This window comes from Phocoena sinus, chromosome 2 (genome assembly GCF_008692025.1).
Source record: "Phocoena sinus isolate mPhoSin1 chromosome 2, mPhoSin1.pri, whole genome shotgun sequence".
NCBI lineage: Eukaryota > Metazoa > Chordata > Mammalia > Artiodactyla > Phocoenidae > Phocoena > Phocoena sinus.
The window spans coordinates 55,322,241-55,392,639 of record NC_045764.1 but is presented as its reverse complement, the minus strand read 5'-3'; the positions used below and the strand labels follow the sequence as shown (position 1 = coordinate 55,392,639).

The 70,399-nt window shown below is 44.3% G+C and overlaps 12 non-coding genes across 12 annotated transcripts; all 12 read left to right on the top strand.

The window, feature by feature from the left end:
- The first annotated feature begins 21,408 nt into the window (after positions 1-21,408).
- On the top strand, positions 21,409-21,475 carry LOC116750281. The gene has a single exon (XR_004348977.1). It is a non-coding gene; the product is annotated as a small nucleolar RNA SNORD109A (small nucleolar RNA).
- A 9,113-nt stretch (positions 21,476-30,588) lies between these two features.
- On the top strand, positions 30,589-30,681 carry LOC116750138. Its single transcript, XR_004348866.1, has one exon. It is a non-coding gene; the product is annotated as a small nucleolar RNA SNORD116 (small nucleolar RNA).
- A 1,823-nt stretch (positions 30,682-32,504) lies between these two features.
- Positions 32,505-32,597, top strand: LOC116750107. The gene has a single exon (XR_004348837.1). It is a non-coding gene; the product is annotated as a small nucleolar RNA SNORD116 (small nucleolar RNA).
- A 2,597-nt stretch (positions 32,598-35,194) lies between these two features.
- Positions 35,195-35,287, top strand: LOC116750114. The gene has a single exon (XR_004348843.1). It is a non-coding gene; the product is annotated as a small nucleolar RNA SNORD116 (small nucleolar RNA).
- A 2,660-nt stretch (positions 35,288-37,947) lies between these two features.
- LOC116750127 lies at positions 37,948-38,040 on the top strand. Its single transcript, XR_004348856.1, has one exon. It is a non-coding gene; the product is annotated as a small nucleolar RNA SNORD116 (small nucleolar RNA).
- Positions 38,041-40,730: 2,690 nt separating this feature from the next.
- Positions 40,731-40,823, top strand: LOC116750124. Its single transcript, XR_004348853.1, has one exon. It is a non-coding gene; the product is annotated as a small nucleolar RNA SNORD116 (small nucleolar RNA).
- A 1,937-nt stretch (positions 40,824-42,760) lies between these two features.
- LOC116750113 lies at positions 42,761-42,853 on the top strand. The gene has a single exon (XR_004348842.1). It is a non-coding gene; the product is annotated as a small nucleolar RNA SNORD116 (small nucleolar RNA).
- Positions 42,854-52,814: 9,961 nt separating this feature from the next.
- LOC116750131 lies at positions 52,815-52,907 on the top strand. Its single transcript, XR_004348860.1, has one exon. It is a non-coding gene; the product is annotated as a small nucleolar RNA SNORD116 (small nucleolar RNA).
- Positions 52,908-54,846: 1,939 nt separating this feature from the next.
- Positions 54,847-54,939, top strand: LOC116750130. Its single transcript, XR_004348859.1, has one exon. It is a non-coding gene; the product is annotated as a small nucleolar RNA SNORD116 (small nucleolar RNA).
- Positions 54,940-56,878: 1,939 nt separating this feature from the next.
- On the top strand, positions 56,879-56,971 carry LOC116750129. Its single transcript, XR_004348858.1, has one exon. It is a non-coding gene; the product is annotated as a small nucleolar RNA SNORD116 (small nucleolar RNA).
- A 1,937-nt stretch (positions 56,972-58,908) lies between these two features.
- Positions 58,909-59,001, top strand: LOC116750111. The gene has a single exon (XR_004348841.1). It is a non-coding gene; the product is annotated as a small nucleolar RNA SNORD116 (small nucleolar RNA).
- A 10,024-nt stretch (positions 59,002-69,025) lies between these two features.
- On the top strand, positions 69,026-69,118 carry LOC116750128. The gene has a single exon (XR_004348857.1). It is a non-coding gene; the product is annotated as a small nucleolar RNA SNORD116 (small nucleolar RNA).
- The last annotated feature ends 1,281 nt before the right edge of the window (positions 69,119-70,399 follow it).

The following is a 70,399-nucleotide window of genomic DNA, read 5'->3' as shown; positions in this document are numbered from 1 at the left end:
ATCTTCATTTTAATAAGATCTGTTTATGGTTATTTTGTTGTTTTATTTCAAATATTTTCCTGTTTTTCTTCATTTTTCTTGACTCTCTGTGTTGTTTCTGTGCATTAGGCAAAAGAGCAACCTCTCCCAGTCTTTTTTTTTTCGGTACATGGGCCTGTCACTGTTGAGTCCTCTCCCGTTGTGGAGCACAGGTTCCAGACACGCAGGCTCAGCGGCCATGGCTCATGGGGCCAGCCACTCCACGGCATCTGGGATCTTCCCAGACCGGGGCATGAACCTGTGTCCCCTGCATCAGCAGGCAGACTCTCAACCACTGCGCCACCAGGGAAGCCCCAACCTCTCCCAGTCTTGACAGAATTGTCTCATGTAGGAGATGAACCTTGTTGATCAGCCCAGCCCAGTCTTCCATTTGTCAATCCAGCCTTTGTGATTGTCCACGCCGCCTTTGTTCTTAGCGGCTCCCAGTAGTTTTGGGTGTGCCAAGATCTATTTGTGTCCCAAAGGAAGTTCACAGTTAGCACCTAGATGCTGACTGAATAGAAGCTTGTCCCTCAGGCAGCAGCTGGGAAAATGTGTAATTGAGTGTCTTTCAGGAATAAACTGGGAGGTGGACAGTTTTGACTGCTCCCTCTGTTGTGGGCATGGGTGTATAGACATGAAGTGGGGGTGCTCCTGCATCCATTAAGAACTATTTCTTTGTTTGCTAAAATCATGTGGGACTTGTGAATGCAAGTCCCCTTTGGTGGTAGAGCTAGGTGATATAGGGGCCTGTCCCTCAGGTGGCTGCCATAAAAGCTGGGGCACTAGATGTGGGTAGAAGATGCTTCCTGGGTAACACTGGTAGCCTGGTTTTATTATTGGAGTGGGCTAGAGGGAGAAGGCTGAGTGTCAGTGTTTTTTTAAATTGAAGTGAAGTTGATGTACAATATTATGTATCATATTATAAAAATTACAGGTATACGATATGATGATACACAATTTTTAAAGGTTATACTCTTTATAATTATTATAAAATACTGGCTACATCCCCTTTGTTGTACAATATATCCTTGTAGCTTATTTTATACACAATAGTTTGTATCTCTTAATCCCTTACCTCTCTATTGCCCTTCCCCAGTTTCCTCTCCTCACTGGTAACCACTAGTTTGTTCTTTATATCTGTGAGTCTGCTTCTTTTTTGTTATATTCACTAGTTTGTTGTATTTTTAGATCTTACATATAAGTGATATCATTACAGTATTTGTCTTTCTCTGTCTTATTTCACTTAGCACAATAGCCTCCAAGTCCATTGATGTTGTTGCAAATGGCAAAATTTCCTTCTTTTTTATGGCTGAGAAATATTCCACTGTATGTGTACGTGTATGTATATATGTATATACACATCTCTCTATCTATCTCCCTATTTCTCTCTATATCTATCTATGTATCTCACATCTTCTTTATCCATTCATCTGTTGATGGACACTTAGGTTGCTTTTGTATCTTGGCAAAGGTAAATAATGCTGCTATGAACATTGTGGTGCATGCATCTTTTTGAATTAGGGTTTTTGGTTTTTTGGATATATACCCAGGAGTGGGATTGCTCAGTTAGATGGTAATTCTATTGTTAATGTTTTGAGAAACCTCCATACTGTTTTTCACAGTGGCTGTGCCAATTTACATTCCCACCAACAGTGTACAAGTGTTCACTTTTTTTTTTTTTTTTTTTTTTTTTTGGCGTTACGCGGGCCTCTCACTGTTGTGGCCTCTCCCGTTGCGGAGGACAGGCTCCGGACGCGCAGGCTCAGCGGCCATGGCTCACGGGCCCAGCCGCTCCGCGGCATGTGGGATCCTCCCAGACCGGGGCACGAACCCGTGTCGCCTGCATCGGCAGGCGGACTCCCAACCACTGCGCCACCAGGGAAGCCCCACTTTTTTTTTTTGAGATGTAATTGACATAACATATTAGCTTCAGATCTACAACAAAACGATTCAATATTTGTACATACTGTGAATCACCACAATAAGTCTAGTTAATATCCATCAACACATACAATTAAATTTTTTTCTTTTGATGAGAACACTTAAGATCTACTCTCTTAGCAACTTTCAAATATACAGTACAGTATTAACTATAGTCACCATGCTGTACATTACATCCCCATGACATTTATTTTATAACTTGAGGATTGTGCCTTTTGACACCCTTCACCCATTTCACCCCTACCCTCTCTCCCAACTCTGACAACCACCAATCTATTCTCTGTATCTGTGAGTTTGGTTTGTTCTTGTTGTTTTAGATTCTACATATGAGATCGTATGGTATTTGTCTTTCTCTGTCTGACTTATTTCACTCAGCATAATGTCCTCAAGTTGTTGCAAATGGCAAGATTTTCTTTTTTATGGCTGAAGTGTATACACACACACACAACAGTTTCTTTATCCATTCATCTATTGATGGACACAGGTTGCTTTCATGTGTTGGCTGTTGTAAATAATGCTGCAGTGAACAGAGATGGGAGGAGCATTGCGGGCTGATGCAGATATCTTTCTGAGTTTGTGTTTTTGTTCCCTTTGGATAAATAACAAGGAATGCAATTGCCAGAACATGTTCTATTTTTTGAGGAATCTCAATACTGTTTTCCCATAATGGCTGTACCTATTTACATTCCCACCGACAGTGTACAAGCATTCCCTTTTCGCCACAACACTTATTTATTGTCTTTTTGATAATTGCCATTCTAACAGGTGTGAGGTAATATCTCCTTGTGGTTTTAATTTGCTTTTCCCTGATGATTGGTGACATAGAGCTCCTTTTCATGTATCTAATAACCATCTGTATGTCTTCTTTGGAAAAATGTCTATGCAGATCCTCTGCCCATTTTTAAATCTTTTTCTTTTTTTTCCTTTTGAGTTGTATAAGTTGTTTATACATCTTGGATATTAACCCTCTATCAGATAAGTGATTTTGCAGATATTTTCTCCCATTTGGTGGGTAGGTTGCCTTTTCATTTTGTTGATGGTTTCCTTCGCTGTGCAGAAGCTTTTTAATTTAATGTAGCCTCACTTTTTTTAAAAACATCTTTATTGGAGTATAATTGCTTTACAATGGAGTGTTAGTTTCTGCTTTACAACAAAATTAATCAGTTATATATATACATCTGTTCCCATATCTCTTCCCTCTTGCATCTCCCTCCCTCCCACCCTCCCTATCCCACTCCTTCACTTTTCTGCACATCCTCGCCAACGTTCATTATTTGTGTTATTTTTGATTATAGGCATTCTGAAGGTGTGAGGTGATATATCATTGTGTTTTTGATTTGCAGTTCCCTGATGATTGAGTGTTGTTGAGCATCTTTTCATGTGCCTGTTGGGCATCTGCATGTCCTCTTTGGAAAAATGTCTATTCAGGTGTTCTGACCATTTATTGTTGTTGTTTGCTGTTTAGATGTTGAGTGGTATAAGCTGTTCATGTATGTTGGATATTAACCCCTTATTGGTCATATCATTTGCAAATATTTTCTCCCATTGTGTAGGTTGTCTTTTCGTTTTGTTAATGGTTTACTTTGCTGTGCAAAAGCTTTTAAGTTTGATTACGTTTCATTTGTTTATTTTTGCTTTTATTTCCTTTGCTTTAGGGGACAGATCCTAAAAATATTGCCCAGATTTATGTCAAAGAGTGTTCTGCCTATGTTTTCCTCTAGCAATTTTGTGGTTGCCTCTTACACTTAGGTCTTTAATACATTTTGAGTTTATTTTTGTATATGATGTTAGAGAATGTTTTAATATCATTCTTTTACATATAGCTGTCCTGTTTTCCCAATACCACTTATTGAAGAGACTGTCATTTCTCCATTGTGTATTTTTCCCTCCTTTGTCATAGATTAATTGGCTATAAGTGTTTGGTTTCTTTCTGGGCTCTGTTTTGTTCCATTGATCTATGTGTTTGTTTTTGTGCCAGTACCATGCTGTTTTGATTATTGTAGCTTTTAGTATAGTCTGAAGTCAGGGAGCATGATTCCTCAAGCTCTGTACTTTTTAAAAAATTTTTCTTCATTTATGAATGTCTTATTTTTCTTTTACATCTTTATTGGAGTATAATTGCTCCACAATGGTGTGTTAGTTTCTGCTTTATAACAAAGTGAATCAGTTATACATATATATATGTTCCCATATCTCTTCCCTCTTACATCTCCCTCCTTCCCACCCTCCCTATCCCAACCCTCCAGGCAGTCACAAAGCACCTAGCTGATCTCCCTGTGCTATGCAGCTGCTTCCCACTAGCTATCTGTTTTATGTTTGGTAGTGTATATATGTCCATGCCACTCGCTCACTTTGTCACAGCTTACCCTTGCCCCTCCCCATATCCTCAAGTCCATTCTCTAGTAGGTCTGTGTCTTTATTCCTGTCTTACCCCTAGGTTCTTCATGACATTTTTTTCCTTAAATTCCGTATACATGTGTTAGCATATGGTATTTGTCTTTCTCTTTCTGAGTTACTTCACTCTGTATGACAGACTCTAGGTCCATCCACTTCATTACAAATAGCTCAATTTTGTTACTCAGACATCAAGTCTGAGTAATATTCCATTGTATATGTGTGCCACGTGTTCTTTATCCATTCATCTGATGATGGACACTTAGGTTGTTTCCATCTCTGGGCTATTGTAAATAGAGCTGCAATGAACATTTTGGTACATGACTCTTGCTGAATTATGGTTTTCTCAGGGTATATGCCGCGTAGTGGGATTGCTGGGTCATATGGTACTCCTATTTGTAGTTTTATAAGGAACCTCCATACTGTTCTCCATAGTGGCTGTACAAATTCACATTCCCACCAGCAGTGCAAGTGTTCCCTTTTCTCCACACCCTCTCCAGCATTTATTGTTTCTACATTTTTTGATGATGGCCATTCTGACTGGTTTGAGATGATATCTCATTGTAGTTTTGATTTGCATTTCTCTAATGATTAATGATGTTGAGCATTCTTTCACGTGTTTGTTGGCAATCTGTACAACTTCTTTGGAGGAATGTCTATTTAGGTCTTCTGCCCATTTTGAATTGGGTTTTTTGTTTTTTTGTTATTGAGGTGCATGAGCTGCTTGTAAATTTTGAAGATTAATCCTTTGTCAATTGCTTCATTTGCAAATACGTTCTCCCACTCTGAGGGTTGTCTTTTGGTCTTGTTTATGCTTTCCTTTGCTGTGCAAAAGCTTTGAAGTTTCATTAGGTCCCATTTATTTATTTTTGTTTTTATTTCCATTTCTCTAGGAAGTGGGTCAAAAAGGATATTGCTGTGACTTATGTCATAGAGTGTTCTGCCTATGTTTTCCTCTAAGAGTTTGACAGTTTCTGTCCTTACATTTAGGTCTTTAATCCATTTTGAGCTTCTTTTTGTGTATGGTGTTAGGGAGTGATCTCATCTCATACTTTTACATGTATCTGTCCAGTTTTCCCAGCACCACTTATTGAAGAGGCTGTCCTTTCTCCACTGTACATTCCTGCCTCCTTTATCAAAGATAAGGTGACCATATGTGTGTGGGTTTATCTCTGGGCTTTCTATCCTGTTCCATTTATCTGTATTTCTGTTATTGTGCCAGTACCATACTGTCTTGATTACTGTAACTTTGTACTATAGTCTGAAGTCGGGGAGCCTGATTCCTCCTGCTCCGCTTTTTGTTCTCAAGATTGCTTTGGCTATTCGGGGTCTTTTGTTTTTCCATACAAATTGTGAAATTTTTTGTTCTCATCCTGTGAAAAATGCCAGTGGTAGTTTGATAAGGATTGCATTGAATCTGTAGATTGCTTTGGGTAGTAGAGTCATTTTCACAATGTTGATTCTTAACAATCCAAGAACATGGTATATCTCTCCATCTATTTGTATCATCTTTAATTTCTTTCATCAGTGTCTTATAATTTTCTGCATACAGGTCTTTCGTCTCCTTAGGTAGGTTTATTCCTAGATATTTTATTCTTTTTGTTGCAGTGGTAAATGGGAGTGTTTTCTTGATTTCACTTTCAGAGTTCTCATCATTAGAGTATGTAATGCCAGAGATTTCTGTGCATTAATTTTGTATCCTGCTACTTTACCAAATTCATTGATTAGCTCTAGTAGTTTTCTGGTAGCATCTTTAGGATTCTCTATGTATAGTATCATATAATCTGCAAACAGTGAAAGCTTTACTTCTTCTTTTCTGATTTGGATTCCTTTTATTTCCTTTTCTTCTCTGATTGCTGTGGCTAAAACTTCCAAAACTGTGTTGAATAAGAGTGGTGAGAGTGGGCAATCTTGTCTTTTTCCTGATCTTAGTGGAAATGCTTTCAGTTTTTCACCAATGAGGACAATGTTGGCTGTGGTTTGTCATATATGGCCTTTATTATGTTGAGGAAAATTCCCTCTATGCCTAGTTTCTGCAGAGTTTTTATCATAAATGGGTGTTGAATTTTGTCAAAAGCTTTCTTTGCATCTATTGAGATGACCATATGGTTTTTCTCCCTCAATTTGTTAATATGGTGTATCACGTTGATTGATTTGCATATATTGAAGAATCCTTGCATTCCTGGAATATACCCCACTGATCATGGTGTATGATCCTTTTAATGTGCTGTTGGATTCTGTTTGCTAGTATTTTGTTGAGGATTTTTGAATCTATGTTCATCAGTGATATTGGCCTCTAGTTTTCTTTCTTTGTGACATCCTTTCCTGGTTTTGGTATCAGGCTGATGGTGGTCTCGTAGAATAAGTTTGGGAGTGTTCCTCCCTCTGCTATATTTTAGAAGAGTCTGAGAATGATAGATGTTAGCTCTTCACTAAATGTTTGATAGAATTCGCCTGTGAAGACATCTGGTCCTGGGCTTTTGTTTGTTGGAAGATTTTTTAATTTTTTTTGTGGTACCCAGGCCTCTCACTGCTGTGGCCTCCCCCGTCGTGGAGCACAGGCTCCGGATGCGCAGGCTCAGCAGCCATGGCTCACGGGCCCAGCCGCTCCACGGCATGTGGGATCTTCCCGGACAGGGGCACGAACCGGTGTCATGTGCATCGGCAGGCAGACGCTCAACTGCTGCACCACCAGGGAAGCCCCTGTTGGAAGATTTTTAATCACAGTTTCAATTCCAGTGCTTGTGATTGGTCTGTTCATATTTTCTATTTCTTCCTGATTCAGTCTTGGCACGTTGTGCATTTCTAAGAATTTGTCCATTTCTTCCAGGTTGTCCATTTTATTGCCATAGAGTTGCTTGTAGTAATCTCTCATGATCTTTTGTATTTCTCCAGTGTCAGTTGTTACTTCTCCGTTTTCATTTCTAATTGTATTGATTTGAGTCTTTTCCCTTTTTTTCTTGATGAGTCTGGCTAATGGTTTATCAATTTTGTTTATCTTCTCAAAGAACCAGCTTTTAGTTTTATTGATCTTTGCTATCGTTTCCTTCATTTCTTTTTCATTTATTTCTCATATGATTTTTATGATTTCTTTCCTTCTGCTAACTTTGTTTTTTTTTGTTGCTGTTCTTCTTCTTTCTCTAATTGCTTTAGGTGTAGCTTATGTTGTTTATTCGAGATATTTTCTGTTTCTTAAGGTAGGATTGTATTGCTATAAACTTCCCTCTTAGAACTGCTTTTGCTGCATCCCATAGGTTTTGGGTTGTCGTGTCTCCATTGTCATTTGTTTCTAGGTATTTTTTGATTTCTTCTTTGAGTTCTTCAGTGATCACTTCGTTATTAAGTAGTGTATTGTTTAGCTTCCAGGTGTTTGTATTTTTTACAGATACTTTCCTATAATATATAGCCTCATAGCATTGTGGTTGGAAAAGATACCTGATACAATTTCAGTTTTCTTAAATTTACCATGGCTTGATTTGTGACCCAAGATATGATCTATCCTGGAGAATGATCCATGAACACTTGAGAAAAATGTGTATTCTGTTCTTTTTGGATGGAATGTCCTATAAATATCAATTAAGTCCATCTTGTTTAATGTATCATTTAAAGCTTGTGTTTCCTTATTTATTTTCATTTTGGATGATCTGTCCATTGGTGAAAGTGGGCTTGTTAAAGTCCCCTAATATGAATCTGTTACTCTTGATTTCCCGTTTTTTTTTTTACTTTATTATTATTATTGGTTTCCCCTTTTATGGCTGTTAGTATTTGCCTTATGTATTGAGGTGCTCCTATGTTGGGTGCATAAATATTTACAATTGTTATATCTTCTTCTTGGATCGATCCCTTGATCATTATATAGTGTCCTTCTTTGTCTCTTCTAATAGTCTTTATTTTAATGTCTATTTTGTGTGATATGAGAATTGCTACTCCAGCTTTCCTTTGGTTCCCATTTGCATGGAATATCTTTTTTCCATCCCCTCACTTTCAGTCTGTATGTGTCTCGAGGTCTGAAGTGGGTCTCTCGTAGACAGTATATATATGGGTCTTGTTTTTATATCCATTCAGCTAGTCTGTGTCTTTTGGTGGGAGCATTTAATCCATTTACATTTAAGGTAATTATTGATATGTATGTTCCTCTTCCCATTTTCTTAATTGTTTATTAATTGTTATTATAGTTGATTTCCTACTCTTGTGTTTCTTGCCTAGAGAAGATCCTTTAACATTTGTTGTAAAGCTGGTTTGGTGGTGCTGAACTCTCTGAGCTTTTGCTTGTCTGTAAAGGTCTGTGCTTTTAGCCATGGCTTGCGCCCCTCTCTGGGGTCTGCGTTTTTAGCCGCAGCTTGTGCCCGTCTCTGGGGTCCGCGTTTTTAGCTGTGGCTCACGCCCGTCTCTGGAGTACCTTTAAGCAGCGCTCTTAAACCCCTCTCCTCGCGCATCAGGAAACAAATGGGGAAGAAAAAGTCTCTTGCGTCTTTGGCAGCTCCAGACCTTTTCCTGGACTCCCTCCCTGCTAGCCGTGGTGCGCTAACCCCTTCAGGCTGTGTTCACGCCACCAGTCCTCTCCCTGCGCTCCCACCAAAGCCCAACCCTCAGCTCCCAGCCCCACCCGCCCCAGCGGGTGAGCAGACAAGGCTGGTGAGTGCTAGTCGGCACCGATCCTCTTTGCAGAAATCTCTCTGCTTTGCCCTCTGCACCCCTGTTGCTGTGCTCTCCTCCGTGGCCCCGAAGCTCCCCCCTCTGCCACCCGCAGCCTCTGCCCGCGAAGGGGTTTCTAGTGTGTGGAAATCTTTCCTCCTTCATGGCTCCCTCCCACTGGTGCAGGTCCCGTCCCTATTCTTTTGTCTCTGTTTTTTCTTTTTTCTTTTGCCCTACCCAGGTACGTGGGGAGTTTCTTGACTTTTGGGAGGTCTGAGGTCTTCTGCCAGCGTTCAGTAGGTGTTTTATAGTTGTTCCACGTGTAGATGTATTTCTGATGTATCTTGACCTTTGTTTTCCAGCCTTCTCTTTGGATTCATGGTGCATGTGTCTCTATTCATTTCTGGAGGCTGAAAGTCCAAGATCCAGGTGTGGGCAGGACTAGTTTCATTCTGAGGCCCCTCTCCTTGGCTTGCAGATGGCTGCCTTCCCCCTGTGTCCTCATATGATCATCCCTCTGTCTCAGCTCTGTTCTTCTTCCTCAGATTGTTTCAGCTATTTGGGTTTGTTTGTTTTTCCATACAAATTTTAAAATTCTAGTTTTGTGAAAAATGCCATTGGTAGTTTGATAGGGATTGCATTGTATCTGCAGATTGCCTTGGGTATTATGGTCATTTTAACAATATTCTTCCAATCCAAGAATAAAGTATAACTTTCCATCTTTTACAGTATGCAGGTAAAGCTCTTTCAGGGAACAATTGGGAGATGGGTAATTTTGCTTTCTCCTTCTCACTGAGCCTAGGGGATAGCCAGCTAGGAATTGCTCCTTTGTTTTCTATGGTCCTGTGGAACCCCCCTTAACTATAAGACTGATGGTCTGCTGACCCATTTCTCAGGCAGAAGCTATGAAATCTTGGGTGTAGGCATGTGTACAAGGCCATTCCAGGGAGATACTAGGAAATTAGAGCCATGTGGAGGGGGGAGGAGTGGTGTCCACTTCCCCATTCTCTGGGGAGGATCACAGCCAGCCCCTAGTGCCTGCTAAGTTAGAAGACTGGCCTTTAGGCGGCAGCTTTTAAAGTATGCAGATACTCTTTCAGGGGAAAACTGTGAAGTGTACAATTTTGCCTGTTCCCTCTATGCTGATTGCTGGAATGATAGCCTTGGTGAGTGCTTACATGCTTATTAAGAATTGTTTCTTTTTTTGCTATACTGTTGTAAGTCTTGTGGATACAAGCTCCATTGGTTTTTAGAGCAAGGGATTTTGTGAGCTTGTCCCTCTGGTGGGTCTTAGCAGTTGGTGTGCTAGATATGGAGTCCAAGCCCTTTGGTTTACAGGGAGAAGCTAGAAGTTGAGACTTCTCTCCTGATTGTAAGGCACTGTGCTGTGGGTGGAGTTGATGCCAAGAGTGTGGAAAGAACAGCCTTTCCTGTTTTGATGTGCGTATTTTCTCATTTGTCCTACTTGTAGGAGTTGTTCAGCTAGTTTCTGGGTCCCTTTCAGAGTAAATTGCTCCATATGTAGCTGTACATTTGGTGTGTCTGTATGAGGAGGGGAGCTCCTTCGTCACCATCTTGTTGACTCCCAATTCCTAAAGTTTTGTATCTTGCTTTTCAGTCAAAATATTTCCCTTTGCTCTAATACTGTTTTTTGAAACTTGAAGTACTTTCTTTAATAAGAATTTAATCTTCCAAATTTTCTTAGATTTGGGTAGGATGCCCCATGTTAATGAGAGTAAAAATATTTTTTTCTGTCAAACCTTCCTGAGGTGTGGGAACAATATTCTGGGGTTGCATTTCAATTTTGTGCTGACTTACTCTTGCAAGTAAGGATTGCTTAACTCTAAAACTGATCTAAGTTAAGATCATACAATTATAAAAAATCAGAGAAACTTTTATTAGCCACACAAATTTCATTAGCTATACAAATATATAAGTCCTTCATTGTTTCCTTTTATTCTTCAAAGATATTTTATGGTATGGATTTCTAATTTTCATTATGATCAGTGAATATATTCTACGTTATTTGAGGGATTTTTAAAGATTTTGGCCTGGTATATGGTTTATCTTGGTGAGTATGCCATAGACACTTAAAAAAGTGCATTCATTCTAAAGTTGTTGGCTATAGTGTTTTATAAATGCCCATTAGGTTTAAATGGTTAATATATATTGTTCATATCTTCTATGATTGATATTGTGTTTTGGTCTATAAATTACTGAAAAAGTAGAGTTTAAAGTCACCAACTATGATTGTGGATTTGTCTGTTACTCCCCTTATTTCTGTCAGTTTCATTTCATGTAATCTGAAACTTTGTTATTAGTCATATAAATTTTTATGATGATTATGTCTCCCTTATAAATTGACCCTCTTATATTATGAAATGTCTCTATCTCTGGTAATACATTAACTTGAAGTTTACTGTATCAGAAATTAATATAACTACTCTAGGTTTCATATGCTTTCTGTTAGTATGGTGTATCTTTTCATCTTTTCTTCCTTTTAATCTATATCTTTATGTATAAAATATTGTCATTAGATGGCATATAGTTGGGTTATGTTTTAACTGTTAACAGTTGGAGTATTAGTCAATGTTCACTTAATATAATTATTGAAAAAGCGGATTTAAGTCCACCTCTTTTATTGTTTTTTTCTTTGTAAGTGTGTACTCCTTATCAGTGTCTATCTTCTGTTTTTTGTTCTTCCTTCCCTTCTTCTCTGTCTTGCTTTTGATTGTTTAATTTTTTTTTCAGAATTCCATTTTCCTTTACTTTTTTTTTTTTTTTTTGCAGTACGCGGGCCTCTCACCGCTGAGGCCTCTCCCGTTGTGGAGCACAGGCTCCGGACGCGCAGGCTCAGTGGCCATGTTTCATGGGCCCAGCCGCTCTGCGGCATGTGGGATCTTCCCGGACCGGGTCATGAACCCGTGTCCCTTGCATCGGCAGGTGGACTCTCAACCACTGCGCCACCAGGGAAGCCCTCCTTTACTTTTTTTTTTTTTTTTAATTTATTTTATTTTATTTTTGCGGTACGCGGGCCCCTCACCGTTGTGGCCTCTCCCGTTGCGGAGCACAGGCTCCGGACGCGCAGGCCCAGCGGCCATGGCTCACGGGCCCAGCTGCTCTGCGGCATGTGGGATCTTCCCGGACCGGGGCACGAACCCGTGTCCCCTGCATCGGCAGGTGGACTCTCAACCACTGCACCACCAGGGAAGCCCCCTCCTTTACTTTTTTAACTCTACCTTTTTGTAGTTTTTTAGTGGTTTTCTAGTGATTGCAATATACATGTTTAGTTATTTCACTCTTTAAGACCATTAAATCATTTCACATAAACAGAAGAATCTTGGAAACATACATACCTATTTACTTAGTCTCTGCCCCCTGTTATGCTAGAGGTGTCATATATATTATATCTACTCTAAACCATATAGCTAATGGAATAATTGTTTTAAATAGGTATATTTTTATGATTTAAGAGGGAAAATATTTCATAATTACCCACATATTAACCAGTTTTAAAGCTTTTCATTCTATTCGGAAGACCCATGTTTCCTTCTGTTATCATTATTTATCTTCCCAAAGAGGTTTCTTTAGCACCAGTTGTACTGGTGATAATTTTTCTTCGTTTTTTTTCATCTGTCTTTTTTTAGTCCTCTTTATTGAGGAATATAGTTACTGAATATAGAATTATTAACATTTTCCCCCTAGTACTTTAAAGATAATATTCCATGGTTTTCTCTGCTTCATTGAAATAAAATCCATTTTATTAGTTGGTATAGAAAATAGTTGAAGCAAAAGTTTAGGTTAGCAAAGCAGGATGTGATAGATACTTTAACAAGCAGTTGTTATGAAAAGTTCTTAACTGAACAGTTTGTTTTTATGTGTTGCTCTCTGTGTCTCTTGACAGTTTTGAAAAATGAGCTCCCTTTGACAGGGAGTTGGTTTTGTTTATATTCTTGTCTTACCCAGAAAGTCATACAGAAAATAATCATTCCACAGTTTTAAATGGCTAGTTTTGCTTTCATAGTATTTACAATAAAATAATAAGTTAGTTAGAGAGTAAATAGATGACTCTGTTAAAGAGAAAAAGCAAGGTAAAAAGATTGGAGTGAATTGATGTTAGAAATATTTCATTTAATTAATTGATAATATTACCATTTGGTCAAGGCATAGAAATACGGAATAGTTTGTGAATTGTGCTGTGATGTAAACATTTGGTATGAGTTCTCTTAAAACAGAATTGATCCATCTCTTGAAATAACATCTCTTTATTGAAGGTAAGTGGGACATGTGTACCTCACAACCTCTGAATTTAGGGAGGATGAAATTAACCTTTGAATTGTATGTGTTTGATTTGAATGGCATATTTTTTTGCTTTCACATGATTCCCACATGTGAACTTCCATGACAGTCATACAGGAAAGAGGAAGCTGTTGTAGTTTTCGCAATGTACATTGTCACCAAAACATACTACCATCCTTGATCTTATGAGAAATTTAGAAATAATATTCCAATAGACGTGTAAGATAAATAAGTTTCTGTGGAAGCAGAAGTGCTCAGTTTTGAGAAGCACTTTGGTGTTATAATGTCTTATGTTAATGATTCTCAAATTCTGCCCCATTCTACTTTATCATCTGTCTGTCTATCACTTTATCTTCTGTATTTATCTGTATATCTCTACCTATCACCTGCCTATTAACTTAATAGATAAGTTATCATTCAAGTTCAGTCACCCATCTTATAAACGATCTTTTATGTATCATCAATTTATCTATCTCTCCATCCATGCCTTTATTAGGTATAATAGGCAGAAGAGCATGGCAATAGAAAAACAAGGGGTTTACCTCCCTTGTGAAAGGACAGTGATAACAGTGGTCTCTGAAGTGATGATGTATAAGGAAAAAACAAGAAGAGAACATGAGGACTGAGGACCAGTAACTCAGGGACCCATCTACCAGAAACTCTGGACTTACTACTATGCTCACATTTGAAAAATCAAAATAGAGTTGCCTATATTCTGTGTCAGCTTACGTGAGAAAATTTCATCTAAATATGATAGCTCTGCCTTTTCAGTCCACCTATGCTTCCATATTTTAAAACTCAGTTTTAATTACATGGAGCTATCACCTCAGTTTACTTTAAACTAGACCATGCATTGGTAAACCTTTTCTGTAAAAGGCCAAATAACAAATGATTTCAGCTTTTTAGGATTTATGAACTCTGTTACAGCTAATCTACTCTTCTATTGTAGTGTGAAAGCAGCTAAACACAATGTGTCATTGAATGAATGTAGCTGTGTTCCAGTAATACTTTATTTACAACAGCAGGCTGTGGGCTTGAGTACCATATGCTGAACTAGAGCATTGGTTAAATCAGAACCTGGAAAATAATCGGATTAACCCCACTACATGGTAAAAATATCTGAAAATTATTTCCCTATTTTATTTTCATGAAAATTATTTTAGTTCCTCTGCTAAATCTCACTCATAAGAGAGTGCTATAAATGAATACTACATGCCATCATAACCTAAACAATGTAAAACTGTATAAGTGACTGGAATGATATGAACCCCTTTCCAGTTGTAACCAATAAATTATATTTTTAAGTTGAGCATATTTCTCCCACATTCCATTTATAAAGTCCGCAAGGATTGTGTCCAAAATCTTGCCTGCCTTCTTTTCCCCTGCAGCACGTTTCAAGTCAAAATGTTATCTATCAGTTTTCTTGGTGGTATCCAGTCTCCTTAGGCATTGACTTCAGTCTATTTTGACATCATTTGAACAGTTTTTGTAATTGTTTCAACATCTCAGAATAGGATTTGTATCTTCCAAGGCTGTTATGTGACCTAGTTTGTAAAAATGTGGAAGATTCAACAGTATAAATAGCTAACGGATATGATCTTTAATCCAGTTAAACTGTGTTTGCCAAGTTTTCTTCATGTTATCTGTATTGGAGGGTTTAGAGGAGAGAAAAAGTATCTAAAATGCACTAACTTAAAATTAAATTGGACTATTGCTTATTCTGCAGTCAATTGAAAATGTACCTGTATATTTACATATATGACCAGTTTAGTGTTAATATTCTATGAAAGGCTCACCCAAATCAATTAGAAAAAGACAAACATTCCAGTACAAAAGTGGGAAAACACATAAATGAGCAATTCATAAAAGGTAAGTATTGTGAATGGCCAAGAACACATAAAAATATACTCAACCATATCTATCTTTATAATTAAATATATATTAAATAATTATCAATCATTAAACATATATAATGAAATAAATATATGTATGTGTGTTTAAACACAGACAGAAACACACATAATAAAATAAATCAACAGTTACTTTTTCACCTATTAGATTAGCAGGCACATTTGTTAACAAAGTCTGGAGAATTTGGGACTCCTTGTGTGTTACAGTCTTTCCAATTGACAGTGGAAAAATATGTATTAGATGGAAATTAGCACATTTTGACTAACAATTTTATTTTTAGAAATTTACCTATAAGATATAATAGGGAGTGTTCAAATGTGTATATAAACTCAAGGGTACTCATGACAGCCTTAGTTATACTTGTAAAATGATAAGTAATCTGTTTATCAAGTCATAATGCTAGGTAAATTAATGATGATTCATTTATCTAATTGAATTGTATTCAGTTATATATGGTAATGTATACTGAAATTAATTGATAAGAACATTCAGGTTTTTCAGAAGTTCATTTGTCCATCAGTTACTGAATATCAACTATGTTTGAGGCATTAATATTGTATTTCACTCATAAAATGATATATGTGATTGTTTGGATATGGTCAATAAACCAATTTTACAGGAAGAATGTTCAAAAATTGTTGATGGTGAGTTTGGGTCTTTATTTTACTATTATCTGTGTGTGTGTGTGTGTGTGTGTGTGTGTGGTGTAGTTTCAAATATATATATTTCAATTATATATAGCAATTATTGAATTCTTAGTATGTGTACTACCACATGCTGAGATAAATACTTTTTCATGGATTATCTCATTTAATGCTAATAATAACCATAATAACAGATTAAGATATTCATTCCTTTTTATAAGATAAGAAGATAGAGACTGAGTTTGAAACTAAATTTGATTGTACAAGTCATTCTGTTACTCACAACTTAAAAAAACCCACACAGTGTCACAGCCTTTGGTAGATGATAATTAAAAATACTTATATTTTGTTAAATCTTCCCATGTTTGGGGAAAAGGCGCACATTTCTGAGGTCATATTTGTTTTCTCTGTGTTGTTAAGGTCAGAGCCATGAGAATTCTCAAGTTTAGTTCTTTAGGCTAAAAAGTGTATGTGTTGAGGTATTGCCAGAACAGGAGAAAAAGATGAATAGGACATTGGTTTGTGGAAAATTACGTGGTATAAATCTACACAGAATGACCTCTAAAAATATGAGGCACCAGTGCTTAGGTGATGGGACAGTGTTCTTCAGCAGAAACCATTTCATAGCTAGAGAATGGGGCACAGATCAAAGTCCAAAGAGAAATGGCCAGTAAGTGGAGTATCAGTAAATGGAAGAAATCAACTTTGGATCAGACTTGGTGATAGGCAATACCAAGACAAATACTGTAGATAGCAGGGAAAGGACCAATGAAGATCTTTAGATAGCAGGGAAAGGACCAACGAAGATCTTGGAGTGAAGAAATAATCCCCAACTGATATAGATTCAAATGCCATAATCTCCTATTGGAATATTTTTGAAATTGTACTTTATGACCATATGGTCTGGATTATAAACTATCTACTTCATATGAATATGTGTTCCATAATCAATTCAATTTTCTCCAGTTATCTGTATTCATTCTAACACTTTTCTAAAGACAACACTGTGTCTTACAAGTGTGGTTCATTAGTAATTCTCATCTAGTAGCTAAAATGTTGGCCAGAATGATAAGCAGAGTGAATTGTGACATAAGTTTTGCCTGACTGTGCCATAGCAGTGGCTAAGGTATGTTTAAAAATTTGGGTGGTTTATAGCAAGGTATGTGCTATGCTATTCTAACTTTGCCTTTTTATCTTCTGGTATCTTGAGGGGAAATGGACCTACATAAGATACGCACAGTTGGGGCTCTGTAACGTTGAGAATACTGAAGGAGGAAGATAAGTACAGAAGGAAAAACCAGTCATATATGGGTAAGGCTGCATCTGTCAAAGAGGACCGCTGGACACTGAGCTGTTCACCCTTTGGTTTTGACTGGTACAATTTGGGGATGTTTGGACCTGGTAAATCTCTTTAAGGATGATAAAACTGATTAATGATGTTAAGATGTTTATAATATTATTAAACTAATATGTGAATCGGTGGCGCAGTGGTTGAGAGTCTGCCTGCCGATGCAGGGAACACGGGTTCGTGCCCCGGTCCAGGAAGATCCCACATGCCGTGGAGCGGCTAGGCCCGTGAGCCATGGCCGCTGGGCCTGCACGTCCGGAGCCTGTGCTCTGCAACGGGAGAGGCCACAGCAGTGAGAGGCCCGTGTACAGCAAAAAAAAAAAAAAAAAAAAAAAAAAAGGCTAAAAAAAACAAACTAATACGTGAATGAATGAATGAATGAATAGGGTAGAAAGTAAAGTTCTTTACTACAGAAAGCTGCAAGGAACATTATAAGCATGACAGGATATAAGAACTCAACATTTGGCAATAATCATAATATTTAATAATTGTTTCAAGCAGGAACATCAAAAGATGGTAGAACTTATTGGATTAAATTTGAAGAGAAACAGGATACTTTTTAAAATATTCATTTTAAAACGTTTATTTAAGTATAGTTGATTTACAGCTATAAGACTTTAAGTCTGAAATTAGATCAAAATGATTGTATAAAATAATATGTAAAAAGAAGAATATCTTGAAGCGTATGGCTTCAGGTGTACATACATGCTCAGGAAATATGAAAGTGTGGAATAAATGCATGAATACTATGATACCAATGAGTCTTATCCGTATCTGCATTTGAACCATTTCCAATAGAACAAGTCTTTTTACCCACAATTCACTTAGCATAATATTTTCAAGGTTCAGCCACCTTATGACATGTATCGGAACTCCATTTCTTTATGGATGAGTAATATTCCATTTATAGATATATCACATTTTGCTTATTCATTCATCAGTTAGTGGTTATTTGGGTTATTTCTACTCTTTGGCTATTTTGAATAATCTTGCTATAAATACCTGTGTAGAGATTTAGTTCTTTTAGGGATGAGAATATGGTAACTCTATGTTTAACATTTTGAGGAGTTGTCTGACCAGGACTTTAAGATCATACTTGTTTCATTTGAAGGTGTACAACTCTGTGCACCGTGAATATCCTGTTGAGTATTGGTGGAAAATCTTACTGTAGAAATAATTAAGTAAACTGAAAAACCAAGATAAACACAATTGAAGCCCATTGCCTCATACCTTATATATCTTTTTATTATTGTGCATTTTTGCATTTATGGTTTTTGTTTTAAATGTTATGGAATCAATGTTGGTTTGCATACAAAGCATTTCCTTGTCTTACAACATTAATTATGATGGAGAAAGTGTATCTCGAATAAGTGAATTAAATATTATTCAAGGACAGTAGGATCATTTGGATTGGTAGAATTCTACCACAGAAATATATTGATTTTACTCATAATGTTCATGAAGAACTGAAATGAAAAACTTTCTCTCATTGGTTTAATAGCTGGTGTAACCTCCCTTATTCATTGTCATCTCCAATTTTCACGTGTAAATCAAGTGGTTCAGTATGTTTCCAGGATTATGAATGACTGTTATTTCTTGGGTGTCTTCAGGGTCTATCCTTTCTCACAGGCAGCCAGCAAAAGGTGCCCTTTTGAATGAATGTGTCTGGATCATATATTCATACATTGTGAAAAATCTGAAAAAAATGAGGGACAAAATCACTGTTGTTGAACAGTACTGTATTTCTATTCTAAGCAAGTGAGGGAAGATGTTAGCTAACTCATTTTAGTGTTAGTTCACAGTTTGGGTAGCTTTGAGTGCTACCAATTTTGCATGTATTCAACATTTGATATCTGAGTATCTGGTTCCTTATTAAATGGTATTCCTTTGAGTGTGTGCCTGCTAACAAATATATAGGCTCAATACATGAGAGTGTGGAAGGGGTACATGAATACTAGGACCAGTGTTCAGTCCAGCCTTTCTTCTTTTTAAAAAGCTATTTTTAAATTAATTAATTAATTTGACTGCATCAGGTCTTAGTTGCGGCATGTGGGATCTTTGTTGAGCAATGCGGGCTCTTTTGTTGCAACGCGTGGGCTCTTCATTGCGGTGCACAGGCTTCTCTCTAGTTGTGGCATGCTGGTTTTCTCTTCTCTAGGTGTAGCGTGTGGACTCCAGAGCATGTGGGCTCTGTGGTTTGCGGCGCACGAGCTCAGTAGTTGTGGCGCACGAGCTTATTTGCCCCACTGTATGTGGGATCTTAGTTCCCCGAGCAGGGATTGAACCCGTGTCCCCTGCATTGGAAGGTAGATTCTTTACCACTGGACCACCAGGGAAGTCCCTGTCCCAGCCTTTTTTCAATTTTATATTTGTACCTCTTATATACTTTTTATTTTATGTACAGTAAAATACACCCTTTGTTGTGTACAGTTCTGTGGGTTTTGACAAAGGTATAGAATAGTATATCTAGCACCACAATCATGATGTGGAGGGGTTCCATTACCCCTAAATCCCCTTGTGTTTCTCCTCCTTCTACTCCACAATCTCTTGCAATCACTGTTTCTATAGTTTTGCCTTTTACAAAATGTCATTTAAATGGAATCAAACATTACTTAGCATCTAGGGTCTGGTTTCTTTTACTTAGCACTCTGAGTTGCCCAGTTTACTTGCAGGCCTTTATCCTTCAGAGACCTCTGTTAGGTTATAGATATACTCCTCCTAGGATTCTTAGTCGCATTCTGTGTGGAGAAAAGACAAGCCAATCTTACCTCTCTCTAATGTCTTTTTTCATTTGGTTCTTTTTTAATAATTTCCATTTATCTTTTGAACTGTCTCATCTATTGATATTTTTCTGTTTTAGCCATTGCTCCATTCATTTCTACAGGTTGTTTGTAATGGATTTTCAGAGTTCTTATCTTACTTCCAGAATATAGGTCTAACAACGCCTTTATCATGTGCTTTTCATTTGACCCATCACAAAGCATTTTCACAAAGTCTTTATTTGGTGGACTACAACTTTAGAATTTCTCACTTAAAAAGAAAACTGTTATTGGGCTTCCCTGGTGGCGCAGTGGTTGAGAGTCCACCTGCCAATGCAGGGGACACAGGTTCGTGCCCCGGTCCGGGAAGATCCCACATGCCGTGGAGCGGCTGGGCCCACGAGCCATGGCCACTGAGCCTGCGCATCCGGAGCCTGTGCTCCGCAACAGGAGAGGCCACAACAGCGAGAGGCCCGCGTACAGAAAAAAAAAAAAAAAAAAAACTGTTATGCCACTAATTTGCATAGTATTGTAGACAGGATTACTGACTATTTGCAGAGTCAAGTATTCAGACAGGAAATAAGTGAAGAAATGAAATGACAAAAGTGATAAAGGACCAAGGAACCGTGATTTGTGTGATGAGGACTAGACATGCGGGGATGCCTGTAAAATAAATAATTACATAGAACCAATTGTTGTACTTGATTTTTAAATGAATTTCATGTATTTCCTGATCTGATTTATATTCTTTGTGATGTTCTGCTGCAGGTAAAAGGCTAGAAAGTTATCATACTTCAAGGAAGAAAGGTGAGCAGCTACTCGGGTGCTATTGAAAGTTTTGGTCTGTGTTCTGGCCAGTGATGTGAGAAATTCAAGTCTTGTCAGCTCATTCTTTCAGGCGCTCAGGGAGCATGCTTTTATGATAGATTTTTCCCCATAGGTATGCCTACTTTGTTAATGGAATCTTCATTATTGTTTCTTTCCTTTATTAAATAAAAATCTCTCTTTGAAGTAACTTAACATTTAAGAACCATTGATAAATTTCCTTTTTATACCATTTTATTATGTATGAAAATAATCTTTTAGTGAAATTTAAATGTGCCAAAATATTTATTTAACTTTTTATTACTAGCATTTCAGAACTTAGATGTTTTACTCATATTTCTATGATAATCAAAACTTATTTGCTACCTCATTTACAAATATTACCCCACTACTCCTTGAAATTTTAGTTGACTTAATTTTTTGTATTTTCTCAATAGATTTTATTTAATTTTATTTGAAAAAATCCATGGTTATGTGCCTACTGTGCTGTGTAGATGAGGGTTCCATTGTTCAACTACTAAACAAAATGTCTACTGTATATGTGCTGTTTTTAATTCATAACGCAGTAGATAAGCCTGAAGAAAATAAGCCTGGCTATGGAAATGCTTATATGTTGGGAGGGGGCTTGTCTGGATCGATGATGAGAAAAATTGTCTGAGGATGCTGAGGGACTCATTCCAGATGTCAATCTGAGGTCCAGTTGAATGCCCCTCTAATAGGACAAATAAGACCCTTATAGCCTGGCTTTATTTGGTGACCCCTCATTGATGACATAATACTGCTGCAAGCATGTCTTTTCTTCCTCCCAGGGCAAGGCATTATTAGCATCTTATCTTATGATGCAATATTCACTGTATATATGCTAAGTGACCCAAGACTTGCTTTATTTTGCTCACTTTGAACAGAGATGTAGATAGAACTTGTTTAAAGGAAATGTTCTTGAGTAATAAATGAGGAAACAAAAGAAATGTTGCATTAAGAAGGGGTCAAGCAACTGTGATGGGTACTGAAAGACTCATTAGTGTTGGGCTAAAAGAAGGGAACCATGCATGCCTGTAATAAATATTGACCATGGAGTCAGTATTAGTGTGTTGTTATTTTTAGTGTTGAGTATTTTTTGAGACTATATCTTTCTTTTTTGTTGTTGTTTATTTATGGTTTTTTGAGGTAGAAGGGCTGAAATGAGGGCCTCCACTTTAGAGAATAGGGGTGAGTAACTATACCTGAGTCCTTTAAAATTCATATGTCATGTGCTCTGTGCCACACCCTGAAGTCTCTGTGTTCATCTGTTCAATGGCTTACTCGATTATATCTTCATGATGTGTCCTTTTCTTTGGTGATTGCCTCTACCCTCATTTCCAAATTTTAAATTTTATTTTATCTGAGTTTTGGGTGGATTGACAAATGGAGAATCTTGGAAAATTGTTGGTTTTTTAATACATTTTCTTATTGCAATGAAATATCCTTTGGTGAAATTAAGCTGTGCTTGGGAGTTTCCGTAACAAATTATGGTTTCAGAATGTTAACCCCATGATTGAGATCATCATAGTTAGAGCATTTTGGTCAGATTCATAAGATCATTATGGGTCATTATTGCTACTCTTCTCAGTGATGAATTTGACTTTAATTAGGTGTTTTTCATTTTTTGATGTGAAAAATTATATATTAAACTTTCTGTGATCTTTGTAAGGCCATGAAGATTTTAAATGACAAAGAACCTTGAAGTACTTCATCTTTCTGAAACACAAAAAAATTCAATTTTCCATAGTACATTAATCTCACAAAAGATATCGGGTTGGGTTAATCAAGTGTAGAGATAGTGAAATTTCATATAGTAAATAATTAATCATTATTTGTTGTTAAAATTGAAACATCCATCAATAAGGAAAATGGTCTGTATATTCCTTGACATGATTACACAGGTTTTATGTTACCTAGGGCGTGGTGTTTAATACTTTACAAATGGGTAAACTCTGTTTTTCTCTTGACAAAGTTATGGTCGCAAATTCTTTGAAGTAATAATTGTTTTTGTTATTTTTATACTTATTTATTTATTTATGTATTGTAATATATGTTTTCACTTCTCCAGAATCTAGCAAAGTAATTCAAGTGAACTCAATAACAACTAATAAAATAGCCGTGAACATTAATAATTGTAATATTAGGGAGGAAAAGAGCCCAACCAGATACTGACATGAACTGTAGAAACTCTTATCATTCAAAAATATTTGAGTATAATTATGAATGACAGGAACACTAGAACATATTTTGGTCTAACAAATATGATCCTAAAATTACATAATTGTTTATTCATCCATGTTAGTATATAAGTAGATTTATAGTGCATGGTTGCTGTCTTAATGTGTAGAATTAAATTGACATATAGTATTAATGCTGTAAATGGCAAGTATTAAAAATTTACAACCCAGGGTGTTTTAAAAAAGAAGTACTTTTTCTTAGGATTGGGAACAAGATGATATCCTGTCTCATCACTTCTTTTTTTTAATTGAAGTATAGTTGATATACAATATTATATAAGTTACAGGTATAAATATCGTGATTCACAATTTTTAAAGGTTGTACTCCATTTGTAATTATTATAGAATATTGCTTATATTTCCCATGTACAATATAGCTTATAGCTTATTTTATACCTAATAGTTTGTACCTGTTAATCCACTACACCTAATTCATCCCCTCCCTTCCCTCTCCGCAATGGTAACCACTACTTTGTTCTCTGTATCTGTGAGTCTACTTCTTTTTGTTACATTCACTAGTTTGTGAGGTCCTTGTGATGTCCTTTTCTGGCTTTGGTATCACTGTTAAGTTGGCCTCATTATGAGTTAGGAAGTGTTTCTTCCTCCTCTATTTTTTGAAAGTGTTTGAGAAGTATTGATGTCAATTCTTCCTTAAATGTTTGGTAGAATTCACCAGTGAAGCATATGGTCCTAGACTTTTCTTTGCTGGTAGGTTTTTTTTTTTTATTTTTATTTTTTAAATTTCTGACTCAGTCACTTTTTTATTAATGGCCATCATAACAAGACACCACTGACCAGGTAGCATATAAACAATAGAAATTTATTTTTCAAGTTTTGGATGCTGGAATACCAACATGGTTGAAATCAGGGGGCTGGTATGCTCGGGTAAGGGCACTGTTCTGAGCTGAAGACTTCTTGTATCTTCACATGGTGAAAGGAATAAAAGAGTTTGGTGGAGGTCTCTTTTATAAGAAAGGAATTTCATTCACCAGGTCTCCACCATTATGGTCCAAACACTTCCCAAGGGTCCTACCTACTACTATGTTAACATTTGGGGGTTGCAATTTTAAATATGAATTTTGGGGGGACACAAAAATTCAGACCATAGCAAGGTCTATTAGGATTTTCAATTTATTCTTGAGTTATTTTTGATAGTTTTTATGTATTTTGGAATTCGTCCATTACATCTTGATTGTTTAATTTGTTGGTGTACACTTATTCATAGTATTGTTTATAACCCTTTTCATTTCTTTGAAATCAGTAATAATGTGCCTGTGTCCATTTGTGACATTAGTAAGTTGAATCTTCTCTCTTTTCCTCTGGTCAGTTTAGCTAAAACTTTCTGAATTTTGTTGAAGTTTTCAAAGAATCAGTTTTTGGTTTCATTGATTTTTAAATTTCTGTTCAATTGATTATTTCAATCTTTAATCTTTATTATTTTCTATGCTAATCTTTTTTTTTCTTCCTTTTCTTGCTTTATGTTTGGGTTTCTCTTCTTCTACCTTCTTCAGGTATAAGGTTATATTATTGACTTGAAATCTTTCTTCATTTTTTTTTTTTTTCAGTACGCGGGCCTCTCACTGTTGTGGCCTCTCCCGTTGCGGAGCACAGGCTCCAGACGCGCAGGCTCAGCGGCCATGGCTCGTGGGCCCAGCCGCTCCGTGGCATGTGGGATCTTCCCAGACCGGGGCTGAACCTGTGTCCCCTGCATCGGCAGGCAGACTCTCAACCACTGCGCCACCAGGGAAGCCCTCTTTCTTCATTTTTTTTTTTAACATCTTTATTGGGGTATAATTGCTTTTCAATGGTGTGTTAGTTTCTGCTTTATAACAAAGTGAATCAGTTATACATATACATATGTTCCCATATCTCTTCCCTCTTGCTTCTCCCTCCCTCCCACCCTCTCTCTTTCTTCATTTTTTAATGTAAGTTTTAACAGCTATAAAATTTTCCCCTCAAGTACTGCTTTTGGCATCTCGTAAGTTTTGGAATGTTGTATGATAATTTTTATTGATCTCAAATAATTTAATAATTTACCTTGAGAATGAGAGAAGCTTATTTGATTCATTGTTTATTAGGAATGTGTTTCTTAATCTCCAGTTGTGTATGGTGAGTCTTCTAAAATTCCTTCATTACTGATTTCTAATTTAATTCCATTGTGGCCAGTGAACATACTTCGTATGATTTCAATGTTTTAAAATTTATTTAAACTTATTTTGGGTGTTATTTCTGTCTATTCTGAAGAATGTTCCTTATGCACTTGAGAAAAATGTGTAATCTTCTGCTTTCAGGTGGAGTGTTCTGCGTAAGTCCGTTAGGTGTAGTTGATTTATGGTGTTGTTCAAGTGCTCTATTTCCAGAATGATCTTCTTTCTAATTTTTCTATTGGTTATTAAAAGTAGGACATTGAAGTATCCACATATTGTAGAGATGTCTGTTTCTCTCTTCAATTCTGTGCAATTTTGCTTCAGATATTTTGGGACTCTGTTTTGTAGGTGTGTAAATGTTTATGATTGTCATATCTTCTTAATTGATTGACTCTTTTATCAATGTTTAATTGACCCATGAAACAATTTTTGTTTGAAAACAAATTTTGTCTGATATTACTATAGTCACTCTAGCTCTCTTTTGGTTACAACTTATATGAAATATTTATTTCATGCTCTAATTTTCAACCAGTTTGTCTCGTTGAATGTAAAGTGTGTCTCTGGCAGATAACATACAGTTGGATCAGGTTTTTAAATCTATTTTGCCAATCTCTGCCTTTCACTTATACATTTTATACCACTTCTGTTTAATGTCATTACTGATAAAGTAGGACTACTGCCATTTTGCTGTTCATTTTTTTCTGTGTCTTACATGTTTTTGGTCTTCACTATTGCTTTTTTGTGTTAAGTAGATATTGTTGAGTGCACCATTTAAAATTCTTTATTTCCTTGTTGTTTTTACTATATATATTTTAAGTTATTTTCTTAGTGGTTGCCCTAGGGGTAACAATTAACTTCTTAATTTATAACAATCTAGTTCTAATTAATACCAATTTAATTTCAATAGTATATAAAATCTTTGCTTCCATATTGTTCCATTTCCCCTGTGTGTTGTCATTGCCACAAATTATGTCTCTATACTTATGTACTCATCACCACAGACTGATAATTTTTGTTTTATGCAGCTATTCAAGCATATGATAGGAAAAGAGAGGAGTTACAAAAAACATATTAATATTGGCTTTTATATTCGCTTGTGAAGTTACCTTTACTGATATTATTTATTTCTTGATGTGGATTCAAGTTACTGTATATGGTCCATTCATTTCAGCTTGACCCCCTTTGACATTTGTTGTAGGGCAAGGCTGCTGTCAAAGAACATTCTCAGTGTTTGTTTTCTGAGAATGTCTTAATTTCTCCTTCATTTTTGTAAGGCATTATTGTTGGATCAAGAATTCCTAGTTGAATGTCTTTTCATTGCATAACTTTGAAAATATCATCCTACTGCCTTCTTACCCCATGTTGTATGATGAAAAATCACTTGTTATTTTATTGAAGATCACTTCTATCTGATGAGTCCCTTCTTTATTGCTGCTTTCAATGTTCTCTCTTTGACTTTCTATTTGAACAGTTTCATAATGATGTGTTTCAATATGAATCTGTTTGAATTTATCCTACGTGGAGTTCATTAGACTGCTTGTATAGGTAGTTTATCACTTTTCATCAACTTTGGACAGTTTTGTCCATTATTACTTGAAATATAGTTTCTGTTCCTTTCTTTCTTCTTTCGTGACTCTCATTATGCATATGTTGGTACACTGGATGGTAGCCTCATAGGACTTTTAGGCCATGTCCATTAAAAAATAAATTTTCTCTTCCTATAATTGGATAATTTAAATTGACTTACCTTCAAGTTAGTTTTATTTTTTCAGCTCAAGTTGTCGTGGAGCCCTTTCTGTGAGATTTTCAACACTTGCTATTGTGCTTTTCAACTCCAGAATTTCTACTTGATTTGTTTGAAAACTTTGTCTCTTTATTGATACACCTATTTCATGAGACAGTGCTTGTGGGGTTCATCTAGTTCTTAAATATGTTTTCCATTAGCTCTTTCAACACATTTAAAGTAACTGATTTAAAATATTTGTCTTTGAGTCCAATGTCTTGGCTTTTCAGGGAGAGTTTCTATTACTTGTTCTTATATTTTTTTCTCTGTGTGTGGGACATACTTCATTGTTTCCTTGAATGCCCATTACTTTTATGTTGAAAATTGGACATTATGAATATCATAATGTGGCAACTCTGGAAATCAGATGTGCCTTCCCTGTTTGTCTGTTGTTGCTTTTTGTTGTTGAAGTTGTTTGTGGTATGTGTTCACTGAAGACTGCTTCATTAGATTTGTGGTCAGCTAAAAATTGGACAAAGATTTCCTTAGAAATCCTGAAGACAAAAAATTTCCCTGCTTTTCAGAAGTCTCTCTGTGTATGTTAGTATATGCCTTTAACACTTAGCCAGGCATTTTAAGCTTTCCCTTAGCCTCAATTTTTGCTTGTTAAGAGCCTCAAGTTCACTCGCAGAGGAGACCTTAGGCCTTCTCAAGTTTTCCCTGAATAGGCACATAACTCCACATCTGTGCTGTCCTTATATATTATGAGGAACACATGGAATCACCTGATAGCCATTACTTCAAAAACACAAAAAATTCATTCCTGAACTTTCCTCATAAGGTATTGGTTTAATTTATTTTCTGTTATAACTGTAATCCGTTGCATTAGGCAGCAGCGACAAACAATGCAAATTACCACCAATCTAGCTGCTATAGCATTGAGTGACTTCTGAATTAGGAGAAAGAAAAGCAAGTCTTTGAACCAGTGTTTTAGGGAGCCAATATAAATCATAAATTAAAAGAAGAAATTACAATTCTTTGGATAAGAGGTCAGTCCGACTCTTTCCACTACAAGAACCAGGAATGTGGAGTGTTATTCTCAATAATATCACTGAGTTGGGGAATAAGACATGGGATTAGAGTCAGTTAAACAGCCCAAAGTTTCTGGATTTTAGAAATTGAACTATGTTTCTTGATTAAGAGATTGCCTAGTGACAGCTATTACTTGGTGAATTTGCAGATTTCCAAAAAAGTTGATAGTGCAAGCATTTACCACTTTTTCATTATTGTTTATGAAGGGACAGGTGTTGGAGTTCCTCATGTGTCAGATTTGGTGCTGTCATTCTCAATTCACTTTTGATTTTACCAGTCACTAATGAAGTTCATCATATCTTGAAGGATTATAATCACTTGTGTATCTTCACTTGAGAAGTGTCTATTAAAATAATTTTAACAATTTCAATGGAGTTATTTCTTTTCTTCTTCAGTTGAAAGAGCTGATTATATGGTACAGGAGGAAAGATTTTACCAAAAATATAATTTGAAAATCAACCCCTGTGATTCTGCTGGTTACAGTTTATCTGTAAAATTAAATCCTTATATCACAAAATACAGTAATACTGGTAAAGAAAAATGTATGTAAATTTTTCATTTAACTTTTTGTGAAAAAGATATTTTATTGCTATTGTTCTTTTTGCCTTCTGTGACTAGGATAGTTTACCTTTTGTAATAACATGAAATGGAATATAAAATACGTTGCATAACGTATGGTGATTCATAATAAAAAACAGATCTATGGATAATCTTTTTAAAACATGCGAAAAAGATCACATAATATTGGAGATATTTTCCACAAAGGTGTTATGTTTAGGAAAAAAGATAATATTTTTTTTAACATCTTTATTGGAGTATAATTGGTTTACAATGGTGTGTTAGTTTCTGCTCTATAACAAAGTGAATCAGCTATACATATACTCCCATATCTCCTCCCTCTCGCGTCTCCTTCCCACCCTCCCTATCCCACCCCTGTAGGTGGTCACAAAGCACTGAGCTGATCTCCCTGTGCTATGTGGCTGCTTCCCACAAGCTATCTATTTTGCATTTGGTAGTGTATATATGTCCATGCCACTCTTTCACTTCGTCCCAGCTTACCATTACCCCTCCCCCTGTCCTCAAGTACATTGTCTATGTCTGTGTCTTTATTCCTGTCCTGCCCCTAGTTTCTTCAGAACCATTTTTTTTTAGATTCAATATATATGTATTAGCATACGATATTTGTTTTTCTCTTTCTGACTTACTTCACTCTGTATGACAGACTCTAGGTCCATCCACCTCACTACAAATACCTCAATTTCGTTTCTTTTTATGGCTGAGTAATATTCCATTGTGTATATGTGCCACATCTTCTTTATCCATTCATCTGTCAATAGACACTTAGGTTGCTTCCATGTCCTGGCTATTGTAAATAGAGCTGCAATGAACATTGTGGTACACGACTCTTTTTGAATTATGGTTTTCTCATGGTATATGCCCAGCAGTGGGATTGCTGGGTCATATGGTAGTTCTATTTGTAGTTTTTTAAGGAACCTCCATACTGTTCTCCATAGTGGCTGTCTCAATTTACATTCCCACCAACAGTGCAGGACGGTTCTCTTTTCTCCACACCCTCGCCATGATTTGCTGTTTATAAATTTTTTGATGATGGCCATTCTGACTGGTGTGAGGTGATATCTCATTGTAGTTTTGATTTGCATTTCTCTACTGATTAGTGATGTTGAGCATCCTTTCATGTGTTTGTTGGCAAAAAAAAGATAATATTTTTAAAAAGGAACTCTGTGAGGGACGTTGCTAAAGGGTTTTTAAAAGTCCATGAACATATCAGGTGAGAGGTACAAATTATGTGTTGGGAAGGGCAGTGATACCTTTTCATGGGAGAATATGACATAGGATAAAAAGTATGAAAAATGAAAAATAAGAAGATTTGAAAAAATGTGAAGATTTCGACTTAGGCGGCAGATCCTAGCATGAAGCACAAATCATAGTGTACATGGGAATTCTTTGCATTTCACATGGCACAGGCCACAGTGATGTGTAGAAGGAATGCCATTTCACTACAAACACAAAAATACAAATGAACAAACACATGCGAGCAAACGTAAGTGACTAATGTCCTACACTCCTGCCATCAGACACGCATTCAGTCCTCCCTAAGGGAAAGAGGTAGTTGGAGGCAGGTGCAGGGCTTACCCCCAGGTAAACATTGGCATGAATCTTCTTCTGTGAGGACCCGGATCCAATTCTGAAGCTCATGTGTGGTTTCTGTCCACTTCTCAGGTGGAGTTGCCAGGCAAGGCTGGCCATCCGCTAAGACAAGAACACCTTCGCGTGATATGATGACTGGAGGTATGAGGGAGACACGAAAGAAGTGGGGTGGTCCCAGGGTGCTGAACCTGGCCATGGATCTCTCAGGGCCATAGACATCCCCCCACCCCAAGGTGTGCTATTGGATATTAGGGTTTCCTTGGATGGGCCCAGTGACTGCAAGCGTGGATTCACTGTTCCTCTTGCTGAGTGGCCTGGGAGCTGTGGATTCCCCAGGCTGTTGGAGTACTCTGGGGTCATTGGACCCTCTTCAGAGCCACCCGGCCTCACAGTTGGATTCTGCAGTGTCCCAGCACGTGCTCGGATGGATGATGACTCCCTCGTATGCATTCCTTGGTAAATCTGAACAAAATAAGTGAGAATGCTCTACCATCTCCTCATCGAAACTGAGGTCCAGCACGTTGCCTCCCTTGGGGGTAGGGGACAGTTAGGAGAGAGGGCCAACGTTCCCTTGCTGACACGCATGCAAACAACACTCAGGGTGCCAGCATTGGAGGGGATCCTGTCTGAGGGTCGACTGTGTCTGCACAGTAGCTGGGTAGTCTATGATCCCAGGTCCTTGGTGAAAGGCTGGTGAGGGATTGCGAGATGGCAGGCTCTCCTGCTGGTCTTAGGAGAAGGAGTGTGTGCAGTCTAGGCCCAGTGAGCTCGCGGCTTGGAGAGGTGTGTTTTGGCCAGGTTCCCACTTTGGGCGTGGCATTTCGGGGAGTGTATTCACTGTGCCCTTGCAGGCTTCCAGCTCCCCTCGCGTGGCAGAGGTCTTCCACTGGAAGTCTGTCTGTGGTCCTCGGGGACAGTGCCTTTGATCTCTGTGAGGTCCTTGGTAGTGTCGCTGTGGCAGTAGAGAAGTGCCAGAATGCATGTGATGGGGTCAGCATCATCATATCAGACATGCTTGCAGTCTGTCTTCCCTGGTGTACAGTGTCCCCATGTTCGCATGATGTCTATGGCTTCCAGTAGGGTCGAGTCATCTTGTGGGCAGGAGGAGGGCACTGAGGATGAGGCTGTTGAGTGTTTGAACGTTTCCTCGGATTCAGGGCTCCAAACCCTGCCGGCTAGAAGCTGGCCGGGACGTGGCCGGAAAGGTGACCTAGTTTCCGCCGTGGGGTTTGAACCTGGGTCATGGTTGCTGAAGCCCACCACTTCCCACATGGTGGGCATTCCCACAGGTCCATGGAAAGTGATTTGCCCTAGATGACAAGAAGTAGCACTTGGGCTGAAGTCCATTAGCCCAGAGAGAGGTGCCGGGCTGCATCTTGCCTGTAGCCAGCTGCACGTCAGAGTCGGCACCATCAATGGGAGGTTCTCTTGCTTCCAAAAGCACTGGGAGTGGCCCCAAGTGCACATCAGATGTGCTACTAGCTGGCAGGGTCTCCAGGTCCATGTAGATGTCATACCCACAGCCGGGAGGCAGATCTCGTCGAGTCTTTGTGCTATGGTCACAAGGCGTGGCTGTGGGAGAGCAGGATTCGTGGCCAATTTCAACAGCCCCTGGGGGTCAAAGTTCACAAGTGGCCTCTTGAGGCTAACAGGGGTTTTCTCCATTTAGTGGGGAGGTCCAAAGCCATGGCGCTGTGTATAAGCTGTGGCTTTTACTGTTCAAGTTCTCTGCAGAGGGCAACAGAGACACACAGAGACCAAGACGCGGATTCAGAGGAACACACAGAAACCCACAAGCGCATCCTCGTGCATGCACATGCATACACGTGCAAACACACACATACACCCTCAAACACACCGGTTAACGTAAGTGCCTAACTTCTACAGTCGTGCTGTCAGATACGCAATCAGTCCTCCGTAAGGGATAGAGGTCCTTGGGAAGGAGGTTCCAGGATCACACCTCAGTAAATGTTCACATGAATAATGTTCTCTGAGGACCCCAGTCCAATTCTGAAGCCTGAGTGATTTCTGTCCACATCTCTGGTCTGATGACTGCAGGTGCTAAGGAGAACTGGAAAAAGTGAGGCGGGTGCATGTTGGTGAGCGTGGCCGTGGATAGCTCAGGAAGGTAGGCATTCACCCACCCTAAGATGTACATTGGATATTAGGTTTTCCTCAGATGGGCCCAGTGGCTGCAAGAGTGGATTGACTGTTGCTCTTGCTGAGTGGCCTGAGGACTGTGGATTCCCCAGGGTTTTGAAGTACACCGGGGTCATGGCTGCTCTGCAGAGCCTCGCAGCCTGCCCAGTAATGTTCTGCAGCTTCCCAGCATGTGCTTGGATCGATGATGACACCCTTGTATGCATTCCTTGGAAAATCTGAACAAAATGAGTGAGAACACTCTGCCGTCTTCTCATCGATACTGAGGTCCAGCACGTTTCCTCTGTCGGGGGTAAGGCACAGTTAGGAGTAAGGGCCATCGTCCCCTCCTGACATGCATGCAAATACCACCCAGGGCTCCAGCATTGGAGGGGTTCCAGTCTGAGGGTGGTCCGTGTCTGCACATAAACTGGGTCGTCTATGAATCCCAGGTCCCAGTTGAAAGGCCGTTGAGGGAATGTGAGGGGGCAGTCTCACCTGCTGATCTTCAGAGTCGGAGTGTGGGCTGAGGTAGGTGCAGTGAGCTTGCAGCTTGGGAGGTATGTTTTGGCCAGTGTCATGGTTCTTTTGTGCCGCTTTGGGTGTTAATTCTGGAAGCCAAAATGAGAAAGCTTCCCTGGTTGGAGCCCGGAGACTCAGGCCAGGCCTGTGGCCCTCCCTGTTTTTGCGTTTGTCATGGTGAAGTTCTTGAGTGCCCAGTGGGGCTGGAGCAGTGGGTGTGTGGGGGCTGACGTTGGGCATCGGCGCAAGGGGGCTGATGGATTAGGCCTCGGTGTTGCGCTTGTCAGCTCCTGTATTGCAATTCCTGGCACAGTGTTTACCCCCTGTGGGTCATCGTGGAGTGGGGTGAGATCCGAGTGTTGCATTTAAGCCTGCGTCATGGCAGATGGTCTGGACAGGAAGGTAAGGCATGGTAAGGACAGGTCCTACGTGATGTTGTGGCATGGGCTGTCATCATTGGGTTTCAGGCTCTGGCCTCAGCTTCTCAAGGATTTGTCATGTACTTGATGGGCTGGCATCACCTGCCTATGGAGAGGATGACTTTGGTGGTTCATGTGGATGCGATGAGGTAGGTAACCTGTGTAGACTTGTGATCCCGTTGCCGGAGAAATGATTCCCAAAGGGTGTCTTGCGTAAGCTAGAAAATATCGATATGCAGAGTATATGCTGACGCGTGACGCGGCCGGCCCATGAGGTACGGATGCCTATCTAACAGCCAGAGGTTTATCCGAAGCAGTCCGTTGGCATGGTAGAGATAGGCGCACTGTTGTGATGCCAGGTGCGCTGACCTTGACAGCCACTGTGCCCTTACTGGCTTCCAGGTCCCCTCTCATGGCAGAGGTCTTCCGTTGGAAGTTTGTCTGTGATCCTCGGGGACAGTGCCTTTGATCTCTGTGAGGTCCTCGGTAGTATCGCTGTGGCAGTGGAGAAGTGCCAGAATGCATGGTGTGGGTTCGGCATCATCAAAGCAGACATGCTTGCGGTTTGTCTTCCCTGGTGTATAGTGTCCCCGTGTTCGCATGTTATCTGTGGCTTCCAGTAGGGTCGAGTTGCCGTGTGGGCAGGAGGAGGGCAGTGAGGACAAGGTTGCTCAGTGTTTGAGCGTTTCCTCGGGATTCAGGGCTCTGAATCCTGTCGAGGGGGAGCTGGCCGAGACGTGGCTGGAAAGGTGGCCTGGTTTCTGCTGTGGGGTTTGAACCTGGGTCGTGGTTGCTGAAGACCACCTCTTGCCGTGGTGGGCTTTCCAACAGGTCCACAGAAAGTGATTTGGCCTAGTTGGCGAGAAGTCACACTTGGGCTGAAGTCCATTAGACCCCTGAGAGGTGCCGGGTTGCATCTTGCCTATAGCCAGCTGCAGGTCATTGTTAACGCCATCCATGGGAAGTTCCCTTGCTTCCAAAAGCGCTGGGAGTGACCCCAAGTGCACATCAGATGTGTTAGTAGCTAGCAGGGTCTCTAGGTCCACGTAGATGTGACACTCACGGCTGGGAGGCAGATCTCCTCGAGTCTTTGTGCTTTGGTCAGAAGGCATGGCTGTGGGATAGCGGGAGTCCGTGGCCTATTTCAACAGCCTCTGGGGGTCAAAGTTCTCATGTGGCTTCTTGAAGCTGGTAGGGATGTTTCTCCATTCAGGGGGGTGGTCCAAAGCCAGGGTACTGTGTATAACCTGTGACTTTTACTATTCAGTGTCACTGCAGAGGGCCTCAAGGACACACAAAGACCAGGATGGGGATGCAGAGGCTGACACAGAAACCCACAAGCGCATCATCATGCGTAGTCATAGTCACGCACGCGCACACGCAGGAACACACACATACACCCTCACACACAACGGCCAACGTACATGCCTAACTTCCTGCAGTCATGCTGTCAGACACACTTTCAGTTCTTGGTAAGGGATAGAGGTCCTTGTGAAGCAGGTTCAGGGCTCCAGCCCAGGTAAATGTTCGCATAAATCATGTTCTCTAAGGACCCAGGTTCACTTCTGAATCCTGCGTGATTTCCGTCCACATCTCAGGTGCAGTTTCTTGGCAAGGCTGGCCGTCAGCAAAGACAAGAGGACGTTTGCGTGGGCTGATGACTGGAGGTGCTGAGGAGAACTGGAAAAAGTGAGGCGGGCCCACGTTTCCGAGCGTGGACGTGGATATTTCAGGATGGTAGGTATTCAACCACCACAACATGTGTCATTGGATATTAGGTTTTCTTCTGACGGCCCCAGTGGCTGCAAGAGTAGATTGACTGTTGCTCTTGCAGAGTGGCCTGAGGGCTGCGGATTGCCCAGGGTTTTGGAGTACTAGGAGGTCATGGCTCCTCTGCAGACCCGCATGGCATGCCCGATTGTGTTGTGCAGCGTCCCAGCACGTGCTTGGATCGATGGTGACACCCTTGTATGCATTCCTTGGAAAATCTGAACAAAATGAGTGAGAACACTCTACCGTCTCCTCATCGAAACTGAGGTCCGGCACGTTTCCTGTCTCGGGGGTAGGGCACAGTTAGGTGTGAGGGCCAGCGTCCCCTCCTGACATGATGCAAACACCACCCAGGGCTCCAGCTTTGGAGGGGTTTCTATCTGAGAGTGGACCATGTCTGCACATAAACTGGGTCGTCTATGAATCCCAGGTCCCTGCTGAAAGGCCGATGAGGGAATTTGAGGGGGCAGGCTCAACTGCTGATCTTCAGAGTGGGAGTGTGGACTGGGGTAGGCCCATTGAGCTTGCAGCTTGGGAGGTGTGTTTTGGCCAGTGTCACGGTTTGTGCGTGCCACTTTGGGGGTTGATTCTGGAAGCCAAAATGAGAAAGCTTCCCTGGTTGGAGCATGGAACCTCTGGCCAGGCCTGTGGCCCTCCCTGTCGTTGCGTTTGGCGCATTGAGGTTCTTGGGTGCCTGGTGGGTCTGGAGCAGTCGGTGGGGCTGGCTGGGGTTGGACATTGGCAGAAGGGGGCTGATGGATTAGGCCTCAGGGGTGCCCATGTCAGCTCATCTACTGCAGCTTCTGGCACAGTGTTTGCACTAAGTGGGTCATCGTGGAGTGGGGTTAGGAACGAGTGCTGCATTTTAGCCTGCGTGGTGACTGTTGGCCTGGAGAGGAAGGTAAGACATTATGAGGACATGTCCTGTGTGATGTCGTGGGATGGGCTGTCATCATTGTGTTGCAGATGCTGGCCACGGCTTCCCAAGCATGTGTCCTGTTCGTGGTGGGCTGGCATCGGCTGCGTATGAAGGGGATGGCTTTGGCAGTTCATGAGGATTCGGTGAGGTAGGTAACATGTGATGAGTTGAGATTCCGTTGCTGGAGGGATGACTCCCAAAGGGTGTCTTGCGGGACCTAGAGAAGATAGACATGCTGAGGCGTGTGTGCCCCTCTTCTTGAGGATAGGTGAGTTATGCGAACATGCCCTTTGGCCGCTTTGTCCCTTGTTTGGGAATGTGCAAGTGAAAGTTTTTCTCCTGGAGGGCATGACGCGGCCGGCCCGTGTGTCATGCAGGCCTTTCGAACAGCCAGAAGTTTACGCGGGGCAGAGATGGGGACACTGTTGCTATGCTAGGTGCGCTGCCGTGGACAGGCACTGTGCCCTTTCAGAGTTACAGGTCCCCTCGCGTGGCAGAGGTCTTCTGTTGGAAGTCTGTCTGTGGTCCTCGGGGACAGTGCTTTTGATCTCTGCAAGGTCCTTAGTAGTGTCGCTGTGGCAGTGGAGAAGTGCCATAATGCATGGGGTGGGGTAGGCGTCATCAAAGCAGACATGTATGTGGCCTGTCTTCCTTGGTGTACAGTGACCCCATGTTCGCATGATGTCTGTGGCTTCAGGTAAGGTCGAGTTGCCCTGAGGGCAGGAGGAGGGCACTTAGGACAAGGCTGTCAAAAATTTGAGCATTTCCTCCAGGTTCAGGGCCGAGAAACCTGCCGCTGGGCGCTGGCGAGACGTGGCCGGGAAGATGGTCTAGTTTCTGCTGTGGGGTTCCAACCTGGATTATGGTTGCTTAATCCTACCACTTCCCGTGGTGGGCATACCCACGGGTCCACAGAACGTGATTTGTCCTATTTGGCGAGAATTGGCTTTTGGGCCAAATATCGTTAGCCCCTTGAGTGGTGCCAGTCTGCATCTTGCCTGTAGCCATCTTCAGGTTGGTTTCAGTCCACCCATAGGAGTTTCCCTTGCTTCCGGAAGCACTGGGAGTGGCCCAAGTGCACATCAGATGTGCAGTTAGCTGGCAGGATGTCCATGTCCACACTCATGTGACACCCACGGCCGGTAGGCAGGTCTCATCTAGGTTCGTCCTTTGGTCAGAAGGCATGGCTATGCGAGAGCGGGAGTCTGTGGCCTATTTCTACAGCTCCTGGGGGTCACAGTTCTCATAAGTCTCCTGCAGCTCACAGGGGTCTTTCTTTTTCTGTTGGGAGTCCAACCAGGGTGTTGTGTATAATCTCTGGTATTAACTATTGGAGGCTTCTGCAGAGGGCCACAGGGACACACAGAGAGCAAGACGCGTTTTCAGAGGCACACGCAGGAACCCACAATCGCGTCCTCGTGCGCAGTCGCAGTCGCACACGCCCACGCGCGTGAATACACACATACAGCGTCTCACACACTGGCCAATGTACATGCCTAACTTCCTGCAGACATGCTGTGAGTCACAAAACAATAATCAGTGAGGGATAGAGGTCCTTGGGAAGCAGGTTCAGAGCAGAAGCCCAGGTAAACATTCGCATGGATCATGTTCCCTGAGGACCTCGGTCCACTTCTGAAGCCTCTGTTATTTCTGTCCACTTCTCAGGTGTAGTTGCTCGGCAAGGCTGGCTGTCGACAAAAAGAAGACCTTCACGTACTCTGATGCCTGGATGAGCTAAGGAAAACCGGATAAAGTGAGGCGGGCGCATACTGCTGAGCATGGCCTTGGATTACTCAGGACGGTAGGCATTCACTCACCCTAAGATGTGCCATTCCACATTAGGTTTTCCTCAGATGGGCCCAAAGGCTGCAAGAGTGGATTGATGTTTGCTTTTGCTGAGTGGTCTGAGGACTGTGGATTCCCCAGGCTGTTGGAGTACTCCAGGGTAATGTCTCCTCTGCAGAGCCGCATGGCCTGCCTGGTTATGTTCTGCAGCTTCCCAGCATGTATTCAGATCGATGATGACACCCTTGTATGCATTCCATGGAAAATCTGAACAAAATGAGTGAGAACACTCTACCGTCTCCTTATCGAAACTGAGGTCCAGCACGTTTCCTCTCTCGGGGTTAGGGCACAGTGAGGAGTGAGGGTCATCATCCCCTCCTGACATACATGCAAATACCACCCAGTACTCCAGCACTGGAGAGGTTTCTGTCTGAGGGTGGACCGTGTCTGCACATAAACTGGGTCATCTATGAATCCCAGGTCCCTGCTGAAAGGCCGATGAGGGAATGTGAGGGGGCAGGCTCACCTGCTGATGTTCAGAGTCAGAGTGTGGGCTGAGGTAGGTGCAGTGAGCTTGCAGCTTGGGAGGTATGTTTTGGCCAGTGTCATGGTTCTTTTGTGCCGCTTTGGGTGTTAATTCTGGAAGCCAAAATGAGAAAGCTTCCCTGGTTGGAGCCCGGAGACTCAGGCCAGGCCTGTGGCCCTCCCTGTTTTTGCGTTTGTCATGGTGAAGTTCTTGAGTGCCCAGTGGGGCTGGAGCAGTGGGTGTGTGGGGGCTGACGTTGGGCATCGGCGCAAGGGGGCTGATGGATTAGGCCTCGGTGTTGCGCTTGTCAGCTCCTGTATTGCAATTCCTGGCACAGTGTTTTCCCCCCGTGGGTCATCGTGGAGTGGGGTGAGATCCGAGTGTTGCATTTAAGCCTGCGTCGTGGCTGATGGTCTGGACAGGAAGGTAAGGCATGGAAAGGACAGGTCCTACGTGATGTTGTGGCATGGGCTGTCATCATTGGGTTGCAGGCTCTGGCCTCGGCTTCTCAAGGATTTGTCATGTACATGATGGGCTGGCATCACCTGCCTATGGAGAGGATGGCTTTGGCGGTTCATGTGGATGCGATGAGGTAGGTAACCTGTGTAGACTTGTGATCCCGTTGCCGGAGAAATGATTCCCAAAGGGTGTCTTGCGTAAGCTAGAAAAGATCGATATGCTGAGGAGTATGTGCTGGCCTGCTCGGGGTAGGTGAGGTATGCTAACATGCCCTTTGGCCACTTTGTTCCCTAGTTTGGGAGTGTGCAAAGCGAAAGTGTTTTTCCCGGAAGGCGTGACGCAGCCGGCCCATGAGGTACGGATGCCTGTCTAACAGCCAGAGGTTTATCCGAAGCAGTCCGTTGGCATGGTAGAGATGGGCGCATTGTTGTGATGCCAGGTGCGCTGACCTTGACAGCCACTTTTCCCTTACTGGCTTCCAGGTCTCCTCATGTGGCAGAGGTCTTCCGTTGGAAGTTTGTCTGTGGTCCTCGCGGACAGTGCTTTTCTCTGTGAGGTCCTCAGAAGTTTTGCTGTGGCAGTGGAGAAGTGCCAGGATGTATGGTGTGGGTTCGGCGTCATCAAAGCAGAAATGCTTGTGGTCTGTCTTCCCTGGTGTACAGTGTCCCCGTATTCGCATGTTATCTCTGGCTTCTAGTAGGGTCCAGTCGCCATGTGGGCAGGAGGAGGGCAGTGAGGACAAGGTTGCCGAGTGTTTGAGTGTTTCCTCGGGATTCAGGGCGCTGAATCCTGCCAGAGGGGAGCTGGCCGAGATGTGGCCGGAGAGGTGGCCTAGTTTTAACCGTGGGGTTTGAACCTGGGTCATGGTTACTGAAGACCACCTCTTGCCATGGTGGGCATTCCAACGGGTCCACGGAAAGTGATTTGGCCTAGTTGGCGAGAAGTCGCACTTGGGCTGAAGTCCATTAGACCCTTGAGAGGTACCGGGTTGCATTTTGTCTGCAGCCAGCAGCAGGTCATTGTCAACGCCATCCATCGGAGGTTCCCTTGCTTCCAAAAGCGCTGGGAGTGACCCCAGGTGCACATCTGATGTGCTAATAGCTAGCAAGGTCTCTAGGTCCATGTAGATGTGACACTCACGGCTGGGAGGCAGGTCTCCTCGACACTTTGTGCTTTGGTGAGAAGGCATGGCTGAGGGATAGCGGGAGTCGGTTGCCTATTTCAACAGCCTCTGGTGGTCAAAGTTAGCATATGGCCTCTTGAAGCTGGCAGGGGTATTTCTCCATTCAGTGGGGTGGTCCAAAGTCAGGGGATTGTGTATAACCTGCGACATTTACTATTCAGTGTCACTGCAGAGGGCCTCAAGGACACACAAAGACCAAGACGGGGATTCAGAGTTCCACACAGAAACCCACAAGCACATCATCGTGCGTAGTCATAGTCACACACGCGCACACGCAGGAACACACACATACACCCTCACACACAAAGGCCAACGTACATGCCTAAGTTCCTGCAGTCATGCTGTCAGACACACTTTCAGTTCTTGGTAAGGGACAGAGGTCCTTGTGAAGCAGGTTCAGGGCTCCAGCCCAGGTATATGTTAGTATAAATCATGTTCCCTAAGGACGCCCGTTCACTTCTGAATCCTGCATGATTTCTGTCCACATCTCAGGGGCAGCTGCTTGGCAAGGCTGGCCGTCAGCAAAGACAAGAGGACGTTTGTGTGGGCTGACGACTGGAGGTGCCGAGGAGAACTGGAAAAAGTGAGGCGGTCCCACGTTTCCGAGCGTAGACGTGGTTAACACAGGAAGGTAGGCGTTCAGCCACACTAAAATGTGCCTTTGGATATTAGGTGTTCCTCAGGCGGGCCCAGTGGCTTCAAGAGTAGATTGACTGTTGCTCTTGCAGAGTGGCCTGGGGGCTGTGGATTCCTCAGGGTTTTGGAGTACTACGAGGTCATGGCTCTTCTGCAGACCCGCATGGCATGCCCGGTTGTGTTCTGCAGCGTCCCAGCATGTGCTTGGTTCGATGATGACGCCCCTGTATGCATTCCTTGGAAAATCTGAACAAAATGAGTGAGAACACTCTACCGTCTCCTCATCGAGTCTGAGGTCCAGCAGGTTTCCTCTCACGGGCGTACGGACAGTGAGGAGCGAGGTAGGTAACCTGCGTAGAGTTGTGATCCCATTGCCGGAGGAATGACGCCCAAAGGGTGTCTTGCAGGACGTAGAGAAGATAGACATGCTGAGGTGTCTGTGCCGCTCTCCTTGAGGATAGGTGAGTTATGCGAACATGCCCTTTGGCCACTTTGTTCCCTTGTTTGGAAATGTGCAAAGGGAAAAGTTTTTCTCCCAGAAGGCATGATGCGGCCGGCCTGTGAGGCACGCAGACCTTTCGAACAACCAGCGATTTATCTGGAGCAGTCTGTTGGTGGAACAGTGACGTGGGCACTGTTGGCGATGCCAGGTGCTCTGCCGCGGACAGGCACTGTGCCCTTTGAAGCTTCCAGGTCCCCTTGGGTGGCAGAGGTCTTCCGTTGGCAATCTGTCTGTGGTTCTCGGGGACAGTGCCTTTGATCTCTGCGAGGTTATCGGTAGCACCGCGGTGGCAGTGGAGAAGTGCCAGGATCCGTGGGGTAGGGTCCGTGTCATCAAAGCATACATGCTTACCGTCTGTCATCCCTGGTGTACAGTGTCCTGCTGTGTGCATGATGTCTGTGGCTTCCAGTAGGGTCGAGTTTCCCCGTGGGCAGGAGGAGGCACAGAGGACGAGGCTGGGAAGGATTTGTGCGTTTCCTCGGGGTTCAGGGCCGCCAACACTGCTGTCTGGGTGCTGGCGAAACACGGCAGGGATGGTAGCCTAGTTTCGGCTGTGGGGTCCGAACTTGGGTCATGGTTGCTGAAGCCCACCACTTCCTGTGGTGAGCATTCCTACGGTTCCACGGAAAGTGATTTGGCCTAGTTGGCGAGAATTGGCACATAGGCCGAATTTCGTTGGCCCCTTGAGTGGTGCCGGGCTGCATCTTGCCTGTAGCCTGCTACAGGTCAGGGTCGGCGTGACCAGCGGAGGTCCTCTTGCCTCTGGGAGTGCTGGAATTGGCCCCAAGTGCACATCAGATGTGCTACTAGCTGGCAGGATCTCCGGGTCCACGTATATGTACCACCCACAGCCGGGAGGCAAGTCTGGTTAGGTCTTTGTGCTTTGGTCAGAAGGCTTGGCTGTGGGAGAGTGGGAATCCGTGGTCTACTTCAACAACCTCCGGGTTTCAGAGTTCACATTCAGCCTCTAGAAGCTTGAAGGGGTCTTTCTCTATTCAGGGAGGGCGGTGTCCAAAGCCAGCGCGCTGTGTATAAACTGTGGTTTTACGGTTCGGTGTCTCTGCAGAGGGCCTCAGGGACACACGGAGACCATGATGCGGATTCAGAGGAACACAGAGAATCCCGGAAGCGTGTCCTCGTGAGCAGTGACAGTCACACATGTGCACACGCGTGAACACACATATAGACCCTCTCACATACCGGGCAACGTACGTGCCTAACATTCTGCAGTCGTGCTGTCAGACAAACATTGAGTTCTCAGTAAGGCTGGAGGTCCTTGGGAAGCAGGGTCCGGGCTCAAGCCCAGGTTAACATTCACATGAATCACGTTCTCTGCAGACCCCGGTCCAATTCCGAAGCCTGCGTGATTTCTGTCCACTTCTCAGGTGCAGTTGCTGGGCAGGGGTAGCCGTCAGGAAAGGCAAGAAGAGTTTCGCGTTGTGTGATGACTGGAGGTGCTAAGGAGAACTGGCAAAGTGAGGTGGGGGCAGGTTGCTAAGCATGGTCCTGGATGACTCAGGAAGGTAGGCGTTCACCCACCCTAAGATGTGCCACTGGATATTAGGTTTTCCTCAGACGGGCCCAGTGTCTTCAAGAGTAGATTGACTGTTGCTCTTGCAGAGTGGCCTGAGGGCTGTGGATTCCCCAGGGTTTTGGAGTACTACGAGGTCATGGCTGCTCTGGAGACCTGCATGGCATGCGCGGTTGTGTTGTGCAGCGTCCCAGCACGTGCTTGGATCGATGATGACACCCTTGTATGCATTCCTTGGAAAATCTGAACAAAATGAGTGAGAACACTCTACCGTCTCCTCATCGAGTCTGAGGTCCAGCACGTTTCTTCTCTCGGGCATAGGGGACAGTGAGGAGCGAGGTAGGTAACCTGCGTAGAGCTGTGATCCCATTGCCGGAGGCATGACGCCCAAAGGGTGTCTTGCAGGACGTAGAGAAAATAGATATGCTGATGTGTCTGTGCCGCTCTCCTGGAGGATAGGTGAGTTATGCGTACATGCCCTTTGGGCACTTTGTTACCTTGTTTGGGAATGTGCAAAGCTAAAATTGTTTTTCCCACAGGGCATGATGTGTCCGGCCCGTGAGGCTCGTAGGACTTTTTTTTTTTTTTTTTTAAACATCTTTATTAGGGTATAATTGCTTTACGGTGGTGTGTTAGTTTCTGCTTTATAACAAAGTGAATCAGCTATACATATACATATGTTCCCATATGTCTTTCCTCTTGCGTCTCCCTCCCTCCCACTCTCCCCATCCCACCCCTCCAGGCTGTCACAAAGCCCCGAGCTAATATCCCTGTGCCTTGCGGCTGCTTCCCCCTAGCTATCTACTTTACTACGTTTGTTAGTGTGTATATGTCCATGACTCTCTCTCGCCCTGTCAAAACTCACCCTTCCCCCTCCCCATATCCTCAAGTCCGTTCTCCAGTAGGTCTGCGTCTTTATTCCTGTCTTACCCCTAGGTTCTTCATGACATTTTTTCCCCTTAAATTCCATATATATGTGTCAGCATAACGGTATTTGTCTTTTTCTTTCTGACTCACTTCACTCTGTATGACAGACTCTAGGTCTATCCATCTCATTACAAATAGCTCAACTTCATTTCTTTTTAAGGCTGAGTAATATTCCATTGTGTATATGTGCCACATCTTCTTTATCCATTCGTCCGATGATGGGCGCTTAGGTTGTTTCCATCTCCGGGCTATTGTAAATAGAGCTGCAATGAACATTTTGGTACATGACTCTTTTTGAATTTTGGTTTTCTCAGGGTATATGCCCAGTAGTGGGATTGCTGGGTCATATGGTAATTCTATTTGTAGTTTTCTAAGGAACCTCCATACTGTTCTCCACAGTGGCTGAACCAATTCACATTCCCACCAGCAGTGCAAGAGTGTCCCCTTTTCTCCACACCCTCTCCAGCATTTATTGTTTCTAGATTTTTTGATGATGGCCATTCTGACTGGTGTGAGACGATATCTCATTGTAGTTTTGATTTGCATTTCTCTAATGATTAATGATGTTGAGCATTCTTTCATGTGTTTGTTGGCATTCTGTATATCTTCTTTGGAGAAATGTCTATTTAGGTCTTCTGCCCATTTTTGGATGGGGTTGTTTGTTTTTTTGTTATTGAGCTGCATGAGCTGCTTGTACATTTTGGAGATGAATCCTTTGTCAGTTGCTTCATTTGCAAATGTTTTCTCCCATTCTGAGGGTTGTCTTTTGGTCTTGATTATGGTTTCCTTTGCTGTGCAAAAGCTTTGAAGTTTCTATAGGTCCCATTTGTTTATTTTTGTTTTTATTTCCATTACTCTAGGAGGTGGGTCAGAAAGGATCTTGCTGTGATTTATGTCATAGAGTGTTCTGCCTATGTTTTCCTCTAAGAGTTTGATAGTTTCTGGCCTTACATTTAGGTCTTTAATCCATTTTGAGCTTATTTTTGTGTATGGTGTTAGGGAGTGATCTAATCTCATACTTTTACATGTACCTGTCCAGTTTTCCCAGCACCATTTATTGAAGAGGCTGTCCTTTCTCCACTGCACATTCCTGCCTCCTTTATCAAAGATAAGGTGTCCATATGTGCGTGGGTTTATCTCTGGGCTTTCTATCCTGTTCCACTGATCTATCTTTCTGTTTTTGTGCCAGTACCATACTGTCTTGATTACTGTTGCTTTGTAGTATAGTCTGAAGTCAGGGAGCCTGATTCCTCCAGCTCCTTTTTTCGTTCTCAAGATTGCTTTGGCTATTCGGGGTCTTTTGTGTTTCCATACAAATTGCGAAATTTTTTGTTCTAGTTCTGTGAAAAATGCCAGTGGTAGTTTGATAGGGATTGCATTGAATCTGTAGATTGCTTTGGGTAGTAGAGTCATTTTCACAATGTTGATTCTTCCCATCCAAGAACATGGTATATCTCTCCATCTATTTGTATCATCTTTAATTTCTTTCATCAGTGTCTTATAATTTTCTGCATACAGGTCTTTTGTCTCCTTAGGTAGGTTTATTCCTAGATATTTTATTCTTTTTGTTGCAATGGTAAATGGGAGTGTTTTCTTGATTTCACTTTCAGATTTTTCATCATTAGTATATAGGAATGCCAGAGATTTCTGCGCATTAATTTTGTATCCTGCTACTTTACCAAATTCATTGATTAGCTCTAGTAGTTTTCTGGTAGCATCTTTAGGATTCTCTATGTATAGTATCATGTCATCTGCAAACAGTGACAGCTTTACTTCTTCTTTTCCGATTTGGATTCCTTTTATTTCCTTTTCTTCTCTGATTGCTGTGGCTAAAACTTCCAAAACTATGTTGAATAAGAGTGGTGAGAGTGGGCAACCTTGTCTTGTTCCTGATCTGAGTGGAAATGCTTTCAGTTTTTCACCATTGAGGATGATGTTTGCTGTGGGCTTGTCATATATGGCCTTTATTATGTTGAGGAAAGTTCCCTCTATGCCTACTTTCTGGAGGGTTTTTATCATAAATGGGTGTTGACTTTTGTCGAAGGCTTTCTCTGCATCTATTGAGATGATCATATGGTTTTTCTCCTTCAATTTGTTAATATGGTTTATCACATGGATAGATTTGCGTATATTGAAGAATCCTTGCATTCCTGGAATAAACCCCACTTGATCATGGTGTATGATCCTTTTAATGTGCTGTTGGATTCTGTTTGCTAGTATTTTGTTGAGGATTTTTGCATCTATGTTCATCAGTGATATTGGCCTGTAGTTTTCTTTCTTTGTGACATCCTTGTCTGGTTTTGGTATCAAGGTGATGGTGGCCTTGTAGAAGGAATTTGGGAGTGTTCCTCCCTCTGCTATGTTTTGGAAGAGTTCGAGAAGGATAGGTGTTAGCTCTTCTCTAAACGTTTGGTAGAATTCACCTGTGAAGCCATCTGGTCCTGGGCTTTTGTTTGTTGGAAGATTTTTAATCACAGTTTCAATTTCAGTACTTGTGATTGGCCTGTTCATATTTTCCATTTCTTCCTGATTCAGTCTTGGCAGGTTGTGCATTTCTAAGAATTTGTCCATTTCTTCCAGATTGTCCATTTTATTGGCATAGAGTTGCTTGTAGTAATCTCTCATGATTTTTTTAATTTCTGCAGTGTCAGTTGTTACATCTCCTTTTTCATTTCTAATTCTATTGATTTGAGTCTTCTCCTTTTTTTTCTTGATGAGTCTGGCTAGTGGTTTATCAATTTTGTTTATCTTCTCAAAGAACCAGCTTTTCGTTTTATTGATCTTTGCTATTGTTTCCTTCATTTCTTTTTCATTTATTTCTGATCTGATTTTTATGATTTCTTTCCTTCTGCTAGCTTTGGGGTTTTTTTGTTCTTCTTTCTCTAATTGCTTGAGGTGCAAGGTTAGGTTGTTTATTCGAGATGTTTCCTGCTTCTTAAGGTGGGCTTGTATTTCTATAAACTTCCCCCTTAGAACTGCTTTTGCTGCATCCCATAGGTTTTGGGTCGTTGTGTCTCCATTGTCATTTGTTTCTAGGTATTTTTTTATTTCCTCTTTGATTTCTTCAGTGATCACTTCATTATTAAGTAGTGTATTGTTTAGCCTCCATGTGTTTGTATTTTTTACAGATCTTTTCCTGTAATTGATATCTAGTCTCATGGCGTGGTGGTCAGAAAAGATACTTGATACAATTTCAGTTTTCTTAAATTTACCAAGGCTTGATTTGTGACCCAAGATATGATCTATCCTGGAGAATGTTCCATGAGCACTTGAGAAAAATGTGTATTGTGTTGTTTTTGGATGGAGTGTCCTATAAATATCAATTAAGTCCATCTTGTGTAATGTATCATTTAAAGCTTGTGTTTCTTTATTTATTTTCATTTTGGATGATCTGTCCATGGGTGAAAGTGGGGTGTTAAAGTCCCCTACTATGAATGTGTTACTGTCGATCTCCCCTTCTATGGCTGTTAGTATTTGCCTTATGTATTGAGGTGCTCCTATGTTGGGTGCATAAATATTTACAATTGTTATATCTTCTTCTTGGATCGATCCCTTGATCATTATGTAGTGTCCTTCTTTGTCCCTTTTAATAGTCCTTATTTTAAAGTCTATTTTGTCTGATATGAGAATTGCTACTCCAGCTTTCTTTTGGTTTCCATTTGCATGGAATATCTTTTTCCATCCCCTCACTTTCAGTCTGTATGTGTCTCTAGGTCTGAAGTGGGTCTCTTGTAGACAGCATATATAAGGGTCTTGTTTTTGTATCCATTCAGCCAATCTGTGTCTTTTGGTGGGAGCATTTAGTCCATTTACATTTAAGGTAATTATCGATATGTATGTTCCTATTCCCATTTTCTATATTGTTTTGGGTTCGTTATTATAGGTCGTTTCCTTCTCTTGTGTTTCTTGTCTAGAGAAGTTCCTTTAGCATTTGTTGTAAAGCTGGTTTGGTGGTGCTGAACTCTCTCAGCTTTTGCTTGTCTGTAAAGGTTTTAATTTCTCCATCAAATCTGAATGAGATCCTTGCTGGGTAGAGTAGTCTTGGTTGCAGGTTTTTCTCCTTCATCACTTTTAGTATGTCCTGCCACTCCCTTCTGGCTTGTAGGGTTTCTGCTGAGAGATCAGCTGTTAACCTTATGGGGATTCCCTTGTGTGTTATTTGTTGTTTTTCCCTTGCTGCTTTTAATATGCTTTCTTTGTATTTAATTTTTGACAGTTTGATTAATATGTGTCTTGGCGTATTTCTCCTTGTATTTATCCTGTATGGGACTCTCTGTGCTTCCTGGACTTGATTAACTATTTCCTTTCCCATATTAGGGAAGTTTTCAACTATAATCTCTTCAAATATTTTCTCAGTCCCTTTCTTTTTTTCTTCTTCTTCTGGAACCCCTATAATTCGAATGTTGGTGCGTTTAATGTTGTCCCAGAGGTCTCTGAGACTGTCCTCAGTTCTTTTCATTCTTTTTTCTTTATTCTGCTCTGCAGTAGTTATTTCCACTACTTTATCTTCCAGGTCACTTATCCGTTCTTCTGCCTCAGTTATTCTGCTATTGATCCTATCTAGAGTACTTTTAATTTCATTTATTGCGTTGTTCATCGTTGCTTGTTTCATCTTTATGTCTTCTAGGTCCTTGTTAACTGTTTCTTGCATTTTGTCCATTCTACTTCCAAGATTTTGGATCATCCTTACTATCATTATTCTGAATTCTTTTTCAGGTAGATTGCCTATTTCCTCTTCATTTGTTAGGTCTGGTGGGTTTTTATCTTGCTCCTTCATCTGCTGTGTGTTTTTCTGTCTTCTCATTTTGCTTATCTTACTGTGTTTGGGGTCTCCTTTTTGCAGGCTGCACGTTCGTAGTTCCCGTTGTTTTTGATGTCTGTCTCCAGTGGCTAAGGTTGTTTCAGTGGGTTGTGTAGGCTTCCTGGTGAAGGGGACTAGTGCCTGTGTTGTGCTGGATGAGGCTGGATCTTGTCTCTCTAGTGGGCAGGTTCACGTCTGGTGGTGTGTTTTGGGGTGTCTGTGGCCTTATTATGATTTTAGGCAGCCTCTCTGCTAATGGGTGGGGTTGTGTTCCTGTTTTGCTAGTTGTTTGGCATAGGTTGTCCAGCACTGTGGCTTGCTGGTCGTTGAGTGAAGCTGGGTGCTGGTGTTAAGATGGAGGTCTCTGGGAGATTTCCACCATTTAATATTATGTGGAGCTGGGAGGTCTCTTGCTGACCAGTGTCCTGAAGTTGGCTCTCCTACCTCAGAGGAAGAGCCCTGACTCCTGGGCTGGAGCACCAAGAGCCTTTCATCCACACGGCTCAGAATAAAAGGGAGAAAAAGTAGAGAGAATTAGTAGAAGTATGAGGAAAGAAAGAAGGAAAGGAGGAAAGGAAGGAAGGAAGAAAGAAGCAAAGAAGGAAAGAAAGGAGGGAGGGAGGGAGGGAGGAAAGAAGGAAGGAAGGAGGGAAAGAAGGAGAAAATGTAGAGAGAATTAGTAGAAGTATGAGGAAAGAAAGAAGGAAAGGAGGAAAGGAAGGAAGGAAGAAAGAAGCAAAGAAGGAAAGAAAGGAGGGAGGGAGGGAGGAAGGAAGGGAGGAGGGAAAGAAGGAGAAAATGTAGAGAGAATTAGTAGAAGTATGAGGAAAGAAAGAAGGAAAGGAGGAAAGGAAGGAAGGAAGAAAGAAGCAAAGAAGGAAAGAAAGGAGGGAGGGAGGGAGGGAGGGAGGAAGGAAGGGAGGAGGGAAAGAAGGAGAAAATGTAGAGAGAATTAGTAGAAGTATGAGGAAAGAAAGAAGGAAAGGAGGAAAGGAAGGAAGGAAGAAAGAAGGAAAGAAAGGAAGGAGGGAGGGAGGAAGGAAGGGAGGAAGGAGGGAAAGAAGGAAAAAAGAAAGAAAGAAGATACAGTAAAAATAAAATAAAGTATAATATAGTTATTGAATTAAAAAATATTTAGAAAAAAAAAAGGGCCGGATAGAACCTTAGGACAAATGTTGGAAGCAAAGCTATACAGAGAAAATCTTACACAGAAGCATACACATACACGTTCACAAAAAGAGGTAAAGGGGGAAAAATCATAAATCTTGCTCTCAGAGACCACCTCCTCAATTTGGGGTGATCCGTTGTCTAAAGGAGGGAAGGAAGGAAGGAAGGAAAGAAAGAACGAAGGTAAAGTATAATAAAGTTATTACAATTAAACTTAATTATTAAGAAAAAGAATTTTTAAAAAAAAATCATGGACGGATAGAGCCCTAGGACAAGTGGTGGAAGCAAGAGTATACAGACAAGATCTCACACAGAAGCATACATGTACACATTCACAAAAAGAGGAAAAGGGAAAAAAATCACAGATCTCACTCCTAAATTCCACCTCTTCAATTTGGGATCACTCCCTGTCTATTCAGGTATTCCACAGATGCAGGGTATATCAAGTTGATTGTGGAGCTTTAATCCGCTGCTTCTGTGGCTGCTGGGAGAGATTTCCCTTTCTCTTCTTTGTTCTCACAGCTCACAGGGGCTCAGCTTTGGATTTGGCCCTGCCTCTGCGTGTAGGTTGCTGGAGGGCGTCTGTTTTTTGCTCAGACAGTATGGGGTTAAAGAAGCCGCTGATTCGGGGGCTCTGGCGCACTCAGGCCAGGGGGGAGGGAGGGGCACTGCGTGCGGGGCGGGCCTGCGGCGGCAGAGGCCAGCGTGACGATGCTCCAGCCTGAGACCCGCTGTGCGTACTCCCGGGGAAGTTGGCCCTGTATCCCGGGAACCTGGCAGTGGCGGGCTGCACAGGCTCCGTGGAAGAGGGGTGTGGAGAGTGACCTGTGCTCGCGCACAGGCCCCTTGGTGGCGGCAGCAGCAGCCTTAGCGTCTCCCGCCCGTCTCTGGGATCCGCGGTTTTAGCCGCGGCTCGCGCCCGTCTCTGGGGTTCGCGCTTTTATCCGCGGCTCGCGCCCGTCTCTGGGGTTCGCGCTTTTAGCCGCGGCTCGCGCCCGTCTCTGGGGTTCGCGCTTTTAGCCGCGGCTCGCGCCCGTCTCTGGAGTTCATTTAAGCAGCGCTCTTAAACCCCTCTCCTCGCGCACCAGGAAACAAAGAGGGAAGAAAAAGTCTCTTGCCTCTTCGGCAGGTGCAGGCTTTTCCCCGAACTCCCTCCCGGCTAGCCGTGGTGCACTAACCCCTTCAGGCTATGTTCAAGCCGCCAATCCCAGTCCTCTCCCTGCGCTGCGTCCAAAACCGAAACCCGAGCCTCAGCTCGCAGCCCCGCCCGCCCCGGCGGGTGAGCAGACAAGCCTCTCGGGTTGGTGAGTGCCGGTCGGCACCGATCGTCTGTGCAGGAATCTCCCCGCTTTGCCCTCCACACCCGTCGCTGTGCACCACTCCGCGGTCCCGAAGCTCCCCCCTCCGCCTCCCGCAGTCTCCGCCCGCGGAGGGGCTTCCTAGTGTGTGGAAACTTTTCCTCCTTCACAGCTCCCTCCCACTGGTGCAGGTGCCGTCCTTATTCTTTTTTCTCTGTTTTTTCTTTTTTTCTTTTGCCCTACCCAGGTACGTGGGGAGTTTCTTGCCTTTTGGGAGCTCTGAGGTCTTCTGCCAGCCTTCAGTAGGTGTTCTGTAGGAGTTGTTCCACGTGTAGATGTATTTCTGTTGTATCCGTGGAGAGGAAGGCGATCTCCGCGTCTTACTCTTCCGCCATCTTCCCACAAAACCTCGCAGGAATTTCAAAGAGCCAGAGATTTATCTGGAGCAGTCTGTTGGCGGAACAGCAACGCGGACACTGTTGCGATGCCGGGTACGCTGCCGCAGACAGGCACTGTGCCCTTTGAAGCGTCCAGGTCCCCTTGAGTGGCAGAGGTCTTCCGTTGGCAATCTGTTTGTGGTTCTCGGGGACAGTGCCTTTGGTCTCTGTGAGGTCCTCGGTAGTGTCACTGTGGCAGCGGAGAAGTGCCAGGATCCGTGGGGTAGGGTCAGTGTCATCAAAGCAGGCATGTTACGATCTCTCACCCCTGGTGTACAGTGTCCCCCTGTTTGCACGGTATCTGTGGCTTCCAATAGGGTCGAGTTGCCCCGTGGGCAGGAGGAGGCCTTGGAGGACGAGGCTGGCAAGGATTTGTGCGCTTCCTCAAGGTTCAGGGCCGCCAACCCTGCTGGGTGGGTGCTAGCGAAACATGGCAGGCATGGTGGCCCAGTTTCGGCTTTGGGGTCTGAACTTGGGTCATGGTTGCTGAAGCCCACCGCTTCCTATGGGTCCACAGAAAGCGATTTGGCCTAGTTGGCGAGAACTGGCACATAGGCCGAATTCCGTTAGCCCCTTGAGTGGTGCCGGGCTGCATCTTGCCTGGAGCCTGCCTGCAGGTCAGGGTCGGCCCGGCCAGCGGAGGTTGTCTTGCCTCCGGGAGTGCTGGAAGTTGCCCCAAGTGCACATCAGATGTGCTACTAGCTGGCCGCTTCTCCAGGTCCACGTATATGCCACACCCACGGCCGGGAGGCAAGTCTGGTTAGGTCTTTGAGCTTTGGTCAGAAGGCTTGGCTGTGGGAGAGCGGGAATCCCTGGCCTACTTCAACAGCCTCCGGGTTGCAGAGTTCGCATTCAGCCTCTTGAAGCCTGAAGGGGTCTTTCTCCATTCAGGGGGGGCTGTGTCCAATGCCAGCGCGCTGTGTATAAACTGTGGCTTTTACGCTTCGGTGTCTCTGCAGAGGGCTTCAGGTACCAACGGAGGCCAAGATGCAGATTGAGCAGAACACAAAGAAGCCCAGAAGCACGTCCTCGTGAGCAGTGACAGTCACGCCCGCGCACACGCGTGAACACGCAAATAGACCCTCTCACATACCGGGCAACGTACGTTCCTAACTTCCTGCAGTCGTGCTGTCAGACACACATTAAGTTCTCAGTAAGGGTAGAGGTCCTTGGGAAGCAGGGTCCGGGCTCAAGCCCAGGTAAACATTGGCATGAATCACGTTCTCTGAGGACCCCGGTCCAATTCTGAAGACTGCGTGATTTATGTCCACTTCTGAGGTGCAGTTGCTGGGCAGGGGTGGCCGTCAGGAAAGGCGAGAAGACGTTCACGTTGTCTGATGACTGGAGGTGCTAAGGAGAACTGGAAAAGTGAGGTGGGGGCCGGTTGCTAAGCATGGTCCTGGATGACTCAGGAAGGTAGGCGTTCACCCACCCTAAGATGTGCCCCTGGATATTAGGTTTCCCTCAGACGGGCCCAGTGGCTTCAAGAGTAAATTGACTGTTGCTCTTGCAGAGTGGCCTGAGGGCTGTGGATTCCGCAGGGTTTTGGAGTACTAGGAAGTCATGGCTCCTCTGCAGACCAGAATGGCATGCCCGGTTGTGTTGTGAAGCGTCCCAGCACGTGCTTGGATCGATGATGATACCCCTGTATGCATTCCTTGGAAAATCTGAACAAAATGAGAGAGAACACTCTCCCGTCTCCTCATCGAGTCTGAGGTCCAGCACGTTTCCTGTCTCGGGCATAGGGGACATTGAGGAGCGAGGTAGGTAACCTGCGTAGAGTTGTGATCCCATTGCCGGAGGCATGACGCCCAAAGGGTGTCTTGCAGGACGTAGAGAAAATAGATACGCTGATGCGTCTGTGCCGCTCTCCTGGAGGATAGGTAAGTTATGCGCACGTGACCTTTGGGCACTTTGTTACCTTGTTTGGGAATGTGCCAAGCTAAAATTGTTTCTCCCACAGGGCACGATGCGTCCGGCCCGTGAGGAACGCAGGACTTTCGAAGAGCCAGAGATTTATCTGGAGAAGTCTGTTGGCGGTACAGCTACGCGGACAATGTTGCGATGCCGGGTGCGCTGCCGCAGACAGGCACTGTGCCCTTTGAAGCGTCCAGGTCCCCTTGGGTGGCAGAGGTCCTCCGTTGGCAATCTGTTTGTGGTTCTCGTGGACAGTGCCTTTGGTCTCTGTGAGGTCCTCGGTAGTGTCACTGTGGCAGTGGAGAAGTGCCAGGATCCGTGGGGTAGGGTCAGTGTCATCAAAGCAGGCATGTTACGATCTCTCACCCCTGGTGTACAGTGTCCCCCTGTTTGCACGGTACCTGTGGCTTCCAATAGGGTCGAGTTGCCCCGTGGGCAGGAGGAGGCCTCGGAGGACGAGGCTGGCAAGGATTTGTGCGCTTCCTCAAGGTTCAGGGCCGCCAACCCTGCTGGGTGGGTGCTAGCGAAACATGGCAGGCATGGTGGCTCAGTTTCAGCTTTGGGGTCTGAACTTGGGTCATGGTTGCTGAAGCCCACCGCTTCCTGTGGTGGACATTCCTATGGGTCCACAGAAAGCGATTTGGCCTAGTTGGCGAGAACTGGCACATAGGCCGAATTCCGTTAGCCCCTTGAGTGGTGCCGGGCTGCATCTTGCCTGGAGCCTGCCTGCAGGTCAGGGTCGGCCCGGCCAGCGGAGGTTGTCTTGCCTCCGGGAGTGCTGGAAGTTGCCCCAAGTGCACATCAGATGTGCTACTAGCTGGCCGCTTCTCCAGGTCCACGTATATGCCACACCCACGGCCGGGAGGCAAGTCTGGTTAGGTCTTTGAGCTTTGGTCAGAAGGCTTGGCTGTGGGAGAGCGGGAATCCCTGGCCTACTTCAACAGCCTCCGGGTTGCAGAGTTCGCATTCAGCCTCTTGAAGCCTGAAGGGGTCTTTCTCCATTCAGGGGGGGCTGTGTCCAATGCCAGCGCGCTGTGTATAAACTGTGGCTTTTACGCTTCGGTGTCTCTGCAGAGGGCTTCAGGTACCAACGGAGGCCAAGATGCAGATTGAGCAGAACACAAAGAAGCCCAGAAGCACGTCCTCGTGAGCAGTGACAGTCACGCCCGCGCACACGCGTGAACACGCAAATAGACCCTCTCACATACCGGGCAACGTACGTTCCTAACTTCCTGCAGTCGTGCTGTCAGACACACATTAAGTTCTCAGTAAGGGTAGAGGTCCTTGGGAAGCAGGGTCCGGGCTCAAGCCCAGGTAAACATTGGCATGAATCACGTTCTCTGAGGACCCCGGTCCAATTCTGAAGACTGCGTGATTTATGTCCACTTCTGAGGTGCAGTTGCTGGGCAGGGGTGGCCGTCAGGAAAGGCGAGAAGACGTTCACGTTGTCTGATGACTGGAGGTGCTAAGGAGAACTGGAAAAGTGAGGTGGGGGCCGGTTGCTAAGCATGGTCCTGGATGACTCAGGAAGGTAGGCGTTCACCCACCCTAAGATGTGCCCCTGGATATTAGGTTTCCCTCAGACGGGCCCAGTGGCTTCAAGAGTAAATTGACTGTTGCTCTTGCAGAGTGGCCTGGGGGCTGTGGATTCCGCAGGGTTTTGGAGTACTAGGAAGTCATGGCTCCTCTGCAGACCAGAATGGCATGCCCGGTTGTGTTGTGCAGCGTCCCAGCACGTGCTTGGATCGATGATGATACCCCTGTATGCATTCCTTGGAAAATCTGAACAAAATGAGAGAGAACACTCTCCCGTCTCCTCATCGAGTCTGAGGTCCAGCACGTTTCCTGTCTCGGGCATAGGGGACATTGAGGAGCGAGGTAGGTAACCTGCGTAGAGTTGTGATCCCATTGCCGGAGGCATGACGCCCAAAGGGTGTCTTGCAGGACGTAGAGAAAATAGATACGCTGATGCGTCTGTGCCGCTCTCCTGGAGGATAGGTGAGTTATGCGAACGTGACCTTTGGGCACTTTGTTACCTTGTTTGGGAATGTGCCAAGCTAAAATTGTTTCTCCCACAGGGCATGATGCGTCCGGCCCGTGAGGAACGCAGGACTTTCGAAGAGCCAGAGATTTATCTGGAGAAGTCTGTTGGCGGTACAGCTACGCGGACACTGTTGCGATGCCGGGTGCGCTGCCGCAGACAGGCACTGTGCCCTTTGAAGCGTCCAGGTCCCCTTGGGTGGCAGAGGTCTTCCGTTGGCAATCTGTTTGTGGTTCTCGTGGACAGTGCCTTTGGTCTCTGTGAGGTCCTCGGTAGTGTCACTGTGGCAGTGGAGAAGTGCCAGGATCCGTGGGGTAGGGTCAGTGTCATCAAAGCAGGCATGTTACGATCTCTCACCCCTGGTGTACAGTGTCCCCCTGTTTGCACGGTATCTGTGGCTTCCAATAGGGTCGAGTTGCCCCGTGGGCAGGAGGAGGCCTCGGAGGACGAGGCTGGCAAGGATTTGTGCGCTTCCTCAAGGTTCAGGGCCGCCAACCCTGCTGGGTGGGTGCTAGCGAAACATGGCAGGCATGGTGGCTCAGTTTCGGCTTTGGGGTCTGAACTTGGGTCATGGTTGCTGAAGCCCACCGCTTCCTGTGGTGGACATTCCTATGGGTCCACAGAAAGCGATTTGGCCTAGTTGGCGAGAACTGGCACATAGGCCGAATTCCGTTAGCCCCTTGAGTGGTGCCGGGCTGCATCTTGCCTGGAGCCTGCCTGCAGGTCAGGGTCGGCCCGGCCAGCGGAGGTTGTCTTGCCTCCGGGAGTGCTGGAAGTTGCCCCAAGTGCACATCAGATGTGCTACTAGCTGGCCGCTTCTCCAGGTCCACGTATATGCCACACCCACGGCCGGGAGGCAAGTCTGGTTAGGTCTTTGAGCTTTGGTCAGAAGGCTTGGCTGTGGGAGAGCGGGAATCCCTGGCCTACTTCAACAGCCTCCGGGTTGCAGAGTTCGCATTCAGCCTCTTGAAGCCTGAAGGGGTCTTTCTCCATTCAGGGGGGGCTGTGTCCAATGCCAGCGCGCTGTGTATAAACTGTGGCTTTTACGCTTCGGTGTCTCTGCAGAGGGCTTCAGGTACCAACGGAGGCCAAGATGCAGATTGAGCAGAACACAAAGAAGCCCAGAAGCACGTCCTCGTGAGCAGTGACAGTCACGCCCGCGCACACGCGTGAACACGCAAATAGACCCTCTCACATACCGGGCAACGTACGTTCCTAACTTCCTGCAGTCGTGCTGTCAGACACACATTAAGTTCTCAGTAAGGGTAGAGGTCCTTGGGAAGCAGGGTCCGGGCTCAAGCCCAGGTAAACATTGGCATGAATCACGTTCTCTGAGGACCCCGGTCCAATTCTGAAGACTGCGTGATTTATGTCCACTTCTGAGGTGCAGTTGCTGGGCAGGGGTGGCCGTCAGGAAAGGCGAGAAGACGTTCACGTTGTCTGATGACTGGAGGTGCTAAGGAGAACTGGAAAAGTGAGGTGGGGGCCGGTTGCTAAGCATGGTCCTGGATGACTCAGGAAGGTAGGCGTTCACCCACCCTAAGATGTGCCCCTGGATATTAGGTTTCCCTCAGACGGGCCCAGTGGCTTCAAGAGTAAATTGACTGTTGCTCTTGCAGAGTGGCCTGGGGGCTGTGGATTCCGCAGGGTTTTGGAGTACTAGGAAGTCATGGCTCCTCTGCAGACCAGAATGGCATGCCCGGTTGTGTTGTGCAGCGTCCCAGCACGTGCTTGGATCGATGATGATACCCCTGTATGCATTCCTTGGAAAATCTGAACAAAATGAGAGAGAACACTCTCCCGTCTCCTCATCGAGTCTGAGGTCCAGCAGGTTTCCTCTCACGGGCGTACGGACAGTGAGGAGCGAGGTAGGTAACCTGCGTAGAGTTGTGATCCCATTGCCGGAGGAATGACGCCCAAAGGGTGTCTTGCAGGACGTAGAGAAGATAGACATGCTGAGGTGTCTGTGCCGCTCTCCTTGAGGATAGGTGAGTTATGCGAACATGCCCTTTGGCCACTTTGTTCCCTTGTTTGGAAATGTGCAAAGGGAAAAGTTTTTCTCCCAGAAGGCATGATGCGGCCGGCCTGTGAGGCACGCAGACCTTTCGAACAACCAGCGATTTATCTGGAGCAGTCTGTTGGTGGAACAGTGACGTGGGCACTGTTGGCGATGCCAGGTGCTCTGCCGCGGACAGGCACTGTGCCCTTTGAAGCTTCCAGGTCCCCTTGGGTGGCAGAGGTCTTCCGTTGGCAATCTGTCTGTGGTTCTCGGGGACAGTGCCTTTGATCTCTGCGAGGTTATCGGTAGCACCGCGGTGGCAGTGGAGAAGTGCCAGGATCCGTGGGGTAGGGTCTGTGTCATCAAAGCATACATGCTTACCGTCTGTCATCCCTGGTGTACAGTGTCCTGCTGTGTGCATGATGTCTGTGGCTTCCAGTAGGGTCGAGTTTCCCCGTGGGCAGGAGGAGGCACAGAGGACGAGGCTGGGAAGGATTTGTGCGTTTCCTCGGGGTTCAGGGCCGCCAACACTGCTGTCTGGGTGCTGGCGAAACACGGCAGGGATGGTAGCCTAGTTTCGGCTGTGGGGTCCGAACTTGGGTCATGGTTGCTGAAGCCCACCACTTCCTGTGGTGAGCATTCCTACAGTTCCACGGAAAGTGATTTGGCCTAGTTGGCGAGAATTGGCACATAGGCCGAATTTCGTTGGCCCCTTGAGTGGTGCCGGGCTGCATCTTGCCTGTAGCCTGCTACAGGTCAGGGTCGGCGTGACCAGCGGAGGTCCTCTTGCCTCTGGGAGTGCTGGAATTGGCCCCAAGTGCACATCAGATGTGCTACTAGCTGGCAGGATCTCCGGGTCCACGTATATGTACCACCCACGGCCGGGAGGCAAGTCTGGTTAGGTCTTTGTGCTTTGGTCAGAAGGCTTGGCTGTGGGAGAGTGGGAATCCGTGGTCTACTTCAACAACCTCCGGGTTTCAGAGTTCACATTCAGCCTCTAGAAGCTTGAAGGGGTCTTTCTCTATTCAGGGAGGGCGGTGTCCAAAGCCAGCGCGCTGTGTATAAACTGTGGTTTTACGGTTCGGTGTCTCTGCAGAGGGCCTCAGGGACACACGGAGACCATGATGCGGATTCAGAGGAACACAGAGAATCCCGGAAGCGTGTCCTCGTGAGCAGTGACAGTCACACATGTGCACACGCGTGAACACACATATAGACCCTCTCACATACCGGGCAACGTACGTGCCTAACATTCTGCAGTCGTGCTGTCAGACAAACATTGAGTTCTCAGTAAGGCTGGAGGTCCTTGGGAAGCAGGGTCCGGGCTCAAGCCCAGGTTAACATTCACATGAATCACGTTCTCTGCAGACCCCGGTCCAATTCCGAAGCCTGCGTGATTTCTGTCCACTTCTCAGGTGCAGTTGCTGGGCAGGGGTAGCCGTCAGGAAAGGCAAGAAGAGTTTCGCGTTGTGTGATGACTGGAGGTGCTAAGGAGAACTGGCAAAGTGAGGTGGGGGCAGGTTGCTAAGCATGGTCCTGGATGACTCAGGAAGGTAGGCGTTCACCCACCCTAAGATGTGCCACTGGATATTAGGTTTTCCTCAGACGGGCCCAGTGTCTTCAAGAGTAGATTGACTGTTGCTCTTGCAGAGTGGCCTGAGGGCTGTGGATTCCCCAGGGTTTTGGAGTACTACGAGGTCATGGCTGCTCTGGAGACCCGCATGGCATGCGCGGTTGTGTTGTGCAGCGTCCCAGCACGTGCTTGGATCGATGATGACACCCTTGTATGCATTCCTTGGAAAATCTGAACAAAATGAGTGAGAACACTCTACCGTCTCCTCATCGAGTCTGAGGTCCAGCACGTTTCTTCTCTCGGGCATAGGGGACAGTGAGGAGCGAGGTAGGTAACCTGCGTAGAGCTGTGATCCCATTGCCGGAGGCATGACGCCCAAAGGGTGTCTTGCAGGACGTAGAGAAAATAGATATGCTGATGTGTCTGTGCCGCTCTCCTGGAGGATAGGTGAGTTATGCGTACATGCCCTTTGGGCACTTTGTTACCTTGTTTGGGAATGTGCAAAGCTAAAATTGTTTTTCCCACAGGGCATGATGTGTCCGGCCCGTGAGGCTCGCAGGACTTTTTTTTTTTTTTTTTTTAAACATCTTTATTGGGGTATAATTGCTTTACAATGGTGTGTTAGTTTCTGCTTTATAACAAAGTGAATCAGCTATACATATACATATGTTCCCATATGTCTTCCCTCTTGCGTCTCCCTCCCTCCCACTCTCCCCATCCCACCCCTCCAGGCTGTCACAAAGCCCCGAGCTAATATCCCTGTGCCTTGCGGCTGCTTCCCCCTAGCTATCTACCTTACTACGTTTGTTAGTGTGTATATGTCCATGACTCTCTCTCGCCCTGTCAAAACTCACCCTTCCCCCTCCCCATATCCTCAAGTCCGTTCTCCAGTAGGTCTGCGTCTTTATTCCTGTCTTACCCCTAGGTTCTTCATGACATTTTTTTCCCCTTAAATTCCATATATATGTGTTAGCATACGGTATTTGTCTTTTTCTTTCTGACTTACTTCACTCTGTATGACAGACTCTAGGTCTATCCATCTCATTACAAATAGCTCAATTTCATTTCTTTTTAAGGCTGAGTAATATTCCATTGTGTATATGTGCCACATCTTCTTTATCCATTCATCCGATGATGGGCGCTTAGGTTCTTTCCATCTCCGGGCTATTGTAAATAGAGCTGCAATGAACATTTTGGTACATGACTCTTTTTGAATTTTGGTTTTCTCAGGGTATATGCCCAGTAGTGGGATTGCTGGGTCATATGGTAATTCTATTTGTAGTTTTTTAAGGAACCTCCATACTGTTCTCCACTAGTGGCTGAACCAATTCACATTCCCACCAGCAGTGCAAGAGTGTCCCCTTTTCTCCACACCCTCTCCAGCATTTATTGTTTCTAGATTTTTTGATGATGGCCATTCTGACTGGTGTGAGATGATATCTCATTGTAGTTTTGATTTGCATTTCTCTAATGATTAATGATGTTGAGCATTCTTTCATGTGTTTGTTGGCATTCTGTATATCTTCTTTGGAGAAATGTCTATTTAGGTCTTCTGCCCATTTTTGGATGGGGTTGTTTGTTTTTTTGTTATTGAGCTGCATGAGCTGCTTGTAAATTTTGGAGATTAATCCTTTGTCAGTTGCTTCATTTGCAAATGTTTTCTCCCATTCTGAGGGTTGTCTTTTGGTCTTGGTTATGGTTTCCTTTGCTGTGCAAAAGCTTTGAAGTTTCATTAGGTCCCATTTGTTTATTTTTGTTTTTATTTCCATTACTCTAGGAGGTGGGTCAGAAAGGATCTTGCTGTGATTTATGTCATAGAGTGTTCTTCCTATGTTTTCCTTCTAAGAGTTTGATAGTTTCTGGCCTTACATTTAGGTCTTTAATCCATTTTGAGCTTATTTTTGTGTATGGTGTTAGGGAGTGATCTAATCTCATACTTTTACATGTACCTGTCCAGTTTTCCCAGCACCATTTATTGAAGAGGCTGTCCTTTCTCCACTGTACATTCCTGCCTCCTTTATCAAAGATAAGGTGTCCATATGTGCGTGGGTTTATCTCTGGGCTTTCTATCCTGTTCCACTGATCTATCTTTCTGTTTTTGTGCCAGTACCATACTGTCTTGATTACTGTTGCTTTGTAGTATAGTCTGAAGTCAGGGAGCCTGATTCCTCCAGCTCCTTTTTTCGTTCTCAAGATTGCTTTGGCTATTCGGGGTCTTTTGTGTTTCCATACAAATTGCGAAATTTTTTGTTCTAGTTCTGTGAAAAATGCCAGTGGTAGTTTGATAGGGATTGCATTGAATCTGTAGATTGCTTTGGGTAGTAGAGTCATTTTCACAATGTTGATTCTTCCCATCCAAGAACATGGTATATCTCTCCATCTATTTGTATCATCTTTAATTTCTTTCATCAGTGTCTTATAATTTTCTGCATACAGGTCTTTCGTATCCTTAGGTAGGTTTATTCCTAGATATTTTATTCTTTTTGTTGCAATGGTAAATGGGAGTGTTTTCTTGATTTCACTTTCAGATTTTTCATCATTAGTATATAGGAATGCCAGAGATTTCTGTGCATTAATTTTGTATCCTGCTACTTTACCAAATTCATTGATTAGCTCTAGTAGTTTTCTGGTAGCATCTTTAGGATTCTCTATGTATAGTATCATGTCATCTGCAAACAGTGACAGCTTTACTTCTTCTTTTCCGATTTGGATTCCTTTTATTTCCTTTTCTTCTCTGATTGCTGTGGCTAAAACTTCCAAAACTATGTTGAATAAGAGTGGTGAGAGTGGGCAACCTTGTCTTGTTCCTGATCTTAGTGGAAATGCTTTCAGTTTTTCACCATTGAGGATGATGTTTGCTGTGGGCTTGTCATATATGGCCTTTATTATGTTGAGGAAAGTTCCCTCTATGCCTACTTTCTGGAGGGTTTTTATCATAAATGGGTGTTGAATTTTGTCGAAAGCTTTCTCTGCATCTATTGAGATGATCATATGGTTTTTCTCCTTCAATTTGTTAATATGGTTTATCACATTGATAGATTTGCGTATATTGAAGAATCCTTGCATTCCTGGAATAAACCCCACTTGATCATGGTGTATGATCCTTTTAATGTGCTGTTGGATTCTGTTTGCTAGTATTTTGTTGAGGATTTTTGCATCTATGTTCATCAGTGATATTGGCCTGTAGTTTTCTTTCTTTGTGACATCCTTGTCTGGTTTTGGTATCAAGGTGATGGTGGCCTCGTAGAAGGAATTTGGGAGTGTTCCTCCCTCTGCTATATTTTGGAAGAGTTCGAGAAGGATAGGTGTTAGCTCTTCTCTAAACGTTTGATAGAATTCACCTGTGAAGCCATCTGGTCCTGGGCTTTTGTTTGTTGGAAGATTTTTAATCACAGTTTCAATTTCAGTGCTTGTGATTGGTCTGTTCATATTTTCTATTTCTTCCTGATTCAGTCTTGGCAGGTTGTGCATTTCTAAGAATTTGTCCATTTCTTCCAGATTGTCCATTTTATTGGCATAGAGTTGCTTGTAGTAATCTCTCATGATTTTTTTTATTTCTGCAGTGTCAGTTGTTACTTCTCCTTTTTCATTTCTAATTCTATTGATTTGAGTCTTCTCCCTTTTTTTCTTGATGAGTCTGGCTAGTGGTTTATCTATTTTGTTTATCTTCTCAAAGAACCAGCTTTTAGTTTTATTGATCTTTGCTATTGTTTCCTTCATTTCTTTTTCATTTATTTCTGATCTGATTTTTATGATTTCTTTCCTTCTGCTAGCTTTGGGGTTTTTTTGTTCTTCTTTCTCTAATTGCTTGAGGTGCAAGGTTAGGTTGTTTATTCGAGATGTTTCCTGCTTCTTAAGGTGGGCTTGTATTGCTATAAACTTCCCCCTTAGAACTGCTTTTGCTGCATCCCATAGGTTTTGGGTCGTTGTGTCTCCATTGTCATTTGTTTCTAGGTATTTTTTTATTTCCTCTTTGATTTCTTCAGTGATCACTTCATTATTAAGTAGTGTATTGTTTAGCCTCCATGTGTTTGTATTTTTTACAGATCTTTTCCTGTAATTGATATCTAGTCTCATGGCGTTGTGGTCAGAAAAGATACTTGATACAATTTCAGTTTTCTTAAATTTACCAAGGCTTGATTTGTGACCCAAGATATGATCTATCCTGGAGAATGTTCCATGAGCACTTGAGAAAAATGTGTATTCTGTTGTTTTTGGATGGAGTGTCCTATAAATATCAATTAAGTCCATCTTGTTTAATGTATCATTTAAAGCTTGTGTTTCCTTATTTATTTTCATTTTGGATGATCTGTCCATGGGTGAAAGTGGGGTGTTAAAGTCCCCTACTATGAATGTGTTACTGTCGATCTCCCCTTTTATGGCTGTTAGTATTTGCCTTATGTATTGAGGTGCTCCTATGTTGGGTGCATAAATATTTACAATTGTTATATCTTCTTCTTGGATCGATCCCTTGATCATTATGTAGTGTCCTTCTTTGTCCCTTTTAATAGTCCTTATTTTAAAGTCTATTTTGTCTGATATGAGAATTGCTACTCCAGCTTTCTTTTGGTTTCCATTTGCATGGAATATCTTTTTCCATCCCCTTACTTTCAGTCTGTATGTGTCTCTAGGTCTGAAGTGGGTCTCTTGTAGACAGCATATATAAGGGTCTTGTTTTTGTATCCATTCAGCCAATCTGTGTCTTTTGGTGGGAGCATTTAGTCCATTTACATTTAAGGTAATTATCGATATGTATGTTCCTATTCCCATTTTCTATATTGTTTTGGGTTCGTTATTATAGGTCGTTTCCTTCTCTTGTGTTTCTTGTCTAGAGAAGTTCCTTTAGCATTTGTTGTAAAGCTGGTTTGGTGGTGCTGAACTCTCTCAGCTTTTGCTTGTCTGTAAAGGTTTTAATTTCTCCATCAAATCTGAATGAGATCCTTGCTGGGTAGAGTAGTCTTGGTTGCAGGTTTTTCTCCTTCATCACTTTCAGTATGTCCTGCCACTCCCTTCTGGCTTGTAGGGTTTCTGCTGAGAGATCAGCTGTTAACCTTATGGGGATTCCCTTGTGTGTTATTTGTTGTTTTTCCCTTGCTGCTTTTAATATGCTTTCTTTGTATTTAATTTTTGACAGTTTGATTAATATGTGTCTTGGCGTATTTCTCCTTGTATTTATCCTGTATGGGACTCTCTGTGCTTCCTGGACTTGATTAACTATTTCCTTTCCCATATTAGGGAAGTTTTCAACTATAATCTCTTCAAATATTTTCTCAGTCCCTTTCTTTTTTTCTTCTTCTTCTGGAACCCCTATAATTCGAATGTTGGTGCGTTTAATGTTGTCCCAGAGGTCTCTGAGACTGTCCTCAGTTCTTTTCATTCTTTTTTCTTTATTCTGCTCTGCAGTAGTTATTTCCACTACTTTATCTTCCAGGTCACTTATCCGTTCTTCTGCCTCAGTTATTCTGCTATTGATCCTATCTAGAGTACTTTTAATTTCATTTATTGCGTTGTTCATCGTTGCTTGTTTCATCTTTAGTTCTTGCTAGGTCCTTGTTAACTGTTTCTTGCATTTTGTCCATTCTACTTCCAAGATTTCGGATCATCCTTACTATCATTATTCTGAATTCTTTTTCAGGTAGATTGCCTATTTCCTCTTCATTTGTTAGGTCTGGTGGGTTTTTATCTTGCTCCTTCATCTGCTGTGTGTTTTTCTGTCTTCTCATTTTGCTTATCTTACTGTGTTTGGGGTCTCCTTTTTGCAGGCTGCACGTTCGTAGTTCCCGTTGTTTTTGATGTCTGTCTCCAGTGGCTAAGGTTGTTTCAGTGGGTTGTGTAGGCTTCCTGGTGGAGGGGACTAGTGCCTGTGTTGTGCTGGATGAGGCTGGATCTTGTCTCTCTAGTGGGCAGGTTCACGTCTGGTGGTGTGTTTTGGGGTGTCTGTGGCCTTATTATGATTTTAGGCAGCCTCTCTGCTAATGGGTGGGGTTGTGTTCCTGTTTTGCTAGTTGTTTGGCATAGGTTGTCCAGCACGGTGGCTTGCTGGTCGTTGAGTGAAGCTGGGTGCTGGTGTTAAGATGGAGGTCTCTGGGAGATTTCCACCGTTTAATATTATGTGGAGCTGGGAGGTCTCTTGCTGACCAGTGTCCTGAAGTTGGCTCTCCTACCTCAGAGGCAGAGCCCTGACTCCTGGGCTGGAGCACCAAGAGCCTTTCATCCACACGGCTCAGAATAAAAGGGAGAAAAAGTAGAGAGAATTAGTAGAAGTATGAGGAAAGAAAGAAGGAAAGGAGGAAAGGAAGGAAGGAAGAAAGAAGCAAAGAAGGAAAGAAAGGAGGGAGGGAGGGAGGAAGGAAGAAGGAAGGAAGGAGGGAAAGAAGGAGAAAATGTAGAGAGAATTAGTAGAAGTATGAGGAAAGAAAGAAGGAAAGGAGGAAAGGAAGGAAGGAAGAAAGAAGCAAAGAAGGAAAGAAAGGAGGGAGGGAGGGAGGGAGGAAGGAAGGAAGGAGGGAAAGAAGGAGAAAATGTAGAGAGAATTAGTAGAAGTATGAGGAAAGAAAGAAGGAAAGGAGGAAAGGAAGGAAGGAAGAAAGAAGCAAAGAAGGAAAGAAAGGAGGGAGGGAGGGAGGGAGGGAGGAAGGAAGGAAGGAGGGGGGAGAAAATGTAGAGAGAATTAGTAGAAGTATGAGGAAGAAAGAAGGAAAGGAGGAAAGGAAGGAAGGAAGAAAGAAGCAAAGAAGGAAAGAAAGGAGGGAGGGAGGGAGGAAGGAAGGAAGGAAGGAGGGAAAGAAGGAAAAGAAGAAAGAAAGAAGATACAGTAAAAATAAAATAAAGTATAATATAGTTATTGTACTAAAAAATATTTAGAAAAAAAAAAGGGCCGGATAGAACCCTAGGACAAATGTTGGAAGCAAAGCTATACAGTGAAAATCTTACACAGAAGCATACACATACACGTTCACAAAAAGAGGTAAAGGGGGAAAAATCATAAATCCTTGCTCTCAGAGACCACCTCCTCAATTTGGGGTGATTCGTTGTCTAAAGGAGGGAAGGAAGGAAGGAAGAAGAAAGAAAGAACGAAGGTAAAGTATAATAAAGTTATTACAATTAAACTTAATTATTAAGAAAAAGAATTTTTTTAAAAAAATCATGGACGGATAGAGCCCTAGGACAAATGGTGGAAGCAAGAGTATACAGACAAGATCTCACACAGAAGCATACACTGTACACATTCACAAAAAGAGGAAAAGGGAAAAAAATCACAGATCTCGCTCCTAAATTCCACCTCTTCAATTTGGGATCACTCCCTGTCTATTCAGGTATTCCACAGATGCAGGGCACATCAAGTTGATTGTGGAGCTTCAATCCGCCGCCTCTGCGGCTGCCGGGAGAGACCTCCCCCTCTCCTCCCTGCTCTCACAGCTCACAGGAGCTCAGCTTTGTACCCGGCCCTGCCCCTGCGCGCAGGTCGCTGGAGGGCGTCTGTTTTTTGCTCAGACAGGACGGGGTTAAAGGAGCTGCTGATTCGGGAGCTCCGGCTCACTCATGGCGGGGGTTGGGGGATGGGGGAAGGAGGGGCACTGCGTGCGGGGCGGGCCTGCGGCGGCAGAGGCGGCATGACGCTGCGGCAGAGGCCGGCGTGACGTTGCACCAGCCTGAGACCCGCCGTGCGTACTCCCGGGGAAGTTGTCCCTGGATCCCGGGAACCTGGAAGTGGCGGCCTGCACAGGCTCCGTGGAAGAGGGGCGCGGAGAGTGACCTGTGCTCGCACACAGCCCCCCTGGTGGCGGCAGCAGCAGCCCCAGCGTCTCCCGCCCGTCTCTGTGGTCCGCGGTTTTAGCCGCGGCTCGCGCCCGTCTCTGGGGTTCGCGCTTTTATCCGCGGCTCGCGCCCGTCTCTGGGGTTCGCGCTTTTAGCCGCGGCTCGCGCCCGTCTCTGGGGTTCGCGCTTTTAGCCGCGGCTCGCGCCCGTCTCTGGAGTTCCTTTAAGCAGCGCTCTTAAACCCCTCTCCTCGCGCACCAGGAAACAAAGAGGGAAGAAAAAGTCTCTTGCCTCTTCGGCAGGTGCAGACTTTTCCCCGGACTCCCTCCTGGCTAGCCATGGTGCACTAACCCCTTCAGGCTATGTTCAAGCCGCCAATCCCAGTCCTCTCCCTGCGCTCCGTCCAAAACCGAAACCCGAGCCTCAGCTCGAAGCCCCGCCCGCCCCGGCGGGTTAGCAGACAAGCCTCTTGGGTTGGTGAGTGCCGGTCGGCACCGATCGTCTGTGCAGGAATCTCCCCGCTTTGTCCTCCGCACCCATCGCTGTGCACTACTCCGTGGTCCCGAAGCTCCCCCCTCCGCCTCCCGCAGTCTCCGCCCGCGGAGGGGCTTCCTAGTGTGTGGAAACTTTTCCTCCTTCACAGCTCCCTCCCATTGGTGCAGGTGCCGTCCTTATTCTTTCGTCTCTGTTTTTTCTTTTTTTCTTTTGCCCTACCCAGGTACGTGGGGAGTTTCTTGCCTTTTGGGAGCTCTGAGGTCTTCTGCCAGCCTTCAGTAGGTGTTCTGTAGGAGTTGTTCCACGTGTAGATGTATTTCTGGTGTATCCGTGAGGAGGAAGGCGATCTCCGCGTCTTACTCTTCCGCCATCTTCCCACAAAACCTCGCAGGAATTTCAAAGAGCCAGAGATTTATCTGGAGCAGTCTGTTGGCGGAACAGCAACGCGGACACTGTTGCGATGCCGGGTACGCTGCCGCAGACAGGCACTGTGCCCTTTGAAGCGTCCAGGTCCCCTTGAGTGGCAGAGGTCTTCCGTTGGCAATCTGTTTGTGGTTCTCGGGGACAGTGCCTTTGGTCTCTGTGAGGTCCTCGGTAGTGTCACTGTGGCAGCGGAGAAGTGCCAGGATCCGTGGGGTAGGGTCAGTGTCATCAAAGCAGGCATGTTACGATCTCTCACCCCTGGTGTACAGTGTCCCCCTGTTTGCACGGTATCTGTGGCTTCCAATAGGGTCGAGTTGCCCCGTGGGCAGGAGGAGGCCTTGGAGGACGAGGCTGGCAAGGATTTGTGCGCTTCCTCAAGGTTCAGGGCCGCCAACCCTGCTGGGTGGGTGCTAGCGAAACATGGCAGGCATGGTGGCCCAGTTTCGGCTTTGGGGTCTGAACTTGGGTCATGGTTGCTGAAGCCCACCGCTTCCTGTGGTGGACATTCCTATGGGTCCACAGAAAGCGATTTGGCCTAGTTGGCGAGAACTGGCACATAGGCCGAATTCCGTTAGCCCCTTGAGTGGTGCCGGGCTGCATCTTGCCTGGAGCCTGCCTGCAGGTCAGGGTCGGCCCGGCCAGCGGAGGTTGTCTTGCCTCCGGGAGTGCTGGAAGTTGCCCCAAGTGCACATCAGATGTGCTACTAGCTGGCCGCTTCTCCAGGTCCACGTATATGCCACACCCACGGCCGGGAGGCAAGTCTGGTTAGGTCTTTGAGCTTTGGTCAGAAGGCTTGGCTGTGGGAGAGCGGGAATCCCTGGCCTACTTCAACAGCCTCCGGGTTGCAGAGTTCGCATTCAGCCTCTTGAAGCCTGAAGGGGTCTTTCTCCATTCAGGGGGGGCTGTGTCCAATGCCAGCGCGCTGTGTATAAACTGTGGCTTTTACGCTTCGGTGTCTCTGCAGAGGGCTTCAGGTACCAACGGAGGCCAAGATGCAGATTGAGCAGAACACAAAGAAGCCCAGAAGCACGTCCTCGTGAGCAGTGACAGTCACGCCCGTGCACACGCGTGAACACGCAAATAGACCCTCTCACATACCGGGCAACGTACGTTCCTAACTTCCTGCAGTCGTGCTGTCAGACACACATTAAGTTCTCAGTAAGGGTAGAGGTCCTTGGGAAGCAGGGTCCGGGCTCAAGCCCAGGTAAACATTGGCATGAATCACGTTCTCTGAGGACCCCGGTCCAATTCTGAAGACTGCGTGATTTATGTCCACTTCTGAGGTGCAGTTGCTGGGCAGGGGTGGCCGTCAGGAAAGGCGAGAAGACGTTCACGTTGTCTGATGACTGGAGGTGCTAAGGAGAACTGGAAAAGTGAGGTGGGGGCCGGTTGCTAAGCATGGTCCTGGATGACTCAGGAAGGTAGGCGTTCACCCACCCTAAGATGTGCCCCTGGATATTAGGTTTCCCTCAGACGGGCCCAGTGGCTTCAAGAGTAAATTGACTGTTGCTCTTGCAGAGTGGCCTGGGGGCTGTGGATTCCGCAGGGTTTTGGAGTACTAGGAAGTCATGGCTCCTCTGCAGACCAGAATGGCATGCCCGGTTGTGTTGTGAAGCGTCCCAGCACGTGCTTGGATCGATGATGATACCCCTGTATGCATTCCTTGGAAAATCTGAACAAAATGAGAGAGAACACTCTCCCGTCTCCTCATCGAGTCTGAGGTCCAGCACGTTTCCTGTCTCGGGCATAGGGGACATTGAGGAGCGAGGTAGGTAACCTGCGTAGAGTTGTGATCCCATTGCCGGAGGCATGACGCCCAAAGGGTGTCTTGCAGGACGTAGAGAAAATAGATACGCTGATGCGTCTGTGCCGCTCTCCTGGAGGATAGGTGAGTTATGCGCACGTGACCTTTGGGCACTTTGTTACCTTGTTTGGGAATGTGCCAAGCTAAAATTGTTTCTCCCACAGGGCATGATGCGTCCGGCCCGTGAGGAACGCAGGACTTTCGAAGAGCCAGAGATTTATCTGGAGAAGTCTGTTGGCGGTACAGCTACGCGGACAATGTTGCGATGCCGGGTGCGCTGCCGCAGACAGGCACTGTGCCCTTTGAAGCGTCCAGGTCCCCTTGGGTGGCAGAGGTCCTCCGTTGGCAATCTGTTTGTGGTTCTCGTGGACAGTGCCTTTGGTCTCTGTGAGGTCCTCGGTAGTGTCACTGTGGCAGTGGAGAAGTGCCAGGATCCGTGGGGTAGGGTCAGTGTCATCAAAGCAGGCATGTTACGATCTCTCACCCCTGGTGTACAGTGTCCCCCTGTTTGCACGGTACCTGTGGCTTCCAATAGGGTCGAGTTGCCCCGTGGGCAGGAGGAGGCCTCGGAGGACGAGGCTGGCAAGGATTTGTGCGCTTCCTCAAGGTTCAGGGCCGCCAACCCTGCTGGGTGGGTGCTAGCGAAACATGGCAGGCATGGTGGCTCAGTTTCGGCTTTGGGGTCTGAACTTGGGTCATGGTTGCTGAAGCCCACCGCTTCCTGTGGTGGACATTCCTATGGGTCCACAGAAAGCGATTTGGCCTAGTTGGCGAGAACTGGCACATAGGCCGAATTCCGTTAGCCCCTTGAGTGGTGCCGGGCTGCATCTTGCCTGGAGCCTGCCTGCAGGTCAGGGTCGGCCCGGCCAGCGGAGGTTGTCTTGCCTCCGGGAGTGCTGGAAGTTGCCCCAAGTGCACATCAGATGTGCTACTAGCTGGCCGCTTCTCCAGGTCCACGTATATGCCACACCCACGGCCGGGAGGCAAGTCTGGTTAGGTCTTTGAGCTTTGGTCAGAAGGCTTGGCTGTGGGAGAGCGGGAATCCCTGGCCTACTTCAACAGCCTCCGGGTTGCAGAGTTCGCATTCAGCCTCTTGAAGCCTGAAGGGGTCTTTCTCCATTCAGGGGGGGCTGTGTCCAATGCCAGCGCGCTGTGTATAAACTGTGGCTTTTACGCTTCGGTGTCTCTGCAGAGGGCTTCAG